A 72089-nucleotide genomic window follows, 5' to 3' on the forward strand; every position below is an offset into this window, starting at 1 on the left:
ACTCCTCCGTATCATGCCCATGATCCCTACGTAATTGGTAGAATTTTGACATATTTCGCTTATGCGAGGGTGTATGCATAGGCTGAGGCCATGAGACATATCCCTTCTCTAATATGCATTAGCACGTTGGTTCGAGGTGCATTTAGGGGAATATAGGACAAATTCTTGCTGTACTGTAGCTTGCTGCTCTCCTACCTTTTCTCTGTTCTGGAAGTTTTTCTGATGTCTCTCGAACTCTTTCTTTGCAACTTGGCCCGATCTCTACTTGTATCCGTTACCTTTTCCAAGTTGATATATTTCCATGCCCTTACCATTAGCTCTCCTATGTCGGCTAGAGGTCTCTTCCTAACGAGTATAGGAAGTCTCTAGGTTTGAGGGCCATGGTTAAGGCCACCAGCGCCACCCCATAATCCAAGTTGCAAATATCTAGTGTTGTAGTGACAAAGTGATCTATAAACTTTTTCAATGTCTCCCTTTCTCCCTTGACCAGGCTTATTAGATGGGCCAAAGTTTTAGTTATCCTGTGACTACTGATGAAGTGCCCAATAAATTGTTGTTTCATCTCAGAGAAGGGGTTCATGGATCCAGGCTTTAGGGTTTGGTACCAAGCCTTAGCATGTGGCGGTAAACGCATGGGACATGATGGCATCAAGTGTGCTTTGCAATTGCATCAACACCTTGAAGGTATCCAAGTGATCAACTAGGTTGGTTGAGCCTTCATACCTTTCGAAGGTTGGCATCATGAACTTACCTAGCAGCGGGACCTCCATCACTTCTTGGTGAAGGGCGGATTTGAAGATTTCAACGAGGTCTCTCCAAAAGATGGGTTGGTTTAAGCCTCTTTTATCATCTTTTCTACTTGATCAATCTTCTTGATCCTCTCCTCCAACTCATTTGATCATTGTTCATTGATCCCTATGTTGTTCATGTCTTCCACCTTCTTTGCGGGGTTAGTTTTTCCATTGCTCTCCTTTGGGTTCGCCACTTTTTCATGTGATTTAGGATCAACTGATTGATGGTGGGGAACAAGTTCTCCACAACCCCTTTGCGATGGGATTATGTTGAATATGTCCTCCATCTTCTTATGCGAAGCTGCCATGTCCTCCATTCTCTTTTGAAAGGCAAGGAATTCCTCCCTTATCACTCCTGAATGGTCTTTGGGCATAGAGTGAATGGATTGGGGTGATTGATTACTTGAAATAGGCTCTGACCTTGAATTTTTGGTTGTTGTCATAATTCAGGGATCAAGGATCGGAAATAAGATGAAAACCTCTTAGAAGCGTTCCCATGAACAGCACCGACTGTTGCTGAATGGAAATGTCAAGTGACCTATGAGGAGTCTTTCAATCTTGATCACTTGAAAAAGAAGGAAATGAGAACGTCTTAGAGGACCCAAGGTGTACTCCGAGGGATCACTCTGATGCCTAAGTAAGGGATTTTCTAGAGAGGTTGTATGCAAAAATTAGAATGGATTAGAATGAGATACCTTTGCCTTTTCGCAATACCCCATTTGATATTGGCAAGGTTTGACCCTTGGGAGATTCGCCATTATGGCGCTTGGCGTGGATCACTCTGGTTATTATTGGGTTAGCGCCAATTGCTCTGCTCTGAGCAATTGACTTGGGTGGTAACTGCCCTCATCAATTCCGAGCTTTAATTTCCTTTTGACTCTTGGTTGTTGATATTTTTGGGGTATATCAGCAAGGAAAAAGATCATCGGAAAATCAATCAATAAAAACTTGTGATAATTTTAAGAAATATTTTTGTACGCATTTGGTTGGATGTTGTGTGTTTCTAGGAAGGAAAATAAAAATAAGGCAAAAACTAGTTGGCTGTCGATATCCGATAAAAAAAGAGAAACCTAGTAAGAGTAAGCAATATGATCACTTATGACTTGTAGCATCAAATAGGTGGCTTGTGATTAGCCAAGAACAAACAAGGGCCAAATGTTTGAAAATTGAATAGCGTATTTTGTCAAATTCCATTTTAGTCATTTTTGCATGAACTTGAAAACAATTAATGATCACAAAATATCATATTAAATATATTGAACTAAAAAATAATTAGCATGTAAAAGGCATTCAATTTCAAATTCAAAGGAATTGATATTTATGAAATGCAACAAGGGTATTTGGCATTCATGTGTGAACCTTTAAAGTAAGTAGTAATTGGTAATTATGGGGAAGGAACTTATAAAAATCTTTATGAAAATAAAATAAAAAGGAATTGTCGCCATCACCAAACAATTTTTCATCTTTTTTAACTTTTAGCTTCTTTTCATATCGAAAAATTAAAATGGCTTGGGAAAGAGGTTTTTGTAGCATTCAATTTCTTAACATTTCAACCTTAACATAGGCTCTTTGATACACTTAGAGCATGCAAGATGAAGCTCATATTTCTTTTTCTTTACCTTAAAAATACTACAACTACATAAGCAGAGGCTAGTCTTTGATTTTTGGACACATGTAGGGAAGGTAATGAAGTAGCTAATTGGCTATCCAATTTCTTTTTTCTCAAAGCCAATAGGTTCGTACTTCTTCGAAACTCCACCACAAGTAGACTTCCATTAGAAGATGTAAGAGGTGTTATATTCCCTATTCATGTTCCATTGTAATTTTTTTTTTTTTTTTTTTATTTGGGGCACTTTCCCTCCATTAAAAAAAATTGTATTTGTTAGGGATTTATGCTAAAAGACATGCTTTATGAAATCAGTTTTAGTATTTATTAATAACTTCAGTTATTCCATTTTAATTGGAATCTTTGTGAGCAACGTTTGCCTGACGTTATTTATTTAATGATTATGAATGTGTCTTTTATTCTATATAGTAGGTGATCTAGTGTGTAGAATATGACATATACATAGAAGATTAGATCATCAGTTCATATAGAATATAAGTTTATTGTTCACAGTCTTAAATGAAATTGGACACACCATTGGTAGGACTGTAGCATAAGATTTTAATAGGTCTGTCTTGACTTGGGAATGGTACAGTTCCAACTCTTTGTGCTAGTACACTTTGTGTGTATTGAACATGGCCGTCTTGGGGTAATTGTTTTTATACTTACTATTTAAAATAATTATTACCTCATGGTTATTATGAGTGTTTATGCTCTTAATCTTGATATGATAATTGGACACGTACATATAACGTTTATTACTTTGATTCATAGAAGAGTGAGATTCTTTATGCATCAAAATACTCGGTGAGTTGGGTGATGACATTATGTGTATGGTGAACATTAATTATTGATGGAATCCACATCCCAGTATCAGGATTGATGATACCCCTTCTAGGAAGCTTGTAAGTTTTGATTGTGTCAAACTCTATAGGTGGATTTTGAATCCAGCACATCAAATAAATTAAGTGGAAGGTCTTAGGGAATTAATATGTCAATTAATTAAATTATCAATAATTTAATTTAATAGATGGGTATTTGTAATCTTTACGTGGGGAGATAAATAAGCATTTAATAATAGTAGCTCGAAATTTAATTTCGAATATGGCAGGGAGTGCAATTATAATTCTTTAGTGGTATGAATTATAATCAACGTAATTAATGATGAATTCAGGTCGGATTAGGAATTATTAATTATATGGGAAGCCTTAGTCATATTTTTCCAAAGGTTCCTGATGTAGCCTGTATATACAAATGCTCCATTCAACAGCTAGGAGCAACGAGAAAACTCTCATGGAGGCAGATGCTTTTGTGAGAGAAGAAAACCCTAGCAGCCGCTTATGAGCCCACTCTCTCAGGAACAAGGCGTGTTCAAAGAATATAGTAGAATATTCTTAATCATCTTAAAGAGCTTGTTTTTATACTTACAGATTCAGGATCAAACTAGACAAATCTTGCAAGTATAATCCTAATCATGTAATTAGGGATTTTATGATCTGATTATTTTTGTTTTTGTTATCCGTAAGCACTATAATTAGATCTTAGGGCTATTCTACAGGTCACTTCAATTGGTATCAGAGCCTCAGTTGATACTGTATACGGATAATAATATCGCGTTCTTTGAAAATCGAATCAATGCATGCTTAGGGTAGAACATGTGTATGGACTAACCTCTGTTTTGCAGCGTTCTATCTAGCAATTATGGTCACATGAATGTATGTTTTGTGATTGTGATTGTGATTGTTTATTACAAGACTCGTAGCATTTGAACTCCGGTTATAGAGGCATTGGATTTTGTAATCTGATACAGCTTCATCACATGAATGTATGTTTTGTGATTGCGATTGTTTATTACAAGATTCGTAGCATATGAACTCCGGTTATTGAGGCATAGGATTTTGTAGTCTGATGCAGCTTCATCACACGAATGTATGTTTCATGATTACGATTGTTTGTTACAAGATTCGTAGCATGTGAACTCCGATTATTGAGGCATAGGATTTTGTAATCTGATGCAGCTTCATCCGAGAAAGAGGCACAGTTGCAGCGTGTGCATAGTAGTGGCGAAAAATAGGAAAAACCCTAGAACAGTGATGCGGTTCTTCGTTCCTTTTTTGAATTTGAATTTGAATTTGAATTTACCTGGACCCCTGTGACCTGACTGGGTAGGTCGAACCCCCTCGGGGGTGCTGTCCTAAGGCCTCACCGAACCCCGACACTGCGTAATGGCAAACAAGGATTCACAGTGTTATGATGCAAGCAGCATGGCCATAATAGACAAATATTTATTATATCATATTTCTTGCTTATATATGCTTGCTTGGCGTGTTTGTTGTTCTTGCGTTATGTCATTAGCATGTAAAATTAAAATTTCAATGTTGGTTTATGCATGTGCAACTAGAGAATAAAATTAATTCCCAAGTTATAATACAATTTTTTTTATAAAAAAACATTAAGGGAATTTGGAATTTTATTTGTTGCGTGTAATTTAGTTACCAATATTAGAATATTAAATTTATTTTAAATATTAAACACGTGTTTGTATCCTCCATGAATTAAATAACTAAGTGGGTGAGGGAATTTATTACATATAAATCCCATGGTCTCCATCACTAGTTTATAGGTGAGGTAATTAATTTTATGTGATGATATTAGTATCTTCCTCCCCATCAGATGGAATTAATTACAGACTCACCAAGTATAAACTCTAGTAATTGTTAGTGTTGGATCACCTCTCCATCGGGGGATTCACTACGAGACAATAGGTCTAGTATTATGTGATGGTATACACTTAACTATGAATAATAGTATCCTAACCATCTGAGTCACTGCTATTGTTTATAGGACCAAAGTTAAGTCAGCAGTTTAATTTTGCATGACATAGTTACTTACCTAGATAGTAAAATTAATAGGTCCTCATTTGTCTACACAAATATTGAATAGTAGATGACCTCCCATTGAGGTATACTACTCACAGTGTGCTAGGTTGTTGACAGATTCATTAAAAGAAAATATTGGTAGAGGGAACCATATTCTATTAATTGAATTAAAAGTTTATTATTTCTCATCATATTTTGTTATAATATGTGATTCTTAGGATTAAAATGTCTTTCAATCCCTTGGCTGTTATTCTCAAAGAAAACAAACTGGTTGGACCTAATTATATTGACTAGAAAAGGAACTTGGATATTATACTGACTGCATAGGAGTACAAGTATGTGCTTGTAGAGGTATGTCCATAGAAACTCAGTGAAGGGGCAACCGATGAGGAAATCCAAGCTTACAGTAAGTGGATTAAGGCTGATGAGGTACAATGTTACATTTTGGCATGTATGTCAAATGTTCTACAACATCAGCATCAGTCTATGCCTTTTGCCTATGATATAATATAGAACCTCAAAGAAATGTTTGGGGATCAAAATCGTGTTGCTAGGTAGACTGCTATGAAGGAACTTATGAATACTACTATGGCAGAAGGGACCCCAGTAAGGGATCATGTTGTGAATATGATTGGTTTTCTCAATGAGCTAGAGATCCTTGGAGCTGAAAGCGATGGGGAATCCGAAGTTGATATCGTTCTCCAGTCGCTGCTTGACTCTTTCAAGAAGTTTTTCCTCAACTACAACATGAATAAACTCTTTTACTCATTAGTAGAACTACTTAAAGAGCTTCAAGCAACTGAGGACCTCATTAGGAAGCCAACTATTGCTCATATGACTGAGAAATGTTCTTCTTCTAGGCCAAAAAAAAAAAAAACAAAAAAAGGTTCAGAAACCATAGGGAGCTCCTTTAGTAGTGCGTGGGCCACAGGATGGAGTGAAAAAGCCTAAGGGCAAGTGTTTTCACTGCAAGCAGTTAGGGCATTGGAAATCACAATCTTCCATTTATCTCACCAAATAGAACAAGAAAGGTACATCTCATTCACTAGTAGTTGAAATGTGTTTAGTGGTGATATATACCAGTACCTGGCGTATAGATACGGGAGCCCTAATCATATCTACAATTCTTTGAAGGGGTTCCATCAAATCCACCAGCTAAGTGGGGGAGGTTTACGTATTTCTGGGAGATTGCACAAAAGTGTCAGTAGTTATAGTAAGATATATTCACATTTCTTTTGATAGAGATAGGATTTTAGTATTGAAAGACTCTTTTTATGTACCTTCCATTAGAAGGAATTTGATCTTAGTTTCCAAGTTGGTTAATCATGGATATTCCATTTATTTTAATAAATTAGTTGTTATTAAGTTAAATAAATGTTTTATTTGTTCTGGTACTTTGGTGGATGGTCTTTATATTATTAATCATATTTCTCCTACAATGCAACTAAATAAATTGAATAACACTGATAAACTACCATGTAAGAGAAAGAGATCTTCTGAATTGAACCAAACTTATCTTTGACACTTATGCCTAGGTCATATTAATCTAAGATGGATTTCAAGGCTAGTTCAGAATGGACCATTAGGTTCATTAGAAGTGGAGGCACTACCACTCTATGAATCCTGCATAGAAAGTAAGATGACCAAGCGGCCCTTTTTGGCCAAGGGCTATAGAGCAAAAGAGGCATTAGAATTGGTTCACTATGATTTGTGTGGCCCCTTGAATATCCAGGCTAGAGGTGGCTTTGAGTATTTTGTTACTTTCATTGATGATTACTCAAGGTATGGGTATATTTATTTAATGCGCCGTAAGTCTGAATGCTTTGATAAATTCTAGGTATTTAAGGTAGAAAAGGAGAAGCATCAAGGTATATGTATCAAGACAATCTGATCGTGGTGGCCAGTACCTCCTAGGAGAATTTATGGATTACTTATCGGAGGAGGGAATTGAATCCCAATTGTCTGCACTTGCTATGCTACAACAGAATGGTGTAGTGGAAAGATGGAACATGACTCTTATGGACATGGTCAAATCTATGATGAGTTATTCAAATTTTCTTAATTCATTTTGGAGGCACGCACTAGAAATAGTAGCCTATATTTTGAACTTAGTCCCATCTAAGTTAGTACCTACTACACCCATAGAATTGTGGATTGTGCGCAAACCTAGTTTGCAGCATGTTCAGATATGGGGTAGTCTAGCATGTGTGCTGAAAAGGAAAATAGATAAGTTGGAATCAATGATAGATGTCTGTTTATTTGTTAGCTATCCCAATGGAACAAAATGTGGTTTATTTTATTTTCCTAAGGATCAAAAGGTCATTGTTACAACCAATGCTCGATTCTTAGAAGAGGACTGTGTAATCAACCACAAACCTAGAAGTAGGATTGTTTTAGAAGAGTTTAGAGGAGATATACCAGCTATACCAGTAGTGCAAGAAGAACCACCACAAGATAGAGTTGTCAACATCTTATTGCCTTGTCATAGTGGGAGGAATATTGTAACTCGAGTTGAGTCTGACCCATCACGTGTAGCTACCTTTCAATACTCCGGTTGTACAACCAGGGCGGAATGATGGTGCATAAAGAATAGGATCAACACAACAAAATGTGCCTCGTCATAGTGGGAGGGTTGTACACCATCCTAATTGGTATATGTTCTTGGGAGAGTCTTATGACAGGATCCCTGATGAACTGGATACCGAACCCAACAACCACTGTGAAGCACTTCAAGATAAAGATGCAAAACTTTGGCAAAAGGCTATGAAATCGAAGATGGAGTCCATGCAGTCTAATCAAGTCTGGGATCTTGTAGAGCCACCCGAATGGATAAAACCCATCAAATGCAAGTGGATCTTTAAGAAGAAAAGAGGAGCATACGGGAGGGTGGAAACCTTCAAGGCTAGGCTTGTTGCGAAAGGGTTTACTCAGAAAGAGGGAATCAACTATGAGGAAACTTTCTCACCGATTGCCATGCTAAAATCTAGACGGATTCTCTTATCCATTGCAGCTCATTTTGAATATGAAATTTGGCAAATGTGTCATGCCCCGAACCCAGAAATGGGAACCCAGGGGTGAATTAGTAACTTAACCTATCCTTGTATCATACGAATTACAACGATGCAATGTAATAAATGAGGCTCCGACCCCGAGGGCTTACTAGACACCCTATACACATCCATTCAAAAATCGTATACACAGCGGAAAAGGTCATTCTATACATGTACTATACCATACCAGAGTCTATACAATATAAAACGGAGTCTAGGCTCCACACTTACATACAAAATTGTACTTCTGAGTGCCAGCATACCTCAAAATGGCAACCTGCAAAACCAAGGTCCTAGCACTTACCGAAGCGTTACCCACAGTACACCAGCCACTACGCTCCAAACTCTAGGATGCTATTTCTGGTTACCTGAAGGACCTGTAAAAATGTACGTACAGTAGGGGTGAGACACATCTTAGTAAGGCAAACACAGGTTATATTAGTGTGTGGCATTCAAGTGTTATCATGATAGCAAATAAACACAGTTAATGCAATTCCAGTATTCTCACAATACAGTTCCAGTACCGTGCATACACACACACACACACGCATATACATGCCCATGATCTACACGATGTCATCACACCCCTCGGCCCGAAGCCGGTGTGCAACATACGGTGTTGGCCCATAGCCAACCTTTGAATACGGCACCACCAGCACATAGCTAGTCCTAGACTCCCATGGCATCGTACCGGCGCTATTTGGTGTATCCACACCCTTCGGTGATCAACCAGTATAGGCTCACGCCCTCAAATATAGAGCCAGACACTCTTGCCTACATGGTAGGTGATAAACTCACGCCCTCAGATATAAAGCCGAACACTCTTTCGTACCTGGAACAATTTGGAACCCAGTTCCTATTGCATTTCAACATAACACATTCATGCATGCTCATATAACCAAACATACCGCACCCATTTGGTAATCTGAAAATCGTGTTTTCCAATCATATACAGTTTAAAACAAAGTCAAGGCACGGCCATCCCTAATCCATAGTATAAATCACAATATACCAATGGTTTTCAGCAAAACCAAGGATGCAACCCAATACCCCCTTTTTTCCAAAACTGTAACATAAAAAACCCATAATTTTACCTGTCATATTCCCCTAAATAAGTAGTCAAAACACACACAGGACCATGGACCACAGTTCCACCGAATCCAATTTCAAAAATAACTAATATAAACTATATTCCCTTACCTTTCCCCCAAAAGACCGATCCAAAACTCTACGACTCCTAAATAGCGAACCGAGTCCTCAAAATCTACAAAACACAATACAAAATATACTCACAATTCCATCCTCTACCAAACTACCAGATCAGAAAAGAAAACTGAGCCTTACCTCGATTTTAAGCCGAAACCCAAAAATCTTTGAAACGGGATTCCGATTCGTAAATTTTGTAGAGAATCCTTCCCTAATCCTCGTGGTAACATCAGATTATCAAATCAGACGACGAACGACGAAGAAATCTAGCGAGAGAGAGTGCCCTTTGAGTTTAGAGAGAGAGAGAGAGAGAGAGAGAGAGAGAGAGAGAGAGAGAGAGAGAGAGAGGATATTTAGATTTCTTAGCTTAGAAGCAAAAGGATGGATATTTATATCCCTTTGACTCAAGCGTCCTCATCAACAAGGCCATATAGTCAGCTCGTTGAGGAGACGGTGACCTCGTCGACGAGCCTAAGATCCCTGGTTTCCAAAAATCTATCGGCTTCTCCTCGTCGACGAGCCTCTGAACTTTTTCGACAAGCATAACAAAGCCTTCACGAACGAAATCTAGCTTCGTCAACGAAGCCTACTCAAATTCCAATTTTACCCTTCTCTTATTTAATTAAACCCATATTTCACGTTTCAGGTACTTACAACCTTCCCTCCTTACAAAAATTTCGTCCTCAAAATTTGCAATCTCTTATTATGAACTCATACATATAATTAGACACTCACACATACTCAAAAGAAACACTAGCGACTACTATAGCGCAACCCCAACATAACACATACATACATACCATCACTTATGGCATAGGAATACCGTGGTTACAACATAAATTGTCTCAAGAGTTCACAATATACTCACTCCCGACGACTAACCACCTATCCTAACCCAAAGCAGGATGACGTACAAGTACTCAAAACAATTGTTGATACTTCCGGCATATTTCCGTTTCCAGTTCCCAATAAGCTTCCTCAACCTCGTGGTTTCGCCACAATGCCTTCACTAACAGTATCTCTTTAGTACGAAGCTTCTAAACTTTACGGTCCAAAACCTGAACAGGTATCTCCTTATATACTAAAGTATCCCCAATTTCCAACTCATCATAACTGATAACATGTGAAGGATCCAACATGTATCTCTTAAACATGGACACGTGAAACACATCATAGACCCTCGAGAGTGCTGGAGGTAGTGCAATCCTATAGGCTACCGGACCCACTCGCTTGAGAACCTCGAATGGTCTGATATACCTTGGGCTCAACTTGCCTTTCCTCCCAAATCTCATCGCCCCTTTCATCGGAGCGATACATAGAAATATCTTACCCCCCACCTCTAACTCTAACTCACAGCGGCGCACATCTGCGTAACTCTTCTACCGACTTTGAGCTGATTTAATCCTTTCTCGGATCAAACCCACATTCTCAGATGCCTACTGCACAAGTTCAGGTCCTAACACCTGAAGTTCACCAACCTCATACCAACACAAAGGAGATCGACACCTCCAACTATACAAAGCCTCGAACGGTGCTATCCCAATACTAGCCTGGAAGCTATTATTATAAATGAACTCTACTAGTGGCATAAACTGTATCCTGCTACCACCAAAGTCTAACACACAAGCTCGCAACATATCTTCCAAGATCTGTATTGTCCTCTTCGACTGTCCATCAGTCTGGGGGTGGAACGTTGTACTGAAAGTAAGCTTCGTCCCCAGTGCCTCCTGCAAACTTGTCCACAATCGAGAAGTAAACCTTGGGTCTCGATCCGACACAATGGACATTGGTACTCTATGCATTCTCACAATCTCATGCACATACATATCTGCTAACCTACTCAGAGGATAGCTAAGCTTCATTGGTATGATTCGTCAATCTATCCATGATCGCCCAGATAGCATTTTTCCCGTGAAGTGCTAGCGGCAATTCGGTTACAAAATCCATGGAAATATGCTTCCTTTTCCACACCGGAATAGGCAAAGGCTGCAACAGCCCTGCTGGCCTCTGATGTTCAGCTTTCGCCTGCTAACACATTAGATATTGCTCCATGAACTGAGCAATATGCCTCTTCATACCAGACCACCAGAAGGTCTCGAGCAAATCACGATACATCTTCGTACTACCAGGATGTACCGTATACAAAGAGCGATGCGCTTCCTCCAGAATCGTCCTTCTGATCTCATTATTGTCGAAACATATAGCCTAGTCCTAAACCTTAATACACCTCCTTCAAAGATGTTAAAATCTGCAGCCAAACCCTGCTGCACTTTCTCCACAATCTCAACTAACTTTGCATCACTAGCCTGCGCGGCTTTTATACTCTCAAACAAGGTCGGTTGGATCACCAAGCTAGCAATGAAAACCTGATGATCACCATGCACCAACTATATACCTGAACTCTCCAGATCCTGTCTGATGTGATGTTGAGCTACAACTGCAAATACTGCTGCATGCTCTAACTTCCGACTCAACACATCTGCTACCACATTAGCCTTCCCCAGGTGATAACTGATCGTGCAATCGTAGTCCTTGATCAACTCTAGCCACCGCCTCTGCCTCATATTCAACTCCTTCTATATGAAAAAGTACCCGAGGCTTTTGTGGTCAGTGAAAATCTCACACTGAACACCGTACAAATAGTGTCGCTAGATCTTCAGGGCATAAACAACAGCAACTAACTTTAGGTCATGCGTAGGGAAATTCTTCTCATACTCCTTAAGTCTCCAAGAGGCATATGCTACTATGTTACCCTACTGTATAAGCACACATCCCAAACCTTTTAGAAACGCGTCACTATAAATCACAAACCCACCATCTCTCAAAGGAATGGTCAAAATCGGAGCAGTAACCAGCCGGTGCTTCAACTCCTAAAAACACTACTCGTAATCACTAATCCAGTCAAACTTCACCCCTTTCCTAGTCAATCGTGTTAGAGGTCCAGAAAATTTAGAGAAACCCTCTATAAACTGACAATAGTAACCCACTAATCCTAGAAAACTCTGAACCTCCTGCACATTCTTCAGTCTTACCCAGTCGACCACTGCTTCAATCTTACTAGGATCAACTGAGATGCCACCCTTAGACACCACATGGCCTAAGAACACAACCTGACTCAACTAGAACTCACACTTCTTCATCTTGGCATACAACTTCCTTTCTCTCAGAATCTATAGCACCAACCTCAAATGGTTCTCATGCTTTTCTGAACTCCTTGAGTATACCAAAATGTCGTCAATGAACACCACCACGAACCGATCCAAGTACTCATGGAAAACCCTATTTATCAGATCCATGAACACTTCCAGAGCATTCGTTAACCCAAAAGGCATGACCAAAAACTCGTAGTGACCATATCTAGTTCGGAAAGCAGTCTTCGCTACATCCTTAGATCTAACCCTCACCTGATGATATCCTGACCGCAAGTGGATCTTTGAAAAGACCCACGTCCCCTGCAACTGTTCAAAGAGATCATCAATATGAGGCAAAGTATAACGATTCTTCATAGTCATCTTATTAATCTCATGGTAATCAATGCACATTCGCATTGACCCATCCTTCTTCTTCACAAACAATACTGGAGCTCCCTAGGATGAAACACTAGGTCGAATGAATCCCCAGTCCAATAATTCCTGCAACTACTCCTTCAATTTTTGAAGTTTTTCTAGAGCCATTTGGTACAGAGCCTTAGAGATCGGTGTCTTACCAGGCAGCAACTCTATCCCAAACTCCACCTCACGATTTGAAGGTAAACCGGGTAAATCATCTGGAAACACATCCGGGAACTCAATGACTAACCAAATATCCTCAAGTCTCAACTCATCCCGCGGCGATCCCTTTACACAAGCTAGGTACCCTTGACATCCGTCCAATAGTAGCCTCCTCGCCTGCAATGCTGATAGAATCTGTGGCATCGAATGCACACACGATCCCATAAATTCATACTCATATTCCCCAAGAGGTCTAAACACTACTACCTTCCTATAACAGTCGATCACGACATAACTGGAGAATAATCAATCCATCCCCAAAATAACATTGAACCCCGACATGTTGTATACAACAAGATTCACTGGTAGCAGCTTTCCCTGGATTACCACTGGGTAGTCTTCCAACATTATTCTACAGAATGATACACTCCCAGATGGCATAGCAACATACAATACCTCGTTCATGACTTGGGTCTCAACCCCACACAGTTTAACAAAACTCACAGATACAAAAGAATGGGTTGCACCCAAATCAAACAAAACATAAGCTTTATTTGAAAGCAATAATAAGGTACTTGTCACTACGTTCCCTGCATGTTCAGCATCCGCTGGAGTAAGAGAGTATACTCTAGATGGAGCTGTATTCGTCTGAACAGCTCCCCGAGGTATCTGATTACTTCCTTGGTTCCTACTAGATGCAGGCATATCTCTCTTCAGTGCATGACAGTCGTGAGCCATGTGGCCTAACCGACCACAGTTGTAGCAGTTACCCCCAAACGACCGGCACTCGCCCTCATGCCACCTGACGTACCTGGTACAATAATCCTGCATCTGACTCGCCTAAGTACCCCAGTGCCTAGTATTCTGACGGTAACTCGAGCCCTTGTTCCACTTCTTCTATAATCCCTGAAGAGATCCCAACTGAGAACCAGAAGGTACTATCCTCTTCTTCGTTTCTTGATCCACCTCATCCTCTCAGATGCCATTCTCGATCACCGTGGCCTTGTCTACCAAAACCAAAAACTCACGGATCCAAAGCATACCCACCAACGTGCAAATATCCTTCCTCAAAACCTTGTCGAACCTCTAAGTCTTCTCGTACTTGCTCGAGATCAAACACGGCGCAAAGCGGGACAACTCGATATACCGAGCAGCATACCCCTGCACCGTCATAACTCCTTATGACAGAGCATAAAACTTATCTGCCTTCGCATCATAAGTGGAGGCCGGAAAGTATCTCTCAAAGAACACCTCCTTAAAACAGCTCCAAGACATCTCCAAAACACCGGCTCTCTGCTTCTCTAACAGATTCACGGCAATCCACCAACGCCTCGCCTCCCCAGACAAATGGAAGGTAGCGTATAGAACTCTTTACTCATCTATAGAGTGGAGGACTTCCAAAATCCTCTCGATCCTCTCGACCCAGTCCTCCGCTATTATCGGGTTGGGTCCCCCTACAAACATCGGCGGATGCATACGTGTGAACCTCTCGATGGTACACCCCATAGCAGTAAGGGAACGTTCGCGTCCCCTGACACTCCGCCCGATTTCCTGCATAACTTGCCTCGTCAAACCCCGAGGCATTGATGGAGACTCATCGCTGGCAGTCTTCTCAAAACCACGTCCCAAGTTATTATCCTTGGGCTCCATTCTGAAATAAAATATGAATCAGTTAGGACTCCTATATCACAGATAGTTAACACAATAATTAAAACACACAATCATGTCAGGCCCAGGTCTATCCTATCACACCAACAAAAAAGTCATCAATGGTCTGCCCTACCTTTACTAAAATCGTCATTCCAAGAAAAACACAAAATACCGCCGATAAATCCCGGTCTAGCAATGGAACAACCCTCGACCTACTTTACTTATTTCCTTCCTCCTATACTCTGGTATGTATGCATAGCTACACCTAACCAAGTCTACAAGACCTAGTAACCTAATTAGCTCCGGTACTAAGCTATCACGCTTCGACCCGGAAATGGGACCTAGGGGTGAATTAGTAATATAACATGTCCCTGTATCATACAAATAACAACGATACAACATAATGAATGAGGGTCCAACCCCGTGGAGTTACCAGGCACCCTATACACATCCATTCACAAATCATATACACAGTGGAAAATGTCATTTTATACATGTACTATACCATACCAGAGTCTATACATAACAAAATAGAGTCCAGGCTCCACATTTACATACAAAACCGTACATTCGGGTGCCAACATACCCCAAAACTACAATCCGCAAAACCAAGGTCCTAGCACTTACCGAAGTGCTACCCGTAGTACACCAGCCACTACGCTCCCAACTCTAGGACGCTAGTTTCGATTACCCAAAAGACCTATAAAAATGTACATACAACAGCGGTGAGACGCATCTCAGTAAGGCAAACACAGGTTATATTAGTGTGTGGCATTCGAGTGTTATTATGACAGAAAATAAACACAGTTAATGCAATTCCAGTATTCTCACAATATAGTTCCAGTACCGTGCATACACACACACATACACACACACACACACACACATGCATATGCACACCTGTGATCTACACGGTGTCATCACACCCCTCGGCCTGAAGCCGATCTGCAACATACGGTGTTGGCCCATAGCCAACCCGCGAATACGGCGCCACCAGCCCATGGCTAGTCCCAAACTCCCATGGCATCATACCGGCACTATTTGGTGGATCCACACCCTTCGGTGATCAACTGGTATAGGCTCACGCCCTCAGATATAGAGCCGAATACTCTTGCCTACATAGCAGGTGATAAACACACTCCCTTGGATATAGAGTCAGACACTCTTTCGTACCTAGAACAATTTGGAACCTAGTTCCTATTGCATTTCAACATAACACATTCATGCATGCTCATATAACCAAACATACCACACCCATTTGGTAATCCGAAAATCACGTTTTCCAATCACATATAGTTTAAAACAAAGTCAAGGCATGACCATCCCTAATGCACAGTATAAATCACAATATACTAATGGTTTTTAGAAAAAATTAGGGATGCAACCCAATACCCCCTATTTCCCAAAACTGTAACATGAAAAACCCATAATTTTACTCATCAGATTCCCCCAAATGAGTAGTTAAAACACACACAGGACCGTGGACCACAGTTCCATCAAATCCGATTTCAAAAATAACTAATATAAACTGTATTCCCTTACCTTTCCCCCAAAAGACCGATCCTGAACTCTACGGCTCCTAAATAGTGAACCGAGTCCTAAAAATCTACAAAACACAGTACATAATATACTCACAACTCCGTCCTCTACCAAACTACCAAATCAGAAAAGAAAATCGAGCCTTGCCTCGATTTTAAGCCAAAACCCAAAAATCTCCAAAACGGGATTCCGATCCTTAGGTTTTGTAGAGAATCCTTCTCTAATCCTCGTGGTAACGTCAGATTATTGAATCAGACGATGAAAGATGAAGAAATCTTGAGAGAGAGAGTGCGTTTCGAGTTCTAGAGAGAGAGGGAGAGAGGATATTTTGATTTCTTATCTTAGAAGCAAAAGAATGGATATTTATAGCGCTTTGACTCGGGCGTCCTCGTCGACGAATGGCGTCCTCATCGACGAGGCCATATAGTTAGCTCGTCGACGAGACGGTGACCTCGTCGATGAGCCTGAGATCTCTGGTTTCCCAAAATCTCTCGACTTCTCCTTGTTGACAAGCCTCTGAACTTCGTTAACGAGCATAACAAAGCCTTCGTTGATGAAATCTGGCTTTATTGACAAAGCTTGCTCAAATTCCAATTTTACCCTTCTCTTATTTAATTAAACCCATATTTCATGGTTTGGGTTCTTACAAAATGGATGTTAATAGAACTGTCCTTAATTGAAGTCTTGATGAGTGCACCTATATGGTGCAACTTGAAGGTTTTGCAGTAGTAGGCCAACAACACATGTTGTGCAAGCTTAAGAAGTCCATTTATGGACTTAAGCAAGCATCTAGGTCTTGGAATCCATTTTGATCAAGACATTAAATCTTATGGTTTTGATCAATGCCCTAATGAGTCATGTGTATATAAGAAACATGTTGGCCTAACTGGGCTTTTCAATCTTGTTTTGATGATAACAAAATGAAGGATGCTTTAACATGTGGTGTTGAGTGATTTAATTTAGGTAAAAGGACACTCGCGGTTGATATGTTGAAGTTCAATGTCAATCTAGTGGAAGCTCCTCAAAATATTGAGGTCAATGAGGGAAAAATGAAGAGGTTAAAGGCCAAAACAATACTTAAAGTCAAAAGTGAACCTTGAGAGGCTGAAGGAGGCTGAAGGAACTAGTGCTTAAAGAAGACCATGACTAGAAGAACTGTTGTAAGTACTTCAAAATCAAATACTATTTAGATATGTGACGCTCTCATAAATCAAAAGAAACTAGGAAACACCTTGTTAAAAGAGCTTAAAATATGTTTTTCTTTTTTCATTTTGAAGCTCATTAGGCAAAGAGACTTAGAGACCTTAGTTTAAGTCTTGGAACACATTTTTTAAAGTTAAACAAGTTAATATTCCAAGATTAATTAAGCAAAGAAGAGTTTGATTCAATAATTGAATTAAATGAGGAAATTGTTCTTTGGAAAAATTTTGAATTTTAAAGTTAATTCAATAATTTAATGCTATCTAATTAAATGAGGAAATTGTTCTTTGGAAAAATTTTGAATTTCCAAATTAATTCAATAATTTATTGCTACCTAATTAAATGAGAAAATTGTTTTTTAAAAAAATTTTGAATCTTAAAATTAATTCAATAATTTAATGCTACCTAATTTAATGAGGACATTATTCTTTGAAAAAACCTATAAATACCTCTTTGGGTAATGAAAAATGAGACATAGAATACACAAGAAAAGTGATCAAACAGTCAATACGTTGAAGTTCTTCTTGCGCTGAAGTTCTCCTTGACTTCCATTTGCTCACATCTTTTTTCGGAGAGAAATTCTACAATTTTGGTAGATTGAGAATATCAAAACTTGGTTCCAAGTTGTAATTCAATTTTTTTTTAAAAAGCATGAGTGACTTCTAAAACTTTAGAGCTTCACATGTTTTATATTGCTTTGGTTTTTTGAAGTACAATTTAGACCTCAAATTTGTACAACCTGCTCTAAATTTTGAGAGTATTTTTGTACGCAGAATTTATCTTGTACTCTTATAGATTGTAATGAGTCCACGTTTGTTGGATCATTGGTTAGGCGAGGGGATATCACTTAGAGAGGTACTGGTCTAGCCTAATTAAAGGAGTGACCAAACGAGGGTATATCGTTTGCAGAGGCGAACTCTAGCCTACTGAAGAAGTGTGTAAAAGTATTGTTCCACCCATTAAAGGAACAGGTTTAGTGAATCCTTTGGCGGTTTGCCAAAGGCGTGGATGTAAGCTGGGTATAAGCCGAACCTCGTAAAAATCTTGTCTCACTCTCACTTCCCTTACTCTCTTTATTTTCAGTACATATATAATTGTGTGGATGTTTTAAATATCTGAATTATATACACTACATGAATTAGATATTAAATAAACTTAAAGCTTAATTTGCTTTTGTGATTGTGGAAACCGAAAGGGAGTTCGTTAGTTGATCAATCTTTTGCAGAAACTGTAAAGTAGTGCATTGATTGATTCAACACCCAGAGACTCTTTAACTTAAAGTTTATTCAGGTATAAGTATTTTGAAAGAGTGATTGGATGTTGTATTGAATATCAAATTAAAAGACAAATATTATATATATGAGGCTTGATTCAAACTGATATACCTAGGGCTGACAACAAAAGCTATATTGTGATTGAATGATTTGAAGTTTGATATTGAGTGGATTGTGTTTATTTTCCAAAGAGTACTGAATCTTGCAAATCTAAATAATGTTGCAGTTAGCTTATAATTGGCAAATCAATTGGTTGTTTGATTGAACCTTGCTTTGATTATTTATGGATTGAATTTTGTTTTAAAATATTTATTGTGTATTTGATGAAACAACAAGAAAACAAGAATTCATTAAAAAGACTTAAAAGAAGTTAAGAATTCTTGAAGAGGTTTAAAAGAATTTTTAAATAACCCAATTCACCCCCCCCCCTCTTGGGACTACACCTTAGGTTTCAATTGGTACTAGAGCACAGTTATAGCAAAACCTAACAAGTAGCTATATAAAGATCAAAATGGCACAAATAAGAGTAACTCCCTTTGGTGAGGGTCAATCCTTAACTAGGCCACCCATTTTTTGTGGAATAAATTACACCTTTTGGAAGTAACCAATAAGAATATACCTTCAAATAATGGACTGGAAGGCATGGAATGTTGTAACAAATGGAAATATAATCCCCACTAAGCTAGTTGATGAAAAATAGTACCTAAAAAAGATAAAGAACTAAATGATCCAAATTACAAAATGTTGCAAATTAAGTCAAGTGCAATAAACGCCTTATACTGTGCACTTGATACAAATGAATTTAATAGAGTAATGGCATGTAAAACAGCCAAAGAGATTTGGGATAAATTGGAAGTAACCTATGAAGGCACGGTAGATGTTAGGGAAAGTAGAATCGTTATGTTAACCAGTGAATAAGAAGCTTTTAGGATGAACTCCAATAAAAGTATAACAAGCATGTACACTAGGTTCACCCATATCATAAACTCACTAAGTTCTTTAGAAAAAACTTATTCCACACATGAGATGATCCGCAAAATTCTAAGAGCACTTCCACCTATTTGGGAATCGAAAGCTATTACAATAACGGAAGGTAGGAACCTTAAAACCACTTCTTTAGATGAACTAATAGGTTCTCTACTCACATATGAAATGTCAATGAATGATAGGAATGGTAAACCAAGGCTCAAGAATCTATAGCATTTAAAGCTTCAAAAGAAAACTCTAGTAGTGAAGAAGAGTTGGATGAAGATGAACTAGACTTCATATCCAAGAAACTTACAAAAATTCTTAGAAGGAAAAACAAATTCAAAAGAAGAAACCAAAACTCCGAATCTGATAAAGAAGAAATTAGCAAGAAGAAATCAATAAATAAAATTCCTACATGTTCTAATTGCAATAAAGGTGGGCATATAAAGCCGAAATGCCCACTACTCTAGAAGGATTCCAAAAAGAAAAAGGCAATGAAAGCCACTTGGGATAATCTAGATACAAGTAGCTCTGATGATGAATCAAGTAACCAAGAGGTTTCTTATATGGCATGGGACAACGATGAAGAACATTGTTCCTCATCCAAATCAGATAATGAATATGACAGTGGTTCATCTAATGAATCTGATGATAATGAGAATATGTCATCTTATGAAGAACTATAAAATGATTTTTTCAAAGTTCATAAGATGTTAGTTAATGTGACTAAATGATACACATCATTGAAAAACAAGAATGAATGAGTTATAAAAGAGTTAGAAGCTAAAAATTTTGCTAAAAATGAAAAAGATTTGAAAATCAAGAAGTTAGAACGCAAAAATGAAAAATTGTTGAAAGAAACAGAAGATCTAAGACTCCAAACTTCTATGCAAATTGAGAAAGACATATACATTTCTGAATTAAAAAGTAAAATCAATAACTTTTCTCAAGAAATAGTGAAATCTCAAGCAAATGTTGATGGAAAGAAAGATATATAGATAAATGATCTCAAAAGACAAATTGAAGATAAAGAAAATGTCATTTACAATTTTACTATAGGGAAAGAAAATTTTGATAAAATAATTGGATCACAAAGAATGTCCCTAAACAAAGAAGGCATAGGATTTAATGGAACTAAGAATAAAAGAAAAAAGAATCTCTATATGGGATACTTTACAAAAGCCTCAAAACATTATGCTAGCACCTCTTCTAATGCCTATACTCACACTATATGCTACCTATGTAAGAAGAAGGGACATATAAAGTTTGAATGTCCATTAAAGAGGAAAGATGTGAAAATTAAACAAGTATGGAAAGTAAAAGAAAATTCTCCTGTTAAAACATCAATACCTAAGAAAATATGGGTACCAAGATAAAAGTCAAGTTCAAAAATTAAGGACTCCATAGATGTTAGGCATTCCTTTTACATACTAGGAAAAAAACTTAAACACATCTTCTACTAGGATATTGAACTGGTTGATATGAAAAGATGAGTTTTAAAAAGCCTAATAATCATATTAAAACTAATGAAAATTGTTGGCCTAAATCAATGAATGAATCGTACATGGTTTAAGTTAGAAAACATTAAGTTTTGCAAAGCAAATTTTGGAGTTCATATGAAAAGAAAATCAAGCAAATTAAGCTCTTTGCATAAGTATTTGTCTACTACAGAAACAAACTAAAAGAGCAAGGCTTAAAGAAAAATCTACAGTCAACCAACTGACTCTAAGGTCAGCCGACTAACTGAAGTGTTTTTCTTTTGGAACAGAGACCAGCCAGCCAACTGACACTAAGGTTAGCCTACTAACTGATAAAGTAACCCTAGGCTTGTTTGTGAAACTTTAAAGTGTCAGTTAACTGACCTAGGGTCTGTTTCTTTGTGTGATCTAAGTTTTTTTTGGCGTGTACTTTGATGCGTTGTATAATACAACACTTAACTTGGATTGCTTTCCTCGTTGCTTGTAAAATAGACTCATGATATGTGATATGCAGCATGCTACATGTGGATGTTTGAAAAATTGGCATCTTGAAATTTGTATTTTGAAAATCTAAGGTATTAAGTATGAAACATGTTTTTTTTTTAAAAGATCTTGACCATGTATGCTTATGATCACATGAATAAATGAAAAATCAGCATCTCTGAGAAGTGCATGATAAAACATCAATATGAATATCTAAGATGTATATTGGTATCCATGAATATATCACTTGATTTTTAAACAATACAACATAATTATGAGCACTGGTAATATTGTCATTTGAATGATGCATTATGCATGAAAAATGTTTTTTTTTTAAGTTTTTCTTCACAAATATGAATGTTGAGCACCATATGCATGATTGAAAATTCCAAGATATCACAACACATATGAAATAAGAATGCCCAATATGAAATATGATATTGAATTTTGGCATGATTAAGAAGTGTGTGATCATATGTTCATTTAAATGTTTACCTTTTTTATTAATGTCAAAAAGGGGAGTAGTATTTGGAGCAAAAATTTTGCCTTGATTGAGAGCATGATATTGAATGTTGAGCATGTTGAACATGATAGTATTTGAGCATGTTGAGCATGATGGCATGATAGTGAAAAATAATATTTGAGCATGTTGAGCATGATAAGAATGAAAAATTGAGCAATGAGCATGATTGGTCTTGAATCTACAAATTGTTCAAATAATGCTTATTGTAAGGGGGAGTAGAATAATGCTAGTTGTAAGAGAGAGATTTTTTTTACGCTTATTCATATTTTTTGCTTCTCATTTGTCATCATAAAAAAGGGGGAGATTGTTGGCCTAACAGGGCTGTTCAATCTTGTTTTGATGATAATAAAATGAAGGATGCTTTAACATGTGGTGTTGAGTGATTTAATTTAGGTAAAAGGACACTCGCGATTGATATGTTGAAGTTCAATGTCAATCCAGTGGAAGCTCCTTAGAATATTGAGGTCAATGAAGGACAAATTAAGAGGTTAAAGGCCAAAACAATACTTAAAGTCAAAAGTGAACCTTGAGAAGCTGAACGAGGCTGAAGGACCTAGTGGTTAAAGAAGACCATGATTAGAAGGACTTCTGTAAGTATTTCAAAGCCAAATGCTATTTAGATATGTGAAGCTCTCATAAATCAAAAGAAATTAAGAAACACCTTGTTAAAAGAGCTTAAAATATTTTTTTTTTTTTTTTTTTTTCATTTTGAAGCTCATTAGGCAAAGAGACTTAGAGACCTTAGTTTAAGTCTTGGAACACATTTTTCAAAGTTAAACAAGTAAATATTTACAAGATTAATTAAGCAAAGAAGAGTTTAATTCAATAATTTAATTAAATGAGGAAATTGTTCTTTGAAAAAATTTTGAATTTCAAAATTAATTCAACAATTTAATTAAATGAGGAAATTGTTCTTTGGAAAAATTTTGAATTTCAAAATTAGTTCAATAATTTAATTAAATGAGGAAATTGTTCTTTGGAAAAATTTTGAATTTCAAAATTAATTCAATATTTTATTGCTACCTAATTAAATGAGAAAATTGTTTTTTGAAAAATTTTGAATTTCAAAATTAATTCAATAATTTAATGCTACCCAATTAAATGAGGACATTATTCTTTGAAAAAACCTATAAATACCACTTTGGATAATGAAAAATGAGACATAGAATACACAAGAAAAGTGATCAAACAGTCAATATGCTGAAATTCTTCCTGCGCAGAAGTTCTTCTTGAATTCCATTTGTTCACATCTTTTGTTGGAGAGAAATTCTGGAATTTTGGTAGATTGAGAATATCAAAGCTTGGTTCCGGGTTGCAATTCAATTTTTTTTAAAGAACCATCGGTTACTTATAAAACTTTAGAGCTTTATATGTTCTATATTGTTTTGGTTTTTTGAAGTACAATTTAGAACTCAAATTTGTACAACCTGCTCTAAATTTTGAGAGTATTTTTTGTACGCAGAATTTATCTTGTACTCTTATAGATTGTAATGATTCCACATTTGTTGGATCGTTGGCTAGGCGAGGGGATATCACTTAGAGAGGTGCTGCTCTAGCCTAATTAAAGGAGTGACCAAACGAGGGTATATCGTTTGGAGAGGCGGACTCTAGCCTACTGAAGGAGTGTGTAAAGGTATTGTTCTGCCCATTAAAGGAAAAGGTTTAGTGAATCCTTTGGTGGTTTGCCAAAGGCGAGGATGTTGGCTAGGTATAAGACGAACCTCATAAAAATCTTGTCTCACTCTCTCTTCCCTTACTCTCTTTATTTTCAGTACATATACAATTGCGTGGATTTTTTAAATATCTGAATTATAACACTACATGAATTAGATATTAAATAAACTAAAAGCTTAATTTGCTTTTGGGATTGCAGAAACCGAAAGGGATTCGTTAGTTGATCAATCTTTTGTAGAAACTGTAAAGTAGTGCGTTGATTGATTCAACACCCCGAGACTCTTTAACTTAAAGTTTATTTAAGGTCTAAGTATTTGGAAAGAGTGATTGGATGTTGTATTGAATATCAAATTGAGAGAAAAATCTTATATATACAGGGCTTGATTCAAACTAATATACCCAGGGCTGACAACAAAAGCTATATTGTGATTGAATGGTTTAAAGTTTGATATTGAGTAGATTGTGTTTATTTTCCAAAGATTACTGAATCTTGCAAATCTAAATAGTACTACAATTAACTTATATTGGGCAAATCAATTGGTTTTTTAATTGAACCTTGTTTTGATCATTTGTTGATTGAATTTCGTTTTTAAATATTTATTGTGTATTTGATAAAACAACAAGAGAACAAGAATTCATTAAAAAGACTTAAAAGAAGTTAAGGATTCTTGAAGAGGATTAAAATATTTTTAAATAACCCAGTTCACCCCCCTCTTGTAACTACACCTTAGGTTTCAAAACATGATGGAAACGTGGTGGTATTCTTGGTGTTATATGTTGATGATATCTTACACATTGTAAACAATGTGAGGGTATTATCTTCAGTTAAGGTATGGTTATCCAGACAGTTCAACAAGAAGGACTTGGGAGAAGCTGTCACATCCTTGGGATCAAGCTTTTATGAGATCACAAGCAAAGGATGTTGAGCTTATGGCAAGCTACTTATGTCAATATGATTCTTACCTGTTTTAGCATAAAGGACTCCAAGAAGGGGTTACTCCCTTTCAGACATGGAATCTCTCTATCCAAGGATCAATGTCCTAAAACATCGATTGAGGTAGAGAATATAAAGGCAACTCCTTATGCCTGAGTAGTAGGAAGCCTCGTGTATGCTATGCTTTGCACTAGACCTAACATCTGTTTGCAATAGGCATGGTCAGCAGATATCAGTCTAACCCAGGACGGGAACATTGGACTGCAGTAAAACATATAATCATGTACCTGAAAGGAACTAGGGATTATATGTTGGTTTATCAGGTAGATAGTCTAGTACGCATTAGGTACACAGACTCAAATTTTTAGCCATATAAGGATTCCAGAAAATCAACCCTAGGAAATGTGTTTACCCTAGGAGGTGGAGCCATTAGTTGGAGGAGTATCAAGTAATCATGTGTTGTTGATTCCACTATGGTGGCTGAATATGTGGCAGCCTCTGAGGTAGCCAAGAAGGTCGTTTAGCTCAGGAACTTTCTATTGGATCTAGGAGTGGTGCCTTCGATACAATCGCCTATTACACTTTATTGTGATAGCGGGGCAATTTCTAACTCATAGGAACCCAGAAGCCACAATAGGGCAAAACACATCGAGCGCAAGTATCACCACATACGAGATATCGTGCAGAGAGGTGATGTAATGGTGATCAAGATTACATTAGCAAGTAACCTGGCAGACCAGTTTACAAAAAGCTTACTAGTTAGGACTTTTGATAGTCATGTAGAGGGAATGGGAGTGAGATGTATTGCAACATGGCTTTGAGTCTAAGTGGGAGATTGTTAGGGATTTATACTAAAAGACATGCTTTATGTAATTAGTTTTAGTATTTATTAGTAACTTCAATTATTCCATTTTAATGAAAATCTTTGTGAGCAATGTTTTCTTGACATTATTTATTTAATGATTATGCATGTGTGTCTTTTATTCTATATAGTAGGTGATCTAGTTTGTAAAGTACGACTTATACACAGAAGATTAGATCATTAGTTCTTATAGAATATAAGTTTATTGTTCACAGTCTTAAATGAAATTGGACACACCAGTGGTAGGATTGTAACACAAGGTTTTAATAAGTCTGTCTTGACTATTGAGAATGGTATAGTTCCAACTCTTTGTGCTAGTACACTTTGTGTGTATTGAACATGATTGTCTTGGGGTAATTGTTTTTATACTGACTATATAAAATAATTAATACCTCATGGTTATTATGAGTGTTTATGCTCTTAATCTTGATATGATTATTGGACACGTGCATATAGTATTTATTACTTTGATTAAAAGAAAAGTGAGATTCTTTAGGGGTCAAAATACTCAGTGAGTTGGTTGATGACATTATGTGTATAGTAAACATTAATTATAGATGGAATCCACATCCCAGTATAAGGATTGATGATACCCCCTTGAGGAAGCTTATAAGTTTTGATTGTGTCAAACCCTGCAGGGGGATTTTAAATCCGGCACATCAAATAAGTTAAGTGGAAGGTCTTAGGATATTAGTATGTCGTTTAATTAAATTTTTAGTAATTAAATTTAATAGATGGGTATCTATAATCTTTATGTGGGGAGATAAATAAGCCTTTAATAATAGGAGCTCGAAATTTAATTTCAAATATGACAGGGAGTGCAATTATAATTCTTTAGTTGTATGAATTATAATTAATGTAATTAAGGATGAATTCGGCTTGGATTAGGAATTATTAATTATGTGGGAAGCCTTAGTTATATTTGCCCAAAGGTCTCTACTATAGCCTATATGTACATGCGCTCCATTCAACAACTAGGGGCGATGAGCAAACTCTTACAGAGGCAGATGTTTATTGTGAGAGAAGAAAACCCTAGCAGCCGTTTACGAGCCCACTCTTTTAGGAGCAAGGCGTGTTCAAGAAATATAGTAGAAGATTCTTGGTCGTCTTCAAGAGTTTGTTTTTGTACTTGCAGATTCAGGATCAAACTAGACAGATCTCGTTGGTGTAATCCTAATCACGTAATTAGGAATTGCATGATCTAATTTTTTTTTTTGTTATCCGTATACACTACAACTGGATCTTAGAGTTATTCTGCAAGTCCCTTCAACATTTACTATAACTTTGTTATTTTTTTTTTTAACTTTTGTAAATATAGTTATCAATAGATCATCAACACATCTTTACTTTGTTAATGACCAACTGATATTTGGTCATGGAGTTGCCAAATCTACAAGAAGTATTAAACATGCTCTAGCAAGTGTAATTGTTATTAATAGATCATCGATACATCTATACTTTGTTGATGACCTTCTAATATTTGGTCAAGGAGATGCCAAATCTACAAGAAGTATTAAACATGCTCTAGCTAGCAAGTGCGAATTTTCAAATTTTAAATTATTTTGTTATCATATTCCTGAAGAAATTGTCTATAAGATTACTTAAATCTTAGCAATTTTGTGAGAAAATTACTTGCTATACGTTTTGGGCTTCCTTTAGTGATTAAGAGGGTGTCTAAACAAGATCTTGATCTCCTAAATGAGAGATTTTTGGAATAATTCATTCTATGCCTATCTTATGTTAGAGGATGCAATTGGTTAGACTTTTCCTCTCAAGTATCTAGTGTACTAGTTATCTGTGTATTATTCTTGCCCAACTCTATAGTCAAAGGGATTAGAAAAAGATTTATAGCTTTTCAATGGAGATGAAATTCCTGGAATATTTAATGTTGTAAGGTGAAATGACAATTTGTTTATAAAACATTTAAAGAAGGTGGTCTAAGTTTGATGTTTTGTTTCAAAATGGAGTGATGTTTCAACCATATAGTTTCTCTACCATATTTTTACATCTAAAATTTTTCTCTAGGTTATATGAATTCACACCTACAATTTAAAAGGATATTTATCTAGGTTGTTAAGCCTTCTCTAATTTGCACATAGACTAGGGAAGGATTCTTAAAATCACATCAACAACTTATGCTTGTACTAGAATCATACTACGAAATGGAATCCCAATGCTTGTGTTCCAATTGACTCCCCCAAATTCCTTTGATGATTTTGTACCTAGAAGGCCAAGTCCAAATACAAATGTGACACAAATCAAGCATAGCCTAAATTTGTATCCTAATCTAGCCATTGAGTACATGATAAATGTTAAGGGAAATGAGGCATAGAGGTGACAGTAAAAACAAAACAACTCAAGATAACATCCTTCCACTTATTCAAAACAACACTAAGTAGGATAATCAATTACTAATGTTGACTTTTTTAGTTCGATCTCTGTTTTGATGGTGACAAAACACTAATGTCTTATCTATGCGTTGAGTGCTTGTACAAGGTTTTACTTTGGAACGCTCATAAGACAAAGGGAAACGGAAAGCAGAAGCACTTAAAGAGCACACAACTGCTTGATGTATTCCATGAAGAGAAGAGCTAAAACGAAAAGAAGACATTTATTCTTTATTGTATTTGCATTTAATTTTTTATCTTTGGTTTGTAATAATGCATGCATTTGCATGATATGGATGAATGCTCAGATCGACCATAGATAGACCCTAGGGACCAGCACATTTCACCAAAAACCATTTTCTAAAAAGGCTAAAATCATACAAAGTTTTTGGAATAGCTTTAAGGTCAAATATTAGAGCTAAAATGAAGTCTTTACACACTTCAGTCGACTGACGCCAGTTTTTAGGCTAAATTAAAAAGCCTAGGTCGTAGACTAAACATGGGTCCCTATGCATGGGCCAATTAGAACATAACTTGAGTTTTGAAAGGGCTTCGGGCGACCAAACATTGAAGGTTAAAATGGTTCAAGTGATCAAATGTGTAAAGAGTTAAAAAGTTGACTGTAGGTGACCAAACTTAAATTACTAACTGTCCCCGATTGACCGAATGTTTACAAGGTACTTTTCCACTGTCCCCAGGCAACCGAACATTAGTTCCAAATAGGCTTATGTGACCGAATTATGAAGTTCGGCAGACCGAATAGTTCACCAATTGACTGAACCTCGATCTTTTGAAAAAATCGCCTTGACTTCTGCCAACCAAACTTTCCTTTAGGCACCCGAAGTCAAAAAGTGAACTTTTTTTACTATGTCTATTCGGGCGATCGACCCTATGGCCCGAGCAACCGAAACTCTCGGGTTACCACATTTTTACCGCACATAATTAAGGGTAATTGGGATTAAAGTTTTCTTAAATTCCCAATAGGTCCCCAACGATCATATTTTTTTGAAAAACTATAAATACCCCCTTATTTTCTTTGATTAGTAACTTTGATTAGCCTAAATTTTCTCTCAAACCCCTTGTTATTCAAAGTTCCCCCAAATCATTTTTATTGCTAAAATCTATTCTTTGGGGCAAAATCTTTTAAGAAAAACTCTCAAACTCTCTTCCACTCTTTCATTTCAAAATTACTCTTTAAGAGAGTATATTTATTTTTGGGCAATTATTTTTACATGCTTACTCTCACTTATTATTTATTTTTGAAAATATTTTTGAGAGTATAGTTTTGGTTTCTACCAGTTATTTCCTTGATAAATATTTTTGAGAGAAAGTTATTTATTGCCTAAATATTTTCTTGACCTTAAATTCTTAGATTCTCCAAATATTCTTTATTTGCAAAAATATTTATAGAAAAACAATAATACTCATTTTCACATATATTTTATTTGTGCAAAATTATTTGATAGTACCCTTACTCTACTGAGCATAATACATATCATTAGAAAGTGCATATATTTTATGAGCTTGAATGTGTACCTCTTAGCTTAATGTTTGAAGCATGTTATATGTACAAAAATGTTTTTATTGTATCAGTTAAGTTCAACCCAGAATTGAACTGAGAAGTCTCAGCTCTATCAGTAAGACCGGTTCGATTCAGCCCAAAAATTGAACTGGGGAGTCTTAACCCCATAAGTGAGACAAGTTGGGCTCAACCTTGTAATTGAGCTGAGGTTTTCCTCACCCTATAAGGAGAGGATGTAAGCAGCTTCTGCTCCACCCGTTTAAGTAGGCAAGTTTAGTGTAATCCTTGGGGGGGGGGGGTGTATGCCCAAGGTGAGGACGTAGGCTAATTTGGCCGAACCTCGATAATAAATATTGTGTGTGTGTGTGTCTCTCTCTCTCCCTATCCGATTTACTTTCCACACTTTTATTTCAATATGAGTATGCTTGTTCATGTTTTGTTATAACCATCTTGAAAGCACACATAATTAATTTAAATGAGATATGGAGCACACATGTATGTATGCACACATTGCTCACTTACTTTACATACATGTTTTATTTCGAATGGTATATGAGATGTGGGTAATGATCCTGTTCACAATCTCAATGCACAGGTAAGTTACCATGTGATTTGTCATTATAAAAATAGGATTGGACTCATAGAGTCAACAAATAGTTTAAGCATGATGACAAAATCCCCATTAAAAAAAGAGTATGAAACTTGTTGCATGATTGTTGACATGGTGAATTCCTCAACATAGTCAAGAGGGGGAGATTTTTTGGGTTTCCCTCATATGTGGAGGATGTACTACATGTATAAATTGGTTTACTTGGATGTCTTAGTTAATTCCCAAGTTGGATCCAAGTCCAATTGTAAGTAGAAGACTTTATGCTTGGTGGTAGCTCTCTAATTATTTACCATGCATAGAGTGGTTCATTAATTAGTTAAATTTGGCTTGTTTTGGAAGATAAATGGTCATTTTTAAAGAAGCAATTAACTTGGAAAGTTATCACTAGAAATTACTGATTTTCATGCGTATTTGAGGATAGCAAAGAAGAGAGTGAAGGAGAAAATAAAACATTTTGCTGAAAATTTAGGGTTAAAAGTTCATGTTCAGTCATCTTGATCTTGATGATTGGATGGACATTTCTCATTTGATTGATTTAAAATTTTAAAGCTTGTCCATAACTCATCTTTCTTAATTGTAGGTAGTTTGACTGCCATTTGGAGCTTTATTTACCTGGTTTTATGGCTAGGGCAACAATCTTTGTTTTTGGGTAAGATCTCTCCATTTCTCATTCTAGTTTGATTCCACTTTATTGATAATTACTTATATTACTTTGTATACTAGTAATTTTTTATTCTTAATGGTTTTTTTGATGTATGCCTCTAGTTTCCATTAGGGAAGACCAATTGTAACCTACCATTTTGATATAGAGGAAGAGTAAAGGCAGACTTCAGACTCTGTGTTTTTCCCCTTTACACCGAAGAATTTACCATGTAAACTTTGGCATTCTCTTTTAATTGAGTGATTGATTTGTGTTTATTATTTTTTATACCTTCTTATATTTAGTTGTTGGAATTGGTGTGATCCCAAGAAAGTGAAAACAAAAGGAGAGAAAATCAAAAGAACAAGGCAATAATACTCTAAAGCGGAAGTTGGTTTATAACCATAGCCAAATCCCCAGCAACGGCGCCAAAATTTGGTAGGCTCACCAAGGCTTGGGTCCTTAACTACCAAAAATAATATTTATAAAACCTAAGTATCCCAAGTTTAGTAGAAAGTGGGCAAGTTGGGTATCGATCCACAGAGACTTGAAGCGTAGTTATCAAACCACTTCCTTTTTAGTTTACTAAATCCTTGTGATGAAAAAGAAGTGAAAGATGGTATTTTGAAATGGTGATTATCTAACAACTATCGAAAAGCATGTAACAGAAAGCAAATAAATCTAAACTGCTAGAAAGCAAGTAAACTTCTAAGTTACCCTACTCCTACAAAGTAATAATGTGGTCCGAATCAGACGCTAGACACCATGCTTCTTACTACACTCATCCAAACTTCCCTAGAAGTACTTACCCAAGCGGGCCAAAGTGGGAGATGGGAGATCAAGGGCACAAGGTAGCAAGGGTGCCACAATCATCTGGAGTACGGTCAAGAACCAGAACATACCCTGTCTCAATGATAATGAACACCTCTATGGTTCCGTAGCCAACTACTTCCCTCCGACTGATACATAGCAGTGCCTATCCTTATCTGCAACCTTTTATCAAGCACACAACAAGTAAATAGAAAGCTCTAAATTGAAAGCAATAAATGAAAGAATGAGTAAAAATATCATCCCTTTATCATTGCAAACATTTGTCACTAATGCTAGAAGTACAAGAGGAGATCCTAATATACAGGGCCGTTGCATGAACGCCGCCAGTTGTCATAGGCCGTCAGACACTCCATACACAAACCAAAACTACTTTAGTCCTATCTATCTTGGCTCTCAATGACTTCTTAGGTATGTCACTCACCTAAGAGAGGCCAAAGAGGAACCCAGATCTTGTGTTTGTAGCGAAAACTCATAGGCTCTAGGGTTTACAACGTTTGTTTTACAAATTACAAAGGTTTGCAGCAAATCTCGCACAAAAGATCCTCGCTGTCGACCAAGTTGCTCCTTTGTCATTCTTGTGCGTGCCCTAGTCGAGACTTACGAGAAGTTAGGGATTTGAATCTTCAATATATTCGACTTCATCGCACCTCAAGGTCTTGATGGTCGAGTTGATGGTCGTGACTTGCAGTATCTTGATCTTCAGGAAATCTCAATATCTTGACATAGTTTCCCTTGACGGTCTCTTGGTCGAACACTTCATCGAAACTGTTGGTACTTCTGAATTTTAGTTCCGTCTCAGTATCTCAACGTGGTCACCCCAGCAGGTCACTTGGTCAAGCACATGGTCGAACCTTGTAGCATTCTAATCTTAGTCTGAACCTTGGAGTCTGTAGTGGAAGACTATGTCACCCCTGTGGTTTGCTGGTCATGCCATATGGTCGGGCATCGTATTCTTGTCCATTTATGATCTGAAGCCTTAGATCTTGGCATAATGTCTGAATTCGAGCTTTGAATCCTCCAAATCCTCCTAGGCTTCTTGTAATGCCTAACTCCATTGTTTTAACCTATTTTTCTTGAAAAGACAAACAAACCTTGCATAGCTCTGAACAGTGATAATTGTAAGTAAATATATAATAAAATGAGGGTAAGCATAGGTAAATAAGAGTCTAAAATCATATATTTTAGGGACTTATCGCTAACCAACTACTGGAAGGAAATTAAATGAAATCAAGTAAATCTATATTAACTCTACTCCTACAAAGCAGTGTTTAGACATGAGTATAGTTTAGGATGTTCTTCTGCTTACTCCAAGTTCATTGAGTTTACCGTACTAAACTAACTAGAACCCGATTAAAAAGTTCAAGGAGCCATTCAAGGGTATAGAGTAGCAAGGGTGCACCAGCCGTTCAGAGCATGGTTGGGAACCAAAGTATACACTAGCACAACGATCATGTGAACCTATAAGGGAGACTATAGCCTAATACGTGTACCTAACTAAAGGAATAGAGGTGCTAATCTTGTAACTAAATATCATCACAATCTAAACCATAAACGAAAGCATTAAAGGAAAGATGTAAATGAAATCATGTAAAAAGATCATCCCTTTGCATTCATCACGTCTGTCACTAACGCTAGGAAGTACAAAAGAAGATCATAATATACACAGCTGTTGTATGAACGCCACCGGTTGTCACAAGCCGTTAGACACTCCATAGATGAATGGAAACTACTTTACTCCTATTCTAACTTAGCTTTCAATGACTTCCTAGGTGCATCACTAACCTAAGAGAGGCCAAAGAGGAACCTAAAGCTTGTGTTCATAGCGAATACTTATAGGCTCTAGGATTTACAAGGGTTGTTTTACAAGTTAGGAAAGTTTACAGCAAATTTTGTGCAGTAGATCGTCGCTGTCAACCAAGTCGCTCCTTTGGCATTCTTGTGTGCACCCTAGTCAGATCTCACAAGAAGTCAAGGATTCGAATCTTTAATGTCTTCAACTTCGCCATGCCTTAGGGTCTTGATGGTCGATGTTGACCTTTTGAGTCTGATCCCTGGTTTTGATTATGACAAACTGCATATTACTAATGTGCGTACTTAGTACTTGAACAGGTCATTAATTCAGTGCACACACATGAAAAAGGATTGATGGAAGCCTGAAAGACTTAAAGATCATACTTTTGGTATATTCAATAGGAAAATGAAGGGCAAAAGAAGAAGACCTTCTTATGCTTCATTTGTAAATGCATTCATTATATTTGGGTCTGTAATTTATATCGGTTTGTAATAATCTCTACATGTCATGCATATAGGTAATTGTAAGCTCAGCATGACCGTAGATTAACCATAGGGAACCGAATATCATTAGGGCACCCTTCGGGACGCTAGGTTTTTAGGCTTAATTGAAAAGCCTAGACCATAGATTGACTCTAATTTCCTACACGAACACATAAAATAGTCCCTATTATCACTTACATTATCAAGAAATGAAGTAAATTGGACTTGATAGGAAGAACTGTGGGAGGTCGGGTGACCAAAACCTTAGTGTTTAAAACACTTCGGGTGACCAAACCATTGATCGATCATAATGTTGACTTTGTTTCGGGTGGCTAAACTTAAATGACCGCATCGTCTTTGGGCAACTGAACCATAACTCTGACCTTTCCCACCAACTTGGCAGCCCAAGCTTCACGTTCAAAGTGGCCTCGGGCGACAAAACACATGAGTTTGGTTAATCAAACTCTATACTAGGTGACCAAATCATGGACTTTTTGGAAATCACCTCGGTTCACCCAACCGAGCCTTAACTTGGGCACTCGAACCTTCAAACATAACTTTTTTGACTGAGTCTGTTCGGGTGACCGAACCGTGGTTCAACCTTTTGAAAACTCTCGGGTTGTTTTATTTTTATCGAGGTTAAAGATGGTTAAACAAGGTTAATTTCATTAAACGGTTTTAAAAATTTTTTAATAAATACCTCTATGTTCCTAACGGTCATAATTTAGCCTACTTCTATACATAGGGCTTCATTTGCAAAGATTAGTAAGAAATTAGAAAATGATTAGTGAGAAATCCTGTGAAAATTTCCTAATCCTATTCTCTCCTACTAAGTTCATAACACTCAAATACCTTCATTCCTTTAAGAAATCTTACATTGTGAGTGTTTTATTCATCATTCTAAATTGCTAGAAACCCTCACTTGCTTTGTACTTGTGATTTTTATTAGTGGGTTGAGCAAAGATTTTTTCCTTTTGATTTTATCAATAAATCTTGGGTTGGGAAAAATTCCAATAGCTTAGTGAGTCTTTGCATTTGGATTGCAAGATTCATTAGACTTACATTTTTGTGTGCAAAATATTTTACAAGCTATATTATTCAAACAACTCTTGTGCCTATTTCATTGAGGAAAATATTTTGAGTTAGTTTGAATATTTGATCAACATCTTTAAAACCCTAATCTATTATTGAGATTTTTTATATCTTGTTTAAGAAATAGTTTGTTAGAACACTCTTGGGCACATTTGTGATTATACATTGTTGAGTGTTTGCTTGCACAAAATCACATCACCGAACTTACAATTTCCCATACTGTTGATGTGTAGTTGATTGATTACATTTGGTACATATCTGATTATCGAAGAAGCATTATATTGTACATGATTTATATTGTAATTCGATTATATTCTAAGCGTAGGTCTGAAGAGGGAGACTAGCCTTGATAAATAGTCTCGGATTGGCTTAAACTCGATTAGGAAAGCTACGTGCACCATCCTAGTAAGGTGTAGGTTGAGGTCAACCCTGTGAATTGACTTGGCTGTAATCGGTGCCGCTCTACCCGTGAAGTGAGCCATAGTTTAATCCTTGTGCTTGTGAGCCAAGGTGGGGACGTTGGTAGTTTGCCGAACCTTGATAACATTTATGGTGTCATCTTTATTTACTGCATTATTGTGCATGCTAAGTTAAATTACTTGTGCAATTTAATTTTTCGTAAAATATACAATGATTTATATTACACGCACTAGATTGACCTTAGGTTTGTATAATACTGCTGTTAGTGGATTGACCTAGGGGATTAATGTTTAAAATATCAATTCACCCCCCTTTTGGGATTACACCAAAGTCAACAGTTGAGTTGATGGTCGAGACATGCAGTATCTCAATCCTTAGGAAATCTCAGTATCTCGACATAGTCTCCCCAAAAAGTCTCTTGGTTGAACACTTCAACGAGACTCTCGGTATTTCTGAATTTTAGTTCTGTCTCAGTATCTTGATGTGGTCACTCCATGGTGTTACATGGTCGCGCACCTAGTCGAACTTTGCAACATTATGATCTTAGTCTGAACCTTAGAGTTTGCAGTGGAAGACTAAGTCGCCTCTGTGGTTTGCTGGTTGCACCACATGGTCGAGCATCATCTTTTTGTCTATTTATGATCTGAAGCTTCTAGAGCTTGGCTGAATGTTTAAATTCGGGTTTTGAATCCTCCAAATTCTCTTTGGCTTCTTGTAATGTCTAACTCCATGGTTTTAACCTATTTTTCCTGAAATGACAAACAAACCTTGCATAACTCTAAACAATGATAACTTTGGGTAAATACATAATAAAATAAGGATAAAAAAAGGTAAATAAGGGTCTAAAATAATGTACTTTAGGGACTCATCACAATCCCCAACTTACACTTTGCTAGTCCTCGAGTAAAGCAAAATCTAAGAAAATTACCTAATCCTACCTATATCCTCTTTCACGGGAAATACGATTGCATTTACTGTATCCAACAAGGCTTTACTCCTAAGTTGATCCTAGTGGATAAGTTTTAGTCTCATGAGGGTTTCCAGAGTGATACCCACAAACACCAGTGAAGTAAACAAAATATAAAAACACATGCAACATAATCATACCATTTTACATATAGAGATATTACCTTATTACATTTAGATTCCTTCATACACAACTCCATTATACACGCACTCTGCAGCATTTGAATCATGCAAAACTAAACACAACACAACTATGTCAAGACACCACTCACAAGGAATCAACCCATGATTATAATTCAAAGTTAATATTAGCATGTAAATTCAAGTATGGATAGGCCACGTCACAAGGCATGTGTAAAGGATGTGATTTGTCTTACTCAAAATACTCGTAGGAACCTATAGAACGGTCATCTTGACTGAGCCTCACTGGTTTATTCCCTCAAAATTCACTCAATAAAATGGGTTCACTCTCATGCGTGAGGAAGAGTGTCATGATTAAGCATCCCACATATTTAAAGAACTAACACTAGAAGTGTGGAGTGAACTAGTCTTATAAGAAAGGAATCCAGGCCTTACTGAGGTGTCAGGTCCTTCACCCTAGCATCTTCTCACTCACTCATCACATTTAATCAAGAATGCCCTAGAGGAACTTATTCCCAAACTTGCATGACTTTAGCAAATGCATCGGTTGGAAGATCCTTAATACATGCAAATTTGCAGTGAGTGTCCTCAACTTGACCTTTTTATCTTTTCTAGGAGCAGGTGTATATTTTTGTTTTCAAATTTCTCTACTCAGGTTTCTCTTTCTTTTTCACTTTTCTTCTTCGCATGGTTAGCTAAAACAATCATCACCTTTTATATTGTCTTCATGTTTCCAATGAGAACGTAGTTCGAACAGGAGTCCATGGAAAAAGTCAGTCTCTAGGGGGGCTTAATATTTATGTCTTGAGTAAGCTACAATACCTAGATTTATATCTCCCCACTTGATGTCACATATAGGCTAGAAAATACAAGAGCAAAGACTAGTTGTCAAATGAAATCCAGCAAAAGAAGGAAATTTGAGTTTTATAAACTCAAAGTTTGATGTCAAAAAACTCGAGCGATGAATGAGTGGCTTAAGAGTACCTCACAAGGTGTCATAGTCGCCACGATTGTTCTCTCAATGCTCTCAAAGAACCCTAAGTGTTAAAAATCACATGTAAGTGTGTTTTTTAGCCCCGTGAAGTACCATGTAAATACTAGAGTTTACATTGCAATATTAACGCGATCAAATCACTAGTCAACAACCTAGAGTAATATCAAGTTGTCGGTCATGTTATGTGATCTTTACATAAATAATTTACTACATTGTTAGTGAGCATAATGAAATCATATAACTGAAAAGCTTATGCATGTAACATTAGGTTATATAAGTGTATGTAGAGGGTATAAAATATGTTAGCATAGTTCACTAGAATTTATTTTCAAAAATTTGAAATTGTTTCATTTTTTTGCATGAATATGTCTTGCAGTGTGCCACCCCCTACCCCCAACTTATAATTTCAGTGTCCTCACTGAAGTGTTGAAAGAAAAATAGAAACTAGGCAATGGATAGGACGATGCATGGTGCCAATAAGAACAAACAGTGTACCTACAAAATATAATAACCAAAATAGCATGCATATAGATATACACTATAGCACAAAAGACAAAGACTAGCCAAAAGCACCATGTACATTTCATTACTATGCCAGTCAATACAATGTGGAAAGGAACATTACAAGTGTTGAGAATGCTCCAGAGACATGGTGGGACAACAGAAAAGAAAAGAAAACAAAATAGAAGTGGACTACAAAAGCGCTATGAACGAAGCTGCTAGGGGATCATCGTAGTGACTGTCAGTGTTGGAATCGGAGTCTGAGATGTGGAGTGGGTTCATAGAGGAGCTTCCAAAACTATCATAACTGGCTATCGCTGTGACAATCTTTTGAAGTGCCTTCACCAACATGTTCAGATTATGGGGCGCAATGTCGTGGGTGGCACACTGGCTGGTGGCGCCACCTGGTAGATTGGAGGCATGTGCATTCGCAACCTTTGGTCTCCTCTATGGTGTTGGCGGCATCGAGGGGTTGATTGAGAGGGTTGCCCAGACTCGGTTTATGTTTTACTGCAGTGTAGCTGCATTACAGCGGGCTTAAAGAGATGAAGAAGAATAACTGCGGGGAGCGACGAGGTTGGGTCACGAATGGTCTCCAAGGCTACGCGCACCCTCTGGATAACTTGTAGAGAGTGAGAGGAGGGGCTCAAGTTCTAGCGACTAGGGTTAGTAAGTGGGTGACGATGTTGATAAGGAAAGGCCACAATGGCAGGGAGTTAATAGGACATGTGTGAAATGAGGTTTTAGATAAGTTGACCTATTCGACCATGTTGCATCTTGTTCCTATGGTAGTTGCACCTGGGATGTCAGAGCAGAGAATTTTATCTGGAAACTTGGTCGTGTTCCAATGCCAAGCTCATTGCTCCAATGGTCGCACCCCCAACTTATTCTAAAAATGACTCGTAGAACTTTGACTTCTAGCTAAGCTATTCTACCTAAGATAGGATCCTAAAAAGAAAAAAAAACTAGCGGGTTGCCTCCCGGAAGCGCTAAGTTTACCATCTAATATGATGTTGAGCTATAACTATAGATACTGTTGCATGTTCTAACTTCCAAGTCAACGCATCAGCCAACTCAACATCTAGCAACTGTGCCTCATACCCAGTCAATTTAGCATACCCCGACGAAATAAAAAAAATGGGTGGCCCTTGTGTAAAAAAAAAACAACAACTTTATACGAAAAAGCAATAAAGGAACCTATAACTATGTCTCCAGCTGCCTTAGCGTCACCTGGCGTCAACGTATAAACCCTCGCCGGTGCAGTGTTCGTTTGCTGGCCTCCACGGGGCGCCTAATAACTACCTCAAAAGTCGAGGAAGTCATGAAAGCCATGAGGATTAAAGCATATACTACCTGCCACACTCTATGGAACTAAAAGAGCTAAAGGATGAAGAAAGCTTTGAGTTTTCAATTGTAATGGGTATTTAGATTTGATTGCTTTTACATATCTCATATGATATAGTTGGAAGCTCAAAATGACATACAGATAGAACTTAGGATGCATGTTTTTCTTGACATATTAATATGCATTAACCTAGGTTGAATTGGGCTGGATACTAGTTAGCATGTCGTTGAACCCTATGGCCTCGTCAACAAACACATGAAGGCCACTCGGTGACGAACGGTTTGTTCTCGTCGATGATAAAATACCGAAAGCTCAAAAATCTCAGACAATTCTCTCATCGATGAACTCATGTTCTCATCAACGAACGAGTTTTGTACACTCATTAAAGAATATATCCACTCATTGACGAAGGTCGCGGTGCAAAACGACGTCTCAGTGCAAACATGGACAAAAACTTTTATTTCTAAATGATCCAATGGCCAGAATTTGATCAAAATGTATAGCACACATATAACATAATCTTAAAACCCTAGAGCATTACTTTTTGCACACTTTTTAGAGCCTTGAACATATTGGAAAACTCTGGCCTACACTCCAAAACATTCGCATCAAGTGTGGGCACTTGTTACATTGATTTTCAAGATCAAAAGGCATACACACACATACTTTTCAAACAATGTGGGTATTGAGGTTTGATAATCAAAATATTTTGAACATTCAAATCTTATTTTCTTGTCTCCCATATTCCTTCTATTTAATAAATTTCATAGGGGCAAAAATTATTATTGTGTATTTTATATTCATTGATTGAATAAAATACTTGAGAAAAGTTTTCTAAAGCTAAAATCTTTGATATATTCAAACCTTATTTTCATTCAAAGATTTGATATTTTGTTATTGCAAAAACTATTTGATTGCAAATTCTAAGAGTTCCTAAATACATATTCTTGAGAGATATTTTCTAAAAAATATTGAATAAAGATTTTGATCTTTGGAGCACATATTATATATAAAGATCATATAATTGAATAGATAATTGGAGCATATTTGTCCTACATACTTTATACAACGATCATTCATCGTTATTGCAAAAAGTCTCATTGATCTTATTACATACACTCAACTGAACTTCATGTTATATCGTCTGAGTATGTATTAGGATTTATATTGTACTCACTAGCTTGTGTAGAAGCATTTGAGTTTTTGCAAAAAATTGTAAGTATATTGTTATATTAACGGTTCGGGTTGGGAACAGGGACGAGCAGGGAGCTACGCCTCTTGTAAGCAGTGTGTTAACTTTACTGTAATCCCCAGAGGGAGGGTGAATTGGTATTTTAAAATTTAATCCCTTAGGTCAATCCACTAATAGCATTATTACACAAGTCTAAGGTCAATCTAAAGCATTTAAGATGAATCAATATAAATATTCAGGGGAAATTAAATTGCAAAAGTAATTTAACTATGCATGCACAATAAAGAAGTAAATGGAAATGACACAAAAAATGTTACTGAGGTTCGGCAAACTGCCTACATCCCTGTCTTGGCACATAAGCACAAAGATTACACTATAAGCTCACTTAACGGGTGGAGCGACACCTAATACAACCAGGTCAATTAGCACAGGGCAGACTTCAACCTTTACAAACAATCCTTCTGGGCTGGATTACCGCCCCCTCAAGCCACCCCTAGGATGCAACAGATTTCAGACTACAAGGTGCGTACAATGAAATGCTTCTCAATCAAGCAGAAATGTACCAGTAATAAGAAGAACACACAAAAATATGTAAGAATAATAAGCTCAATTGGGTATATGTGCAAGCAACACTCAGTATAGTGATTATTCTCAAGTTAAGCACTAGTGTGTTTTTAGAAGCTAATCTTTGAAAACCAAGTATACCAAATATCAATGAAAAACTAGTGTTTCAAAGATGCTAGCAATAATATTCAAACAAACTCAAAAGTATTTTCTCAAATGTAGCAAGCACAAGAGTCATTTGAAATCAAGCTTGTAAAATATTTTGCACAAAAAAAAATAAAGCTTAAGGAATCTTGCAATGTCAATGCAAAGACCCTAAAGTCAATGAGTTTTCCCACACAAGATTTATTTATTCGAATCAATAGGAAATACTCTAGCCTAACTCTCAAGATAAAAATCAATCAACACAAATTTCAAATGAGAGTTAAGGGCTATTTAAAATGGAGCACAAATAATTTAACCACTCTCTCTAGGCTTGAATAATGAAGTAGTATGAAGTAGGAGAGTATTTGGGAGTAGTATGAACAATATAGGCTTTCGAAATTTTCAAAAGATTTCTCACTAATCAATTTTCTAATTATTGGCTAATCCATGCAAATGAACCTCTATTTATAGAAAAGGTGAAAATTATAACCGTTGGGGATATAGGGGTAGTAATTAAAATTATTTTAAAATCATTTAAGGAAATTAACCCTGTTTAACCATTCTTAACTACAGTAAAAATAAAACAATTTGAGATTTTTCGAGTGCCCGATCCATGGTTCAGTCACCCAAACAGACTCAATGAAAAAAGATGTTATTCAAAGTTTAGGTGCCAGAGTCAAGCTTCGGTTGGTTGATCGAAGGCAATTTCCATTCTGTCCGCATTTTGGTCACCTGGTCTTGAGTTTGGTTTGCCAAACTCATATGTTCGGTTTCCCGAGGATTTTTTGAACGTATAAGTTCAGGTTGCCGAGTTGGTGGGAAAAGTCACAATCAAGGTTCGGTTGACCGAGGACGGTACATTTATTTTTGGTTTGATCCCCTAAAACCAAGTCAACCTTTTGACTGGCCAAGGGTTCGGTCACCCAAGGTGTTTTGAACACCCAGGGTTCGGTCGCCCAAAACCCCACAAATTTGGCTCTTTATGTCCTATTTCAATTCGATTGTTTCCCCTGATAATATAAGTGATTACGGGGATTGTCTTATGTGTTTGTGTAAGGACCTAAGTTCTTTCTAAGGTCTTTTGAACTTATTAAAACTTACATGCATGATATGTAGATTATTACAGTCCTTTGCCTATGTTACTATTACAGACCAGAATAGAGCAATAATATAGATTATAATAAATAAATAAAAGTTCTTCTAGGTCTTTAGACATGGAGTCTTCATATGCCATCAAGTGATATGCTCATATAGACCTGCACACAAACTTGATAGACATTAAATACTTGAGTATTTGTCATTATCAAAACTGGGTATGACCTATAAGGGTAACATTCTCCCCCTTTTTGATGATGACAAATACACCATGCAAAAGTGGGTACAACCTTGAAAGGCTCCCCCTAATAACATGCGTAATGTTAAAGATTTAACAGTGCAAACATTTTTCAAGTACCCAATTTTGCCTCTTCTCCCCCTTTTGGCAATAGCAAAAAGGGCTATGATATATATAAAGTCATAGGTATTGAGTATGATTCATTTCAATGCAAGATAGGTTTGGGAAAGGTTTTAGAAATTTCGGCAACATGCCGTTTAAAAATAGAACATTTTCCCAAAAATACCTGTATGGAAATGACTTGATTTGAGTTTTAAATTTACAAATTATCTACAACTAGTTAACTCAAACAATCCAGTATGATCAATACATATAACATAAATATAATTATCAACATGCAAGAGATATGAGAAGTATACATTTCAAAACACAACTAAATTCATAAAGTCTAAACAAATGATAGATTTAAAATTGTTATACCAATTTTTAGGCTTGAAATTTTTTAGAAAGCTCCCCATAAGTTTGTGCAATCTATCAAATATCTATGAGGTATCTTTACTATGCATTAGACCTAACTCACGTCTAATCTGTATGAATTTATCTTCTGGAAGGGCTTTGGTGAAAATGTCAACCCACTACTCATTTGTACATACAAACTCAAGTGCCACATCCCCTTTCTGCACATAATAACAAAGTAAATGATTTCTAATCTCAATATGTTTGGTTCGTGAATGTGAGATAGGATTTTTGAAAATATTAATTGCACTAGTATTATCACATTTAATTGGAATCATATCATAGTACAATAAAAAATCCATGAGTTGTTACTTCATATAAAGCGTTTGAGCACAAGAACTCTATAACGACCAGCTTATTTTACCATTATTTATTTATTTATTTATTTATTCCATGATAATAAAAACCAATATAATAAATCTAGTAGATTATAATCAACCAGAACCCGTGGGTACCAAGGATACATCCGAAACACAACACGGAAGCCTAAGAAGTAGGAAACATAAAATCATATACATCCCAAGGTACCATTCAACACAATACAAGAGTTTATGACAACCATCATATAGATATACGCATCTCAAAAGTACCCAAAATAGTCCTAGGGTCTCTACCCAAAAATTTTTCTGACCCTAGTAAATACTTACCCTTCAAAAAGGGCAAATCAGTTGTAATTATCTCTGTGGAGCTTTATCTGCTCTCCTATCTGGGGCTCCTGAAATGTTCATATAATTTGGGGTAAGACACCTCTCAGAAAGGGAAATAATCTAATACTGGTGTGTGGCAACATGAGTATTTTTGTGTTATACGTAAAAGCATGCATAAGCATATTTAGTAAAACTGTCTGTATCATTTCTGGAAAAAAAAAAACATATATAATCATATCATGATAGAACATACTGGATTTCTATAAACACAATTCATCTCATATGATAATAATACAAAACAACTTTAGAAGGTTAGCTGACTGGTGTCATGTCTTACCCCCACATGACTAGGTTGTGTGCCTCAAAGACAAGACCTGACAATGGGTGGCCGACCACTGCCAAGTCAAAATAAATGTCAGTAAGTATGATGGGTCTGCCAGACCTGGTCTATACACTAGGGGTGCCAACACTTTAATAAACCACATCGACTATCCATCCTCATGCTACCCCGTACGACAGCAATAACACAATATCATGATGATCATGAACACATAGCTACGGTACCGTGCAAGTGCAAGCCTAAACCAAGCCAACCAGGTTCTTATACATATAACATATTTCAAATTGTGATACATTGCTATTCCATAGTAATAATTTTCAATTTAATATCATCATATCACATTTCATATATAACGTGAAAATCATCAGCGCTTACGTCGGCATTCCATTTTTTATCAATCATGGCCTATACGCTGTATCACATATCAATAAGAGGCTCGGCCCATACGCTAACTCAATCATGGCCCGTACGTCGTATCACATATCAAATAAGAGGCTCGTCCCGTACGCCGGCTCAATCACGGCCCATATGTCGGTATATCATATAAAACTCTCGGCCCGTACACCGATATATCATATAAAAACTTTCGGCCTGTACGACGGTATATCGTATAAAAACTCTCGACCCGTACTCCGGTTTATCATTGTAAAACTCTGTATCATTTAACATTTTCCCAGAAAAAAAGTAATTCATAATAAATTCTACTCATGCCACACAGATTGGGTGTTACGTATATTTAAAACATATCATCATTTACAACATTATTTTCCAAACATAACACACGCACACACACACACACACACACACACACACACACACACATATATATTTATATATATTTATTTTCCTTAAATTGAATGTTGTAAGATTATACATATATTTTTGTAAAACAACAAGCTTAGTTTATCCCCTTGCCTGACTTTCTGAAAAGCCCATAAAACAATCAATCCTGCACTCGTAGGGTTCCCCATGCAAGACCCTGAAATCAACATTTCCCAAAACATAAATTTAGTATTTCTACACGTACTACATTTTCTACAACTGTAGAGAAGGCCAAATACTGAATAAAAGCCTTATCCTGAATTTGGGATGAAATCTAAACAAGCCCCACTGGCGTTCCACTTCAGAAGATTTGTAGAGAACTTCCCTAGGAGTGTCATGGTGGCTTCGGATCATCGATTCTGCGATGAACGGACCCAGAAATTAAGACAGAAGGATGGGAAACCAAAGAGGAGAGAGAGAGAGAGAGAGAGAGAGGAGAGTCTGCGTGTGAAATGTTGTCCAAAAATGAAATTTTTACCTATTTGTACACTTGCCTTTGTCGACGAGCCACGTCACCTCATCAACGAGGTCAACAAGGGCATTCATCGACGAACGTTTGCTTCTTGTAAACAAAATTTAGAGATGGTAAAATAGCCTCTTGTTATTTGCTCGACGACAAAGCGTACCCTCGTCGATGAGCCCAATATGTCATGTTGTTGACAAATGCTTTGTTCCCCCTTTTAATTCCTCCCTCTTTATTATTTAAATACCATAATTCTTTAGATCACTCCAAACTCCTAACTGCAATATATTTTGTTTCGGTGGTGGATAAGGTAACTGAGTTCTGTTTCTTGGAAAACCAAGAAACCAGAGATTGTCCTAAATACAAGTGTCGTTAGTACTCTTCCTATCAATCTTACTACCGGCAAAGTCAGCATCAGTATAACTAACAATCTAAAGTGTAGTATGCTTAGGATACCAAAATCCTAACTCAATAGTTCTAACTAGATACCTAAGGATTCGTTTAATTGTTAATAGATGAGATTTCTTATGAGCGGCCTGAAACCTAGCACACATGCACACACTAAACATAATATCAGGCCTGCTAGCTATAAGATATAGAAGACTCCCAATCATACCACAATATAATTTTATATCAACCAAAATCCCTTGCTTAACTTTATCTTGTTTGGAGGAAGAACTCATAGGAGTGCTAAGAATTTTATCGTCTTCCATATTAAATTTCTTGAGCAAGTCCCTAACGTATTTAGATTGGCATATGAAAGTCCCATTCTTAGCTTGTTTAATTTGGAAACCTAGGAAGAAACTAAGTTCATCCATCATGCTCATTTCAAATTCATTTTGCATGCATTTGACAAACTCATTGCACAACTCATTATTAGTAGCTCCAAATATAATGTCATCCACATAAATTTGCACAAGGAGTATATGGTCACCTATAGAGTTTATGAAGAGTGTGGCATCAATTTTTCCTCTAGTAAAACCATTATCTATGAGAAAGCCACTAAACCTCTCATACCATGCTCTGGGATCTTGTTTCAATCCATACAAGGCTTTTGACAACCGGTAAACATGATCAGGATATTTATGATTTTCAAAACCGGGTGGTTGTTCAACATAGACTTCCTCATTTATATAGCCATTAAGAAATGCGCTTTTAACATCCATTTGGTACAATTTGAAGTTCTTAAAAGTAGCTTAAGCAAGCAACATATGGATGGCTTCTACTCTAGCAACAGGAGCATAAGTTTCATCAAAATCTATCCCTTCCTCCTGATTATAACCCTAGGCAACTAGTCTAACCTTATTCCTAGTTACTGTTAACTTGAGTCTGATCTCTAGTTTTGATTATGAGAAACGACATACCACTAATGTGTGTGTCTAGTACTTGAATAGGTTATTAATTCAATGCACACACATAAGAAAGGATTGATGGAAGCTTGAAAGTCTTAAAGATCATATTACTAGCATATTAAATGAGAAAATGAAAGGCAAAAGAAGAAGACCTACTTATGCTTCATTTGTGAATGCATTTATTATATTTGGGTTTGTAATAATTTATATCGGTCTGTAATAATCTCTACATGTCATGCATGTAGGTAATTGTAAGCTCAACATGACCATAGGGAACCGAATGTCATTAGGGTACCTTTAGAAAGACCTTAGGTCCCTACAAAAATGCACAACATAGTCCCCATAATTACTTGCACTATTAAAGGATTGAATTGAAATAAATTGGACTTAATAGGCATTTCTATGAGAGGTCGAGCGATCGAACTCCACGTGTTCAAAACACCTCAGGCGCCCGGAAGTCAGCGGTTTAATCTGGCTTCGGGCTACCGAACCAAAAATGATCCTATCTTCCTTGAGCAAACGAACACGTGTCAGAACACTTTTCACCAACCCAGGCACCCGAATCTTTGCATTCAAAAAGGCCTCGGGTGACTGAACTTGCTAGTTCAATTAACCGAACATATATCCAGGCACCCAAACTGCGAACATAATGTTTCTGACTTTTGTTTAGCTAACCGAACCTAGACTTGGGTTACCAAACCTTTTAAAATGCCTTTTCAAGTTGAGTCTATTCAGGCGACCGAACTAAAGTTCAGCCACCCGAAACTTCTCGGGTTACAAAATACTTACCGAGGTTAAAATGTTTTAAACAGGGTTAATTTTTCTAATGTGTTTTAAAACAATGTGAATAATACCTTACATTTCCTAAACGGTTATATTTTGGCCTTTGTCTATAAATATAGGTTCATTTGTGAGGATTAATATTAGATTACCAAAAATCATTAGCAAGAAATCCTCTCAAACTCAAAATCTTATTTTTCCCAAATACTGTCACTCCTTCATTCCCTTGATATATCTTAGTATTTTGAGAGTATTATATTGTGTTATTGATTATTAGAGATTCCTCATACCCCCATTTGCATGATTGGTTATTTGATATTGATTTAGGGGAGTTTAGCAAAGTTTATCCCACAGATTTGAATATAATAAATCTTGTGTTGGGATAAACTCAGAAGCTTGAGGATTCTTGCATAGTCATTGCAAGATTTCAATAACAATCTTTTGTTGTGCAAATATTTTTAACAAGCTATTATATTTTTTCAAACAACTCTTGAGCCTATTTCCTTGAAGAAAATATTTTGAGTTGATTTGAATATTTGCAGCATCCTTGAAACCTTAATTTATTATTGAGATTTGATATATATTGTTTTAAAGAAATAGCATGATTAGAACACTCTTGAGCATATTAGTGATAATACCTTGTTGAGTGTTGCTTGCACAAAATCACATCACTGAGCTTACAATTTCCTATATTATTGATGTGCATTGAGTGATTTGTATTGGTACATATTTGCTTATCGAAGAAGCATTATATCGTACAGAGTTTGTATTGTAATTCGATTGTATTCTAGGCATAGTCTGAGGGGGTTTGATCTAGCCCGAAAAGATCGGGTTGGGGTCAGCCCTGTGAATTTGACCTAGGGCCTTCTCTGCCCTGCAAGGAGAATTTGTAAAGATTGAGGTCGTCCCTATTTTAATTTAACCTGGTTGTAATTGGTGCCGCTCCACCTATTAAGTGAACATTAATGGAATCCTCAGGTTTGCGAGCTAGAGGCGGGGACGTAGGCAGTATTGGCCGAGCCCCAATAACATATCATGCATGTACTTTTTATTTTTGTAGTTTATATTCCGCACTTTCCTTTTCAGCACATGTATGTATTTTTTTTAATTCATTATATGTTGTACATGTGTTAATTGGGTTTATGATTAAATAGAAAACCCTAAATATGTGTAATACTGCCGCTAGATTGGTTGACCTAGGCATAAATTTTTTAAATACCCAATTCACCCCCCTCTTAGGAATACACCAAAGCTATCAGTTACTACCCCATTCTCATCCTTCATATTTCTATACATCCATTTGGCTCCAATAATTGTATGATCATTAGGCCTGGGAGCTAGGGTCCACAACACTTTGCTTCTCTCAAACTAGTTAAGCTCTTCTTGCATAGACATCACCCAAGACTCATCTTCTATGACTTCTTTAATGTTTTTGGGTTCTTGTTGGGATAAGAAAGCAAAGTGACTCACTAGGTTTCTCAAGGAAGATCTTGTAGCTATACCACGGGAAGGTTCACATATGATTTGATCCATAGGATGCTTCCTAATGAATTTCCAATCCCCAGGTAGCTGCTGAACCTCACTCTCATTTTTATTATCTTCAAATGATTTATCATTTATTTCTGAATTTTCATTCACATCATTTTCAATAGAATGCTTGTCTAAACATTTTCTAATGTCAATATCATCTTTATAATCTTTCTTACAAAATGGATTATATTCATCAAATACAACATGAATATATTCAATGACAGTTAAATTTATTTTATTAAAAACTCTATATGCTTTACTATTAAGAGAATAATCTGGGACAATGCCTTTATCAAATTTATAATCAAATTTCCCTAGATACTCATTATCCCTAAGCACAAAGCATTTATAGACAAACTTATGAAAATAGGAAATATTAGGTCTATGGCCATTCTATATTTCATATGGAATCTTATTAAGTGAAGGCCTGATTAACACTCTATTCATGACATAACATGCAGTACTTACAGCCTCAGCCCAGAAATATTTGGGTAGCTTATGTTCATTTAGCATTGTCCTACCCATTTCTTATAATGATCTATTCTTTCTTTCTACCCCACCATTTTGTTAAGGGGTCCTAGGTGCAAAAAAGTTGTGTGATATGCCTTCCAGTTCACAATAATTTTCTATGCCATCGTTTTTGAATTCAGTGCCTTTATCACTTCTTATGTGAGTTATTTTATAGCCTTTTCATTTTGAATTCTCCTACATAGCTTAGTAAACTATTCACATGATTCATTTTTATGTGAGAGAGATAGCACCCATGTGAATTTAGAGTAATCATCAACAATAACAAAAGCATATAATTTTCCACCTAGACTTTACACTGAATTAGGACCAAATAAATCTAAGTGAAGCATTTCAAGTGGTCTAGTGGTAGATATGAATTTCTTTTTCTTAAAGCTTGATTTTGTTTGCTTACCCATTTGACATGCATCATATATTTTATCTTTCACAAAAGGTGTTTTAGGCAAGCCTTTTACTAAGTCCTTTCTTACTAGTTTTGACAACAAATCCATGCTAGCATGTTCTAAGCACCTATGCAATAGCCAACTAGCTTCATTTATTGCAGAAAAACAAGTTACTTGTTGTGAAGGTAGATTATCAAAAGTAGTAGTATATACACTTTCATGGCGATCTGCAGTGAAAAGAATTTTATTATTTGATTTACTTTCAACAATGCATTTATCATTTTCAAATGATACCCAATTGCGTTTATCACATAATTGACTAATGCTTAACAAATTATGCTTCAAGCCATCAACTAGTAAAACATGATCAATATTTAGCGAAGCTTCCTTACCAACCTTACCTACGTTGATGATGCGCCCCTTTACATTGTCTCCAAATGTCATGTATCCTCCACCCTTGGGAGTGATAGATGCGAACTTAGCTTTCTCACCGATCATGTGCCATGAGCACCCGCTATCCAGGTACCACTTGTCCTTAGAGGAGGATGATCTCAAACACACCTGCAAGAAAGACTAAGTAATTGACACTGATCCCCAAATTCTATTGGGTCCACAAGGGTTCTTGCCTGGATCACCTTTAGCTATCCACACCTTTTTTATTCTCACATGTTTATTTCTAAGTGGACAATCAAATTGAATATGACCAATTTGCTTACATATAAAGTCATAGGCATTGAGTATGATTCATTTCTATACAAGATAGGTTTGGGAAAGGTTTTAGAAATTTCAGCAACATGTCATTTGAAAATAGAACATTTTCCCAAAAATATTTATATAGAAATGACCTGATTTGAGTTTTAAATTAACATATTATCCACAACTAGTTAACTCAAATAGTCCAGTATGATCAAGACATACAACATAAAGATAATTATCAACATGCAAGAGATATGAGAATTATACATTTCAAAACACAACTAAATTCATAAAGTCTAAACTAATAATATATTTAAAATTGTTATACCAATTTTTAGACTCAAAATTGTTAGAAAGCTCCCCCTAAGTTTGTGCAATCTATCAAATATCTATGAGGCATCTCTACTATGCATTAGACCTAACTCACATCTAATATGTATGAATCTATCTTCTGGAAGGGGTTTGGTGAAAATGTCAACCCACTGCTCATTTGTGTATACAAACTCAAGTGCCACATCCCCTTTATGCACATGATCACAAAGGAAATGATGTTTAATCTCAATATGTTTGGTTCGTGAATGTGAGATAGGATTTCTGGAAATGTTAATTGCACTAGTATTATCACATTTAATTGGAACAGTATCGTAGCACAATCCAAAATCCATGAGTTGTTGCTTCATATAAAGCATTTGAGCACAAGAACTCCCAGTCGCAATATATTCTGCTTCGGCTGTGTATAAGGCAACCGAGTTCTGTTTCTTGGAGAACCAAGAAACTAGAGATTGTCCTAAATAGTGACAAGTGCTGCTCGTACTCTTCCTATCAACATTGCTAGTGGCAAAGCCAACATCAGTATAACTAACAATCTCAAGTGTAGTATGCTTAGGATACCATAATCCTAACTCAACAGTTCCAACTAGATACCTAAGAATTCGTTTAACTGCTAATAGATGAGATTCTTTAGGAGCGGCCTGAAACCTAGCACACATGCACATATGCACACACTAAACATAATATCAGGCTTTCTAGCTGTAAGATATAAAAGACTCCCAATCATACCATGATATAATTTTACATCCATAGGAATCCCTTGCTCATCTTCATATAATTTGGAGGAAGAACTCATAGGAGTGCTAAGAATTTGACCATCTTCCATATTGAATTTCTTGAGCAAGTACCTAACATACTTAGATTGGCATATGAAAGTCTCATTCTTGACTTGTTTAATTTGGAGACCTAGGAAGGAACTAAGTTCACTCATCATGCTCATTTCGAATTCATTTTGCATGCATTTGGCAAACTCATTGCACAACTCATCATTAGTAGCTCCCAATATAATTTCATCCACATAAATTTGCACAAGGAGCATATGGTCACCTTTAGATTTTATGAAGAGAGTGGTATCAATTTTGCCTCTAGTAAAGAAATTATCTATGAGAAAACCACTAAGCCTCTCATACCAAGCTCCAGGAGCTTGTTTCAATGCATACAAGGCTTTTGACAACCCATAAACATGATCCAGATATTTATGATTTTCAAAACCAAGTGGTTGCTCTACATAGACTTCCTCATTTATATATCCATTAAGAAATGCACTTTTAACATCCATTTAGTACAATTTGAAGTTCTTAAAAGTAGCATAAACAAGCAACATACAAATGGCTTCTATTCTACCAACAAGAGCATAGGTTTCATCAAAATCTATCCTTTCCTCCTGATTATAACCTTGGGCAACTAGTCTAACCTTATTTTTAGTTACTACCCCATTTTTATTTTTTTTTTATTTTTATACACCCATTTAGTTCCAATAATTGTATGATCATTAGGCCTAGGAACTAGGGTCCACACTTTGCTTCTCTCAAACTGGTTAAACTCTTCTTGCATAGACATCACCCAAGACTATTCTTCTATGACTTCTTTAATGTTTTTGGGTTCTTCTTGGGATAAGAAAGCAAAGCGACTCAATAGGTTTCTCAAGGAAGATCTTGTAGCTACACCATGGGAAGGTTCACCTATGATTTGATCTATAGGATGCTTCCTAATGAATTTCCAATGCCTAGGTAGCTCTTGAACCTCATTCTCATTTTTATTATCTTCTCGTGATTTATCATTTATTTCTGAATTTTCATTCACATTGTTTTCAATAGATAGCTTGTCCAAACATTTTCTAATATCAATATCATCTTCATCATCTTTCTTACAAAATGGATTAGATTCATCAAATACAACATCAATAGATTCAATGACACTTAAATTTATTTTATTAAAAACTCTATATGCTTTACTATTAATAGAATAACCTAGGAAAATGCCTTCATAACATTTACAATCAAATTTCCCTAGATGCTCATTATCCCTAAGTACAAAGCATTTATAGTCAAACATATGAAAATAGGAAATATTAGGTCTATGGCCATTCTATATTTCATATGGAGTCTTATTAAGTGAAGGCCTGATTAACATTCTATTCATGACATATCATGCAGTACTTACAGCCTCAACCCAGAAGTATTTGGGTAACTTATGTTCATTAGCATTGTCCTACCCATTTATTATAATGACCTATTCTTTCTTTCTTTCTACTACACCATTTTGTTGAGGGGTCCTAGGTGCAGAAAAATTGTGTGATATGCCTTCCAGGTCACAATAATTTTCTATGCCATCGTTTTTGAATTTAGTGCCTCTATCACTTCTTATGTGAGTTATCTTATAGCCTTTTTCATTTTGAATTCTCCTGCACAACTTAGTAAACTGTTCACATGATTCATTTTTAATTGAGAGAAACAACACCCATGTGAATCTAGTGTAATCATCAACAATAACAAAAGCATATAATTTTACACCTTGACTTTGCACTCAATTAGGACCAAATAAGTCTAAGTGAAGCATTTTAAGTGGTCTAGTGGTAGATATGAATTTCTTTTTCTTAAAGCTCGATTTTGTTTGCTTACCCATTTAACATGCATCACAAAATTTATCTTTCACAAAAGTTGTTTTAGGCAAGCCTTTTACTAAGTCCTTTCTTACTAGTTTTGACAACAAATCCATGCTAGCATGTCCTAAGCGCCTATGCCATAACCAACTAGCTTCACTTATTGCAGAAAAAAAAGTTACTTGTTGTGAAACTAGATTATCATAAGTAGTAGTATATACATTTTCATGACGATTTGTAGTGAAAAGAATTTTATTATTTGATTTACTTTCAACAATGCATTTATCATTTTCAAATGATACCCAATTGCGTTTATCACATAATTGACTAATGCTCAACAAATTATGCTTCAAGCCATCAACTAGTAAAACATTATCAATATTTAGGGAAGGTTCCTTACCAACCTTACCTACGTCAATGATGCGCCCCTTTGCATTGTCTCCAAATGTCATGTATCCTCCACCCTTGGGAGTGATAGATGCGAACTTAGCTTTTTTTCCGGTCATATGTCGTGAGCACCCGCTATCTAGGTACCATTTGTCCTTGGAGGAGGACGATCTCAAACACACCTACAAGAAAGACTAATTAACTGACGCTGGTCCCCAAATTTTGTTGGGTCCATAGGAGTTCGTGCCTGGATTACCTTTAACTATTCACACCTTTTTGATTCTTACATGTTTATTTCTAAGTGGACAATCAAATTGAATATGACCAATTTTCTTACATTTAAAACATTTCATTCGATATCGAGGATCTTTAGGTGGGATTTGGGATTTTGATTCTCGTGTAAAATGTCCCAAGTAAAGATTAGGTCATCTTACATTTTCAACACCATTAAAACCACAACCTTCTCTACTAAGAGAGTTTCTTTAGGCCCCTAGGAGTTTTCAAAATTTCGTTGGCACTCAGTAAGAGCTATCCTCCAATTTTTTTTCAAGCTCGACAATTTTCAAGTCTTTTTCCTTAAGAATCAAAGCATGATAATTTTTTGCAATTTCAAACAATTCTGACCAATTTTTGCATTTCTTTTTCAAAATATCATTCTCCTTGATCATTTTATTCAACAATTTAGACACACGAATATTTTCAAATCGCAATTTTTTAAAAGTAGGCATACTATCAGAATCACAATCATCATTAAAATAATACGAAGATAAAGAACAAGATAATAATACCTCATCGTCTCGTGCCATTAGGCACAATTTTGCAATCTCAAAGTTGCTTTCATCTGAATCTAAATCGCTGCTATTTTGTTTATCCTACAAGGTACCTACTTTCATTACTTTCTTCTTTTTCCTTAACTCCTTTTTCAGCAAAGGGCAATCCGGTTTGATATGCCTAACTTTGTTGCAACTATAGCACGTGAGAGAATTCAATTTTTTTTTTTATTTTACTAGACTCTCCCTTCTTAGATGTAGACTCCCCAAACTTTCTGTATGGCTTACTATTAATCCTGAAGAACCTGCTAAATTTTCTAGTAAGCATAGCCATGTCATCTTCAAATTTGGGTTCACGGCACTCACTAGAAGTATTAGTAGAATTTTTTAATGTAGTCACCTTTTTCATCCTATTGTGCTCATTCAGTCTCTCGTTAATAGCTAATTCATAGGTGATAAGTGAACCTATCAACTCATCTAGTGTCATGGCCTTAAGGTCTCTACCCTCAAGTATGGTCGTAGCCTTTGCTTCCCAAATAAGAGGTAAACCACTAAGGACTTTCCTGATCATCTCATATGTAGGATAGGTTTTACCTAATGCATTTAGTGAATTAATGATGTGTATGAATCTAGTGTATACGCTATGAATGGACTCACCAGTGTTCCTCCTAAATGATTCATACTCACTAGTCAACATATCAATCCTACTATCTTTCACATCTCTAGTACTCTCATATGTGACCTCTAACTTATCCCAGATTTATTTAGCAGATCAACATGCCATTACTCTATTAAATTCATTTACATCAAAACCACAATGCAAATTATTCATGGTAGTGGCATTCAAGCTAATAGCTTTCATATCATCATTATTATGTTCCTCTTTAGTATTAGGAACTCTAGTTGTACCTTCAGTTTTCATAGGAACATAGTTTCCCTTAGAGACAACTCTCCACACCTTCTAGTCAATATTCTGAAGGTAGATGTGCATCCTATAATTCTAGAAGGTATAGTTAACACCACTGAAAATTAGAGGTTGTGTGTGTGGAAGAGGGTCCCTCGGGGAAAGGGGTTGCAGTGCTATGATCCATCTAGATCTTTTGCAAAATAACTATTGAGTCTGAGCTACTAGGCTCTGATACCAATTTTTAGCTTTATTGTAATCCCAATATAGGGGAGTGAATTGGTATTTTAAAATTTAATTCCCTAGGTCAATCCACTAACAACAGTATTACACAAGCTTAAGGTCAATCTAAAGTGTGTAAGATAAATCAATATAAATATTCAGCAGAAATTAAACTGCACAAGTAATTTAACTATGTATGCACAATAAAGCAGTAAATGGAAATGACACCAGAAATGTTATCAAGGTTTGACAAACTGCCTACGTCCTCGCCTTGGCTTATAAGCACAAGGATTACACTATAAGCTCACTTAACGAGTGGAGTAGCACCTAATACAATCAGGTTAATTAGCACAGGGCTGACCTCAACCTTTACAAACAATCCTTATGGGCTAGATTATTGCCCCCTTAGGTCACCCCTGGAATACAACAGATTTCACACTACAAGGTGCGTACAATGAAATGCTTCTTAATGAAGCAGATATATAGTAGTAACAATCAAAACACACCAAATATGTAAGAATAATAAGCTTAATGGTGTTTATGTGCAAACAACACTCAGTATAGTGATTATTCTCAAGTTAAGCACTAGAGTGTTTTTACAAGCTAATCTTTCAAACAAACTCAAAGGTATTTTCTCAAATGTAGCAAGCACAAGAGTCGTTTGAAATCAAGCTTGTAAAATATTTTGCATACAAAAAATAAAGTTTAAGGAATCTTGCCATGTCAATGCAAAGACCCTAAAGCTAATGAGTTTTCCCACACAAGATTTATTTATTTGAATCAGTGGGAAATACTCTAGCCTAACTCTCAAGATAAAAATCAATTGACACAAATTTCAAATGAGAGTTAAGAGTTATTTAAAATGGAGCACAAATAATTTAAACACTCTCTCTAGGCTTGAATAATGAAGGAGTATGAAGTAGGAGAGTATTTGGGAGTAGTATGAACAATATAGGCTTTGAAAATTTTTAAAGGATTTCTCACTAATCAATTTGAAAATTATTGGCTAATCCATGCAAATGAACCCCTATTTATAGAAAAGGTGAAAATTATAATTTTTGGGGACATGGGGGTAGTAATTAAAATTGTTTTAAAACCATTTTAAGGAAATTAACCCCATTTAACCGTTCTTAACTTTGGTAAAAATAAAAAACCCGAGACTTTTCGGGTGTCCGATCCTTGGTTCGATCGCCTGAACAAACTCAATGAAAAAGGATGTTTTTCAAAGTTCGAGTGCTCGAGTCAAGGTTTGGTTGTTTGACCGAAGGCGATTTTCATTCTATCCGTGTTTCAGTCGCCCAATCCTGAGTTCAGTTTGCCAAACTCATATGTTCAGTCACCCGAGGTCTTTTTGAATATATAACTTCGAGCTGCCGAGTTGGTGGGAAAAGTCACAATCAAGGTTCGGTTGACTAAGGACGGTACATTTATTTTTGGTTTGGTTGCCTGAAACAAAGTCAACCTTTTGACTGGTCAACGGTTTAGTCGCTCGAGAAGTTTTGAATACCAGGGGTTTGGTCGCCCGAAACCACACAAATTTGGCCCTTTATGTCCTATTTCAATTCGATTGTTTCCCCTGATAATATAAGTGATTATGGTGACTGTCTTATGTGTTTGTACAAGGACTTAAGGTCTTTCTAAGGTCTTTTGAACTTATTAGAACTTACATGCATGATATGCAGATTATTATAGACCTTTGCCTATGTTACTATTACATACCCGAATAGAGCAATAATATAGATTACAATGAAAAAAATAAGTTCTTCTAGGTCTTTAGACTTGGAGTCTTCATATGCCATCAAGTGATATGCTCACATGGACCTGAACACAAACTTGATAGACATTAAATACTTGAGTGGTTGTCATTATCAAAACCGGGTATGACCTTTGAGGTCAACACATCGGATTGTAATGGGAAGCTCCTTCCCGGTTAAAGGAGCGAGTTTAGTGGAATCCTCGAGTGGGTTGCTCAAGGCGAGGATGTAGTCCGGGTTGGTTGAACCTCGTAAAAATCTTAGTTTGAATCTCTTTTTCCTTTAACTCCTTTTAATTTCCGCCTGCACTTAAATTATTTATTTATTGTGTATGAGTTAAAAGGTTGTTACCTTTGTGAGTAATTGGACAATATTGTTTGCTTGATAAAGTGACATGTTAAATTAATAAATTGTGAAACACTGAGCTAGTTATCAAGTAGCTTGTAATTGGCTAATTATAAGTTTTTCAAAATTCAGGTTTTAGGATTTCAATTTTTAAAATCCCCAATTCACCCCCCTCTTGGGATTGCACTAGAATTCACATTTGGTATCGGAGAGCGGTTACATAGACTTAACCATTATTTTTGTAAAAGATTTCAATGGCACACATTGGTGTAACCCCTTTCGATAAGGGATACTCATATTCTCGACCACCAATTTTTTGCTGTGTAAATTACACCTACTAGAAACAAAGGATGAGTATATATCTTCTAAATGTCGATTAGAAAGTGTGGAGAGTAGTCTCCAAAGGAAATCATGTTCCTATGAAAATGGTAGATAAAGAAAATGTACCTAAAACTGAAGATAAGCATACAGATGATGATTGGAAATCAGTTCAAATAAATGCTACTGCAATAGGGTGATGGCTTGTAAAACTGCTAAAGTGATATGGGAAAAACTAGAAGTAACATATGAAGGCACTAAGGAAGTAAAAGTAGTAGAATAGATATGCTCACTAGAGAATACGAAGTTTTTAAAATTACTGTTGATGAATCTATTCAATCTATATACACTAGATTCACGCACATCACGAACTCATTAAATGCTCTTGGTAAAACCTACCCCACTTATGAAATGATCAGGAAAATTCTTAGGGGACTTCCGCTAGTTTGGGAAGCAAAAGTCACTATCATAGCCGAAAGAAGGAACCTAAAAGAAATGTCGGTAGATGAACTGATCGGATCACTCATCACTTATGAGTTAGCGATAAATGAAAGGACAAGTGAGCAGAATAAAGAAAAGAGAGTTACAACACTTAAGGCATCTTCTAGTAGTTCTAATGAAGAAAGTAATTCAGAGTCGGAAGATGACATGGCCTTGTTAACAAAGAAATTCGGAAAGTTCTCGAAAAAGAACAAGAAGTTTGACAAAAAATTCCAAAACTCAAAATTGAAAAGGGAGAGTCAAGCAAGAGGAAATAAAAGGATGAACCACCAACTTGCTACAATTTTAGAGAGGTTGGACACTTCAAGCTTGACTGCCCTAAACTAAAGAAAGCCTCCAAGAAAAAGAAGAAGACACTAAAAGTCAGTTGGGACATGCATAACACTAGCAGCTCAAACACTGAGTCCAACGATGATCAAGTTGCCAATCTATGTCTAATGGCACATGATGATCTTGAGGTATAATCATCTTTCTTAGCATCATCTTATTATTCTAGTGATTCTAAAAATGAAAATAGCACGCTTTCTTATAATGAATTGCAATAGGAATACTTGTACACTCTTCAAAATGCTTGAGAAGAAAATTAAGAAAATTTCTGATTTGAAATGTAAAGTAAAAGAACTTTCAAAGTTTATTGAAAAATAGAATAAGTCTCATGTATCTATGATAAAAGAAAAGAATTTAATTGGAATTGGAAAAAAATTTAAAAGACAACTCTAAAATTATCCATAAGTTCACAGAAGGCCAAAGTAATTTTGAAAGACTTCTTGGGGCACAAAGAAATTCCCTAGATAAATAAGGATTTGGTTTTAATGGAAAGAAAATTTTGAAACAAAAACATCTTTACATAGGTTATTTTGTTAGATAATCAAAAACTTATATTCCATCAAAAGACTCCTATAAATATACTACATGTTTTGAACGTAAAAGGATAGGTCACATAAAATTTGATTGCCTTATTAAGAACAAAGATGTTAAAATTAAAAAGGTATGGAAAGTTAAAGGAGATTCAAGCACTAACCCCTATGGACCCAAGATAAAATGGGTACCAAAACTAGTTACGTAAATGTCTATTGCACGTATTCTTGAAATCATCCTCCTCAAAGGATAATTGGTATATGGACAGTGGATGTTCATGACATATGACTGGAGATAAAGCTAAATTTGCGTCCATCATACCAAAGGACGAAGGATTTATCACTTTTGGGGACAACACTAAAGGCAATATCATAGGAGTAGGTAAAGTTAGTAAAGATTCATCACTCATTATAGATGATGTGTTACTAGTTGATGGTTTAAAACATAATCTATTAAGTATAAGTCAAACGTGTGATAAAGGTTATAGAGTCTCTTTTGAACATGACAAATGCATTGTTGAGTATAGAATTGATAACAAAATTCTGTTTACTGCTAATCGTCATGAAAATGTGTATACCACTAGCTTTGGTAATCTTGCTTCTCAAAGTGTAACATGTTTCTCTGATATAAATGAGGCTAGTTGGCTTTGGCATAGAAGACTAGGGCACACAAACATGGATCTATTATCTAAACTAGTTAAAAGATAGTTAATTAAGGGATTGCCTAAGACAAAATTTGTGAAAGACAAAATCTGTGATGCATGTCAACTAGGAAAACAAGCAAGATATAGTTTTAAGAAGAAGAAAGTAATCTCTACTACTAGGCCACTTCAAATGCTACACTTAGATTTATTTGGTCCAAATCCAATTCAGAGTTTAGGAGGAAAATCATACGCTTTTGTTATCGTTGATGATTATTCTAGATTTACATGGGTACTACTTTTAGGTCATAAAGATGAAGCATGTGAACAATTTATTAAACTGTGTAAGAAAATTCAAAATGAAAAAGGATATACAATTACAAAAATTCGGAGTGATAGGGGTAGAGAATTTCAAAACAAAGGTATGGAAGAATATTGTGACTCATTAGGAATATCTCATAACTTCTCAACACCTAGGACTCCACAACAAAATGGAGTAGATGGGAGGAAGAATAGATCTTTACAGAAAATGGCTAGAATTATGCTTAATGAACATAAGCTACCTAAGTACTTCTGGGTTGAGGCAGTGAACACCGCTTATTATGTACAAAATATAGTTTTGATTAGACCATCTCTAAATAGGACTCCTTATGAATTATGGAATGGCCATAGACCAAACATCTCACATTTCCATGTCTTTGGCTGCAAATGCTTTGTGCTTAGAGATAATGAACATTTAGGAAAATTTGATATGAAATATGATGAGTTTATCTTTCTAGGATATGCCTTAGATAGTAAAGCCTATAGAATATATAACAAAAGAATGTTGATTGTAATTGAATCCATCCATGTAGTATTCAATGAGTCCAATCCCTTCTCCAAAAAGACTGATGAGGATGAAATTGAGATAAACAAGGAATTTGAAAATTTTCTATTGAAAATAATTCAGATAAGAGAAATGAAGTTAAGGAAACATTTTACGAAGATAATAAAGCAGAAAGAGGTTAACGAGCTACCTAAGGAATGGAAATATGTAAGGAATCACCCTATAGATCAAATTATAGGTGAACCATCACGTGGAGTAGCTACACGATCATCACTTAGAAATTTGGTTAACTAATTGCATTCTTATCGCAAGAAGAACCTAAGAATGTGAGTGAAGCAATTGAGGATGGACCATGGGTGATATCTATGCAAGAAAAATTAAATCAATATGAGAGAAACAAAGTATGGAAATTAGTTCCAAGACCTGATAATCATACTATTATTGGAACAAAATGGATCTACAAGAACAAGAAAGATGAAAATGGAATAGTAGTTTGAAATAGAGCCAAACTAGTAGCTCAAGAATATAATTAGGAGGAAGGAATAGACTTTGAGGAAACCTTCGCACCTGTAGCTAGAATGGAAGCGTTTCAAATGTTGTTAACATATGCTGCTTTCAAAGATTTCAAACTATATCAAATGGATACCAAAAGCACATTTTTAAATGACTACATAGGTGAAGAAGTATGTGTAGAGTAACCCTCAAGGTTCGAAAACCATAAGTATCCAAACATGTTTATAAATTGACAAAAGACTTGTATGGGTTGAAGCAAGCTCTTAGAGCTTGGTATGAAAGGCTTAGTGGTTTTCTTCTAGATAATGGATTTACTCAAGGGAAGATTAACACAACACTTATTATAAAGTGTAAAATTGAAAATTTGCCTCCTCATACAAATATACGTAGATGATATCATTTTTGGAGCAACCAACAAAGAAATGTGTAATGAGTTTGTCAGCTGCACACAAAATGAATTTGAAATGAGCATGATGGGTGAACTTAACTTCTTTCTAAGACTTCAGATCAAATAGGCAAAACATGGAACTTTCATAAACCAATCTAAATACATTAGAGATCTGCTTAAATAGATTAATGCGGAAGATGGTAAACCAGTGGATGTTAAGCTCTACCGTGGAATGATAGGTAGCCTGTTATATCTGACTACTAGTAGGCCTGATATTATGTTTAGTGTGTGGTTGTGCACAGGGTTTTAGGCTGCTCCTAAAGAATCACATCTATTAGCTGTTAAAATGATACTTAGATATGTTATTGGAACTATTGAACTTGGATTGTGGTATCCTAAGTACACATCTCTTGAGATTGTCAATTATTCTGATGCTGACTTTGCTGGTAGCAAAGTAGATAGAAAAGCGCTAACGACACTTGTCATTTTTTAGGACAATCCTTAGTTCCTTGGTCTTCCAAGAAACAAAATTTAGTTGCATTGTCCAAAGGTGAGATTGAATACATAGCGGCTGGAAGTTGTTGTGCTCAAATGTTATACATGAAGCAAAAACTAATGGACTATGGATTGCACTATGAAACTGTTCCTATAAAGTGTGACAATATGAGTGCCATAAACATCTCAAAGAATCCTATACCACATTCACAAACTAAACACATAAAAAGTAGACATCATTTTCTTCGTGACCATGTGCAAAAGGGCAATGTGGAACTTGAGTTTGTGTGCACAAATGAACAATGGGCAGATATATTCACAACACCACTTACGGAGGATAGGTTTATCCAAATTAGATGTGAATTAGGCCTAATGCATAGTCGGGAAGTTGTCTAGAGATACATTAGAATACATAATTAAGGGGGAGCAACTTAAGTTAATTTATTTTTTTTTAACTTTAATGAACTTAAGTGCTTACCTATATCATCGTTGATTGAAATGTGGTGTATGATCAACATGAAATTTGGTTTAACACAACAGATATACCTTTAGAAAGGGGGAGAGATAAATTATTTAACGTAGGGGGAGAGATCATTTTTTAAAAGGGAAGAAATATTTAACTTTGCATATTTTTGTATACCTTTTTATTGATGTCAAAAGGGGGAAAAATGTACCGCAATAAAATTTTGTTCAAAAGGAGAGAAATATCCCGTAGTAAAATTTTGATAAAATTTTGACACAAAGGGGGAGAAATATTTCACAGTATAATTTGGACAAAAGGAGAAATAGAAATTAATTATTCAGGACAAAAGGAATATAAATGGTTCAAATAATAATCCTGAAAAATTTATTGTCTTTATTCTACAACTTGTTTGGATTACTTTGCAATACTGTTTATCATGTATATTCTTAGGGGGAGCCTGTTTAGGATAAACCCAAAATTTTTGGTTTGTATTTGTCATCATCAAAAAGGGGGAGATTGTTGACTTTATGAGTCCAATCATGTTTTAATAATGACAAATCACATGGTATCTTACTTGTGCATTGAAATTGTGAACAAGATCATTACTTTGCATGCACAGAAGGTGAGGAAATCATGGAAGCCATGAGGATTAAAGCATATACAACCTGACACACTCCATGGAACTAAAAGAGCTAAAGGAAAAAGAAGCTTTGAGTTTTCAATTGTAATGGGTAATTAGATTTGATTGTATTTACATATCTCAAATGAAATAGTTGGAAGCTCAAAATGACATAAAGATAGACCTTAGGATGCATGCTTTTCTTGACATATTCATATGCTTTAACCTAGGTTGAATCAGGCTAGATAACAAGCAGCTCATCAACGAACCCTATGGCCTTGTCGACGAACATATGAAGTCCACTCGGTGACAAACGGTTTGTTCTCATTGACGAGAAAACATCGAGCGCTCAAAAATATCAGACAGTGCTCTCATCGACAAACTCATGTTCTCTTCGACAAATGAGTTTGGTAAACTCATCGATGAATGTATCAACTCGTCGTCAAAGGTTGCGGCGCAGAACGATGTCTCAGCGCGGATAGGGAAAAAAATTTTATTTCTAAATGATCCAACGGCCAGAATTTGATCAAAATGCCGAGAACATTTATAAACCTAATCTTGAAACCCTAGAGCATTACTTTTTGCACACTTTTGAGAGCCTTGAACATATTGCAAAACTCTAACCTGCACTCCAAAGCATTCGCATCAAGTTTGGGCACTTGTTACGTTGATTTTCAAGATCAAAAGGCGTACACGCACATACTATGCAAACAATGTGGGTATTGAGGTTTGGTAATCAAAGTATTTTGAGTATTCAAATCTTATTTTCTTGTCTCCTATATTCATTTTATTTAATATATTTCTTGGGAGCAAAAATCATTTATGTGTATTTTTTATTCATTGATTGAATAAAATACTTGAGAAAAGTTTTCTAAAGCTAAAATCTTTGATATATTTAAAGCTATATTTTCATTCAAAGATTTGATATTTTGTTATTACAAAAACTATTTGATGGAAAATTCTAAGAGTTCCTAAATACATATGCTTGAGAGATATTTTTGAAAAACATTGAATAAAGCTTTTGATCTTTGGAGGACATATTATATATTCTTTATTTATAAAGATCATATAGTTGAATAGATCATTGGAGCATATTTTTCTTACATACTTTATACAACGATCATTCATCGTTATTGCAAGCAGTCTCATTGATCATATTATATACACTCAATTGAGCTTCATGTTATATCATCTGAGTATGTATTAGGATTTATATTGTACTCACTAGCTTGTATAGAAGCATTTGAGTTTTATATAAAATTGTAACTATATTGTTATATTAACGGTTCGGGTCGTTAACCAAGGTGAGGAGGAAGCTACGCCTCTTGTAAGTAGTAAATTGTAATGGGAAGCTCCATCCCAGTTAAAGGAGAAGGTTTTGTGGAATCCTTAATTGGGTTGCTCAAGGCGAGGACGTAGGCCGGGTTGGCTGAACCTCGTAAAAATATCTGTTTGCATCTCCCTTCCCATTAACTCTTTTTAATTTCCACCCGCACTTAAATTATTTGTATATTGTGTATGAGTTAAAAGGTTGTTACGTTTGTGAGTAATCAGATAGTATTGTTTGCTTGATAAAGTGACACTTTAAATTAATAAATTGTGAAACACCGAGCTAATAATCAAGCAGCTTGTAATTGAGTAATTGTAAGCTTTTCAAAATTGAGGCTTAAGGATTTAAATTTTTAAAATACCCTATTCACCCTCCCTTTTGGGATTACACTAGAATTCACACTATTGCTATCAATATTAATATATCTTATATTTCTAATAAACCAAAAATACAATGCATCTTTAATCCAATGGTATTTGACATTAATGTGTTTCAACTCAAAATGGAAGGTCTGATTTTTACTAAGATAAATTACACCCTGACTATCACAATGCAACGCATACCTCTTTTTCTTGAACCCAAGCTCCTATAGAAAATTTTTAGTTCACAACACCTCCTTGCAAGCTTCAATAGCTACAATCAACTATGCTTTAGTAGTAGCAAGAAAACTTTTTATTTTTAAAATTTTGATTACCTAGCCATACCTCCCCGTGTGAAAGTAATCAAGTACTTTAAAGTATAATGTCTAGTATCACCATCTTTAGCACTATAGACATTTGTATAACCAACTAGTACATGTTTCTCATTCCCAAATAAACACACATAAATAAGGTGGTACCTCAAAAAATCTAAGAATCCATTTCACAGCATTCTGGTACTTTGTACCAGGATTGGAGACAAATCTACTAAAACCATCAACAACATAAATTGTGTCTTGTCTTATACAAACCATTGCATACATAAAGATTCCAACTACCAAAACATATGGAACTCTTCCCATATCTTCCTTTTCTTTCTCAATGAAAGGATACTACTTGAAACTCAACTTGATATATTAGCAAAGGACAGCTAATTGTCTAAGCCATGTCCATGTTGATTCTTCCGATCATTTTTCCAATGTGTTTTTCCTATGATAACCACAAATTTTGGGATTTTTTGTCACAAGTTAGCTTTCTTGTAATACCAAGAACGTCTCATTTGGATTTTTCTAGAAAAAGTAATGCCCAATATACTGAAAGGTGTCCGCAGCAAAAAATTCCCTTCATGTTTCTATTGTCGCATTGATAAGAACTTTTCTTGCTCAATAAGGTTTCTTCTTAAAATATGTTCAACATGAAAGTTGTGGGATTGTATCTTAGATTTCTTTTGACACCAAGAACTTCCCATTTGGAAATTACTAGAAAAATATATACCCAAAATACTGAAGGGTGTCCACAGTAGAAAACCGAGATTCAATCAACCGAACCTTAGTTCAGTTGACCGAAGTTCATCCTGGTATGATCTAGTCGAACAGAACATTAGGTCAATCAAATGAATCACGCTTAATTGGAAAATCACCTTAGATTCAGGACCGAACCTTAGTTTAGTTGACCGAATCTCTCGAGTTTCGCCAATAACGATTAGAAAAAGACCATAAATTTTGAAATTAAACATTATTTTATTCCCCAATGGTCATATAATGGCTATATCTTGATTTTACCTATAAATACCAAGCTTAAAAACTTGGAGAGGGTTGGTAATCCATATTAAGAGCATACTTGAATATTCTTTGATTATTGAGCTTCATTGAAATACTTTTGCACATCATTTTCAAACTTCTCCTACTCTTGTTTTTAAAAATACTTTTGGAGAAAATATTTTGAAGTCCTCTTGAAAGCTTTGAGCATATTTTACACTCACTTTCATTACATAAAATCTCTCTTACGTTTGATATTTTAAAAGTCAGTTTGAGAAAATCATTTTCATACTCTATTGAGCTTTATCTTCAAATCATTTGAGCGTGCATTATAATTTTTTTTTTCATTTTACTAATCAGCTTTTGAAAGGGCATTCTTTGTACACCAAAAACTTATTTCCATTCGTTTTTTTCAGTTCGGGTTTTGAACCATGCCAAGTGAGGGTATTTCACTTGGAGAGGTATCTCCACCTATAAGGAGGCATTACGGTTTGAACCATACTGAGCAAGTGTATATCGCTTGGAGAGGCTTCTCCGCTTGTAAGGAGGGACTGTAGTGGCAGCTCTGCCCTAGTTTAAAGGAGTAAGATAGTGGAAATCCTTAGGTGGTTTTCTTGAGGCAAGAACATAGGCAGGTATAGCCGAACCTTGTAAATCGCGGTGTCGTTCTCTCTATTTGTACTCTCTTTAAATTTCCATAAGTGTATGCTTATATTTACTTTGTTGTGATTGTGGTATATGCTTTAAATTTGAATTTGCGATAGATTGTGAATCGGCTAAATTGTTGTGAAATTTTTAAATACCCAATTCACCCCTCTCTTGGGATAACACCAATCCTAACAATTGGTATCAGAACCTAGTTACAATAAACTTAACTGTATTTGTATAAAGATCTTATGGCTCACATTGGTGTATCCATGTTTTGTGAGGGTCAATCCTTTACCAAGACTCCAATGTTTTGTGGAGTAAATTACACCTCGTGGAAACAAAAAATGAGCATTTTTATCCAAGCAATGGATTGGAGGGCTTGGAAAGTGATTGTTCAAGGGAACTATGTTCCTATGAAAATTATTAATAATAAAGAATCTCCCAAACTAGAAAATGAGATGAATGAAAATGACATTGGTTTAATGCAAATCAATTTTAGTGCTATGAACATACTGTATTGTGCTTTAGATACTAAAAAATTTAATAGGATCATGACTTGTACAAGTGCTAAGGAAATTTGGGAAGAACTTGATAAAAGATATGGAGAAACCAAGGAAAAGAAGGCCACCACTTGGGATTATTTGAGCTCAAGTTATCAAGAAGGAGAAAATTGTTGCTTTATAACATTAACCGATGAAGAGGTACATTCTTCTCCTTCCACTTCATTTAATGATTCATGAAGTGATTCTTGTGATGAATCCTGTGATAAATCTAGTGATGAATCTAGTGATGAAAGCATGTCATCTTATGAGGAACTTCAAAAGGAATTTATTAAGACTCGTAAGATTCTAATCAAGATAACCAAACGATACACTTCATTGAAAAATGAGAATAAAATTTTAGTGAAAAATTTAGAATCTCAAACTTTTGTTGAGAAAGAAAAGGACATAGAAATTAAGAAGTTAGAGAGTAAGGCTGAAAAAGTAACAAAAGAACTAGAGGACCTAAGATCCCAAACAATTATTGAAAATAAGAAGGATCTGGAAATAACAAGCTTAGAGAACAAGTTCAAAGACTATGCTAAGATCATCAATACATTTACAAGAGGTAAAGAAAACTTTGACAAGCTAATAGGCTCACAAAAGACAACCTTAGAAAAGGAAGGCATATGATTTAATGACAAAGAAAATAAGAAAAAGAAAAATCTTTCTTTAGGATACTTTACAGAATCAAAATTCTATGCTAGCACCTTGTCAAATGCATATGCTCACACTACGTACTTCTTGCGTAAAAAGAAGGGTCACATCAAATTTGATTACCCATTTAAAAGGAAAGGTGTAAAACCCAAACAGGTTTGGAGAGTCAAAGAACTACCAAGTTTTAACCCATTGAAACTCAAAGTAGAATGGGTACCCAAATGAACCACAAAATGATTCTTCCTTATGATTAAGAACTAAGTAGATTTAACCATCCCTAAATGAAAAAGGGGTAGTGATGACTAAATTCTTGGGAATTCATTTATGCTTAAAATTTTCAAATCCTAGTATACGTTGTTGCTATACTAAGAATCTTAAAGAATCAAGCCAATATGAAAATTCAAGTGATATATCCAATTTGATTGCTTAACATATATATCAGAATGATTGATTAAAGTATGAAAATATTGGCTATAGCATGCTAACTTTGAAAATAAAAAGAAATGAAATAATATCTACATGAATGGGACATTAGTCTCCACATAAATCCATATCATTCCTCCAAAATGTTCAAAGTAAAGGTTAAGGGCGTAACTAGTTACAATAGAAATATTTTTTTTGGAACCTTATATTTTTTAGATGAATAACATAGATCATCTACTCTTAAAATAAAATCTCAAAAGCATGCTCGAGTAAATCCACTTCCAATGGACAATTATGTCTTTATTTGTTAAATGATTTTTAATGCTTTATTCATATTTAAATGTGAATATCTAAAGTTAAGCATATTTTTTCCATTGCACAAGTTTGAGCTTTATAAAATTATTCTTATACTATGCATCATCTAACCCTAAACCCATCTTGGAGCCTTATTGCTTGATCATATTCAAGGGCTTTCAAAACTCATCCCCATGTTAGATAATTTCGTCATCACTGGAAGTTCACGATATCAAACCTGTTGACTCTATAAGTCCAATCCAGTTTTGATAATGACAAATCACTTGATATTTGATTTGTGCATTGAGTTTGTGAACAGAACTATATTAAGCATGCACGAAAGGATAACGAGTCATGGGAGCCATAAAGTAAAACTTAAATATCTTGGCAAGATCCATGGAACTCAAAGAGTATGAGAATCAAGATGCAAGCGGCAAAGTTCAAAAACGTCATAGGAATGGGTACTTAGAACTCATGTATTTACATTTTCGTATGATTTAATTTGAGGCTCAACATATACCTTAGAATGTCTTTAGGATTCATGCATTTCATGAACATCATTAGGGGACATTCATGGACTTAGAAATATTGTTAAAACCTTGAAAAATGTTTTTTATAAACAAGCCAAGAAAGAAAGTGAAGTAAAATTTTAAATTAGAAAAAAAAAATCATAAAAGGGCACTTCGATAGCCTAAACTCAACCTCGGTCTCCTGAAAAATTTCTTTAGGAGCCTGAAGATTAAGTTCGGTAGCCTAAAGATTAAATGGTGAAATATAGAATCAGTTTGAGGCACTTCAGTTGCCTGAACTTGGACTTTAGGTGCCCGAACTCACCACTTTAGGAGCCTGAACCCCACTTCAGTTGCCTGAACTAGCGGGAAAACTTAAAAATCAGATTTTTATTAAAAGGCCTTGCAAGCTATTTCTTTGATCCAATGGTTGAGATCAATTCTAAGGGTAAAACACCTATATATAATTCATCTAAACCCTAGTGCAAAAGGAAGAACGTGAACAAAATAGAAAATAAAATTGAAGGAAAATTGAGAGATTTAAACGTATTGCTATACAATTGCCTGCACTCCAATCTATATTCATCTTCCGTGGGCAAATCAACTCAGAAAACTAAAAGGGATATCGCTTATACATATTAATTCCAATGTGGTATTGAGGTTTGGTAATTCAAGTTAATATTTTCAAGAGTTTCTCATCTCATTACTTGTTATTGAATATCATTAGATAGATTGATAATTAGTGTACATATACATATAAAGATTGTTTTTGACAAGATCATTACTTGAGAAAGGTTTTTGCTATTGGATGAATAGTTTGATTCAAGAGTATATCTATTTTTTTATAGAGCTTATCATTGAAAAATCTACTTTTGAATATTAGTTAAGAAGTTGATCTTTAGTGTGCATATAGTAAATCATTTTTTATAAGATTACCACTTGAAAAGAGCTTAGCAATTGATTAAATATTTTAGGTTCAAGTGAGTTTTTCCATTCAAAGAGTTGATATTTTCAATATAACAAATCTATTTATTTGAATATCCTTAGTGTTCATAATGAATGATTATTGAGAGATATTTTACTAAAAGATATGACATTGGGTTTTTGATCTTTGGAATACATATCGTATATATATATATATATATATATATATATATATATATATATATTCATTTTAAAAAGATCGTGGTGTGATTGAATATCACAGTGGATATATTTGTGCATCTTTACAAAGTGAACTAGAGCCCTAATATACTCCAAAGCATTTCAAATATATCTTTACTTGGGTTTTTTTCATAAAAAGGGAGTTGTGTGTTGAAGCATATCTTACATAAATGATTGCATCGTTTCATACATTCTGAGCTTCAAGTTTAATCATATGTTAATGTATTAGGAATTTTAACTGTACTCACTAGCTTTTGTTGGAAGCAATTTTTAGTGTTTTACAAATTCATTGTATTCACGATTCGGTTTGTGAACCGGGTGTGAGGAGGAAGTGGTACCTCTTGTAAGCAGCGGATTAGGAGGAAGTTGTACCTTTTGTAAGCAGCGGAGTAGAAAGGAGTTGTACCTCTTGTAAGCAGCGGATTGTAAGGGAAGCTCCGTCCCAATTTAAGGAGTAGAGATTTTAGTGAAATCCTTGAGTGGGTTGCTCAAGGCGAGGACGTAGGCCGAGTTGGTTGAACCTCGTAAAAATTGCGTTTTTCTTCTCTCTTCCCTTAACTCTTTACTTTCCGCATTACATTATATTATTTGCATTGCATGTGAATGTTGAATTACTTTACACACAATTAATTGGATAAAAGTAACTCATTGATAAAATAAATTTAATTCAGTCATAAATCCCAATAATTGATTTGTTAAAAATAAAAATAGGGATTAAGTGGTAAATAGGTTCAAAGAATTTCTTAAAATACCCAATTCACCCCTCCCTCTTGGGATTACACCTTAATCAACATTTGGTATCAGAGCGGGTATACATAGACTTAATAATCAATTTATGAAAAAATCACATGGCACACATCAGTGTCACCCCATTCGGTGAGGGACGATCTTATCTTAGTCCTCCAATATTTTGGGGTGAAAATTTTTCTTCCTGGAAACTAAAAATAAGTGTTTTTATAAAATCAAAGGACTAGAAGGCTTGTTAGGTAATAGTTAAAGGAATTTGTGTGTCTATAAATGAAAATGATACTACTTTAATGCATGCAAATTCAAATGTCATGGATATGCTTTATC

General features: G+C 35.7%; 1 protein-coding gene across 1 annotated transcript; it reads left to right on the plus strand.

Moving 5' to 3' along the window:
- Positions 1-5864: 5864 nt before the first annotated feature.
- LOC131143882 (uncharacterized) lies at positions 5865-20560 on the plus strand. Its single transcript, XM_058092243.1, has 2 exons — positions 5865-6123; positions 20394-20560. Exons 1-2 carry the CDS (start codon positions 5865-5867, stop codon positions 20558-20560), a joined length of 426 nt encoding a protein of 141 aa, XP_057948226.1.
- Positions 20561-72089: the final 51529 nt, after the last annotated feature.

Source organism: Malania oleifera, chromosome 12 (assembly GCF_029873635.1).
Source record: "Malania oleifera isolate guangnan ecotype guangnan chromosome 12, ASM2987363v1, whole genome shotgun sequence".
NCBI classification, from domain to species: domain Eukaryota; kingdom Viridiplantae; phylum Streptophyta; class Magnoliopsida; order Santalales; family Ximeniaceae; genus Malania; species Malania oleifera.

Bases quoted from the DNA above. Each gene is read 5' to 3' on its own strand.
- LOC131143882 (XM_058092243.1), top strand. From the start codon at position 5,865: ATGGCAGAAGGGACCCCAGTAAGGGATCATGTTGTGAATATGATTGGT. The intron at 6,124-20,393 runs GTTCTTCTTCTA...GGGATAATCTAG, and splicing joins TGCTCATATGACTGAGAAAT to ATACAAGTAGCTCTGATGAT.